Source organism: Callospermophilus lateralis, chromosome 2 (assembly GCF_048772815.1).
Source record: "Callospermophilus lateralis isolate mCalLat2 chromosome 2, mCalLat2.hap1, whole genome shotgun sequence".
NCBI lineage: Eukaryota > Metazoa > Chordata > Mammalia > Rodentia > Sciuridae > Callospermophilus > Callospermophilus lateralis.
Window position 1 is genome coordinate 2,512,999 of NC_135306.1, and position 68,618 is coordinate 2,581,616.

The window sequence follows — 68,618 nt, forward strand, 5'->3', positions numbered from 1 at the left end:
ACTTCCTCAACCTGGAGGAAGTGGAGGGGCTGGCGGAACAAATTCCAGCAGGTCTTATAATCACACGATCAAAAAGAGGTCCGTCACTTTGGGCAAAAATGCCCCAAGGAGCAACTATAATAGGAAAGAAGTCTTTGAGCAAAACCCAGAAATCAAGCAGAACCAGTGTGGGAGGTTTCCCGGCAGTGGGCAGCACGCGCCACGCTGCGAGGAGAGCACTGGGTTCCCAGCAGCTCCCTCGGCCTGGGTGCGAACGCTCGCTTCTGTGGCGTATTCTTGTAAAACCTCAGCCTTAGAAGGGAGTGGACGCCACATTGCTCAGCCAGGATGTGAGGGATGAAAGGACCCAGGAGGGCCAGGCGGCAGGGAGCGCAGCGGAAGGCCACAGCTTGGCGGAGCCCGGGAGCCCCAGGGAGGGCCCAGGGAGGCCGCAGAGCAAGACATCTGAACTGGGCAGGTTTTTGTTCAGCAGCGGGCGGGAGGGAGGGAGGGACTTCAGAGCAATGGGTGTGACAGGTGTGCTCAGGCGCCTGGTGGCCGTGTGCACTGTGCACGTTGGTGTGAGGCACGTGGGTGTTGTGTGCATGTGTGCATATGTGGGGGTGAGTGCGGTGCCTGTGCATGCTTGGGTGCTTTGCATTAGTGAACCACATCTAGGCATGTGTGGGCACGTGTGTGCAATGTGTGTGTCTATGTGTGCACACGGGGACTTTCCTGTGTGTGCAGGAACACAGGGACACAGTACATGGCATCCATACGAGTGTGTACTGCAGCATGTGTGCAGCGTGCCTTGTGTGCTGTGTGTGTATGAACCTGTGTGTGTGCCTGCCTGTGTGGGGGCATGGGTGTTGTAAGACAGCGGAGGACATCATGCAGTCAGAGCGTGCGGCCCCAGGCACTGCCCTGGGAGCACTCAACCGTCAGGTGAACTGCTGGGCCCTGGGCTGCTCGGCCTGGTCAGCCAGCTGCTTTCAGTTACAGGTGGGCCTTGCTGCCCACAGAGACCATGAGCAAGGTGCCCAGGAAGAAGTGGCCTCTGCACAGGGATCCTGGCTTGCAGGAGCCAGCAGAGGGGCAGGAGCCTCTGGGCCTGAGGACATGTGCCACCCTCTTGTGCCTGAGTCTGGGGCAGGGCCCATCCTTCCTGGGCCCATAGACCAGCCTTCCTCTGGTTGGCCATGGCACTGATGTTGGGGGTTGGAAACTCCCTCTTGGGACCATCCTGCACATCCTTAAGGTGTTTCCTGCAGCCCCGGCCTCAAGAAAGAACGCCTCCAGACCTGCCAGGTAGCCTGGGGGTGGCCTGGGGGTGGCCTTGCCCCCGGGAATCCCTGGTCTGGACATTTCTGTCTAGGCACGGGGCGAAGGACACAGAGATTGGCAGGGATTTAGGGCTGGGGGACAGACACACAGACTCTGGAGGTGCAGAGCTCCTGCTGGGAAGCCACCCTGAGGTCTTGGAAGGCTCCAGAGGCAGGGCCCAGCCTCGGGGCCCAGGTGGCAGGAGTAGGAAGCTCTCGGTGCTCACCACCTGGATGTGGGTACCATCCCCGCCACCTTCCCAGAGCCAGGCCTTGCTCATGCCAGGTCATCCCCCGGGGCCAGCCGCCCTCTGAGCCAGCTCTCCAGCTCCTGTCCTGTGTCCCGGTGACAACAGTCTTGAGTATCAGGATTGGCCTGATCAACACCCAAGAAACACGGAAAAAAGTAAAATTTATTTAAAAGGCGGGGGTGGGGTGGGGGTGGGGGAGTCCTCTGGAGAGAAGGGGACCCACAGAGCTGGTGCCCCGGGAGTGGGGGTCCTGCCCCTCTACACATTCAGGGTTCCTTTCTTCTCATGCCTATGTGACCAACAGTGGCCAATAGGCGGGAAGAGAGACACCAGAGAGTGACGGCCGCTGTTGGGAGGTGCGGCCCTTCCCACCGCAGGCTGCTGGAAGGGCTCTGCCCATGTCCTTGGTTGATCAGCTGCCTGTCCTTGGTCCCCCTCAACTCCGTCCTCACCTGGAGCTCTGTCCAGGCTCTGCTGGTCTCTGTGGGAGGCACCTGTCCCATCTCTTTCCTGGTTTTGGGGGTCCATTGTGAGCCTACAGATGGACCTTCTGGCTTCCCACCCTGACCTGGCTCTTTCCTGCTGTCTGCTGGTGTCACATGAAGTCCCTCCTGCTGCCCCTCTGTCTCAGAGGCAGAGCTGACTGTCCCATGGGAAGGGCCCTCCCCTTCTCTGTCTGCTGGTCAGAGACCGCGGGGCAGCCAGGGCTCCCGTTGGACAGCGCCCAACCTCCTAGGAAATGCCATGGGGTGAGAGGAAGAAGGCCAGCTTGCCCAGCCCCCGTGGGGAGGGGACGTGCCCACTGTGGGCCACTCAGGGGGAACACCATGAAGGGGAAGGTCAGTGAGTTCGTCCTGCCCACGTGAGTTCAAGGCAAAGAATGAAACCTGCTGTCCCACAGCGTGTGGAGGACGTGGGATGGGAGACTGCCCCTCGTCTCTCCCTAGAGTGACTCGGGCTTCACGTGTCCCTGAGGCTCTGCCCTCGAGATGGTCAGGGGTCTGCTTCCTCAGGGCTGCCCAGAGCCTGGCTCTCTTTGAGCACCCCAAGAAATCCCCCTGGTCCCTGGATGCTCTGCAGCCTGGATCACAGAGCTGAGCCCAGGTCCTGACCGCAGAGCCCCGAGACCAAGGTCAGGGAAGGGGGCCAGTCCTCAAGGCAAGTCCACCCCAGAAACATAGGTTCCGCGTCTTTACGATTCACTTTAGTGCTAACTTCCCCCAGAGCACAGGGGAGTTGGGCAAAGATGTGGGTACTTAATTCAATAATTAAAAACAAACATTGCTTTATTTAAGAAGATTCCGTCCTTCCTGGTTGCTGGAGCGGGACTCGGCTGGGCCGCTCCCGAGTGGGGCTGTGCGGCTGGCGCCAGCTGGGCACTTGCTTCAGGTGAAATATTTATTTCAGGGAGGTGGGGACTGGCTCCTACCAGAGGGAGGAGGGGACGGAGGCACACTAAGGACCCAGGCTGTGTTTTCTCCTTAGGTCTCCACTGACACCAGGCCCTCTGCGTCTGCCACCAGGACCCAGTCGGTCTGAAACCCCAAGGGGGTTCCTCCTGCTCCCTGGGGCCCCTCCTCCCTCCCTGGGGCCCCTCCTCCCTCCCTGGGGCCCCTCCTCCCTCCCTGGGGCCCCTCCTGCTCCCTGGGGCCCCTCCTCCCTCCCTGGGGCCCCTCCTGCTCCCTTGGGCCCCTCCTCCCTCCCTGGGGCCCCTCCTCCCTCCCTGGGGCCCCTCCTCCCTCCCTGGGGCCCCTCCTGCTCCCTGGGGCCCCTCCTCCCTCCCTGGGGCCCCTCCTCCCTCCCTGGGGCCCCTCCTCCCTCCCTGGGGCCCCTCCTTCCTCCCTGGGCTCCTCCTCTCTCCCTGGGGCCCCTCCTCTCTCCCTGGGGCCCCTCCTCCCTCCCTGGGGCCCCTCCTCCCTCCCTGGGGCCCCTCCTGCTCCCTGGGGCCCCTCCTGCTCCCTGGGGCCCCTCCTCCCTCCCTGGGGCCCCTCCTCCCTCCCTGGGGCCCCTCCTCTCTCCCTGGGGCCCCTCCTCCCTCCCTGGGACCCCTCCTCCCTCCCTGGAGCCCCTCCTCCCTCCCTGGGGCCCCTCCTTCCTCCCTGGGCTCCTCCTCTCTCCCTGGGGCCCCTCCTCCCTCCCTGGGGCCCCTCCTCCCTCCCTGGGGCCCCTCCTCCCTCCCTGGGGCCCCTCCTCCCTCCCTGGGGCCCCTCTTCTGTCCCTGGGGCCCCTTCTGCCTTCCTGGAGCCCCGGGCAGATGAAAGGCTGCAGCTCTGAGCCATCTTCCCAGAGCAAGCTCCACCTCAGGACGTGGTAACTCTGGTCACCGACCCCACCTGGCCACACAGCTCACCCCTGGCTGGAGGACCCAGGGGGTGATGGGAGTGCGGGTGGCGACCCTCACAGAAGTGTGTTCTCTCACCCAAAGGCAAGGCCATTTTTCTTGAGTTAGTCCTGGCTGGGATTCTGTCACATCTGCCTGCTTGGTCATCATCGCCGAAGCCCAGCTGGGCACCCTGCCAATGGTGTCTAATTAACCGTCACGGTGCCCTTGGTGACCCCGGGGTCTGAGCCAGGGAGGCAGGTCATGGGAAGGAAGAACCTGGTTGGGCCTGATGTCCCTGGACCTGGGCCCCCAGCCTGAGGGAGGGTGTGAATGATTCCTGTGGCCTCCGCAGGCAGGGCCTCCAGCAGGTGGCTTCCGGGCAGGGCAGGGACGGGCTCTGGAAGCTCCGAGGCCTGGGCCCCAGCTGGGATGCTTCCCCTCTGAGCAGCCCTGGAGGAGCAGCGGCCTCCTGGGTTACAGACGCTGCCTCTCAGAGTCAGGAGACCTCAGGGCAGACATGGAGATGGGCTTCCCAAGATGTGCAGGTGAAGAATGTCAGTCCCTCTGATTGCTGGCCGCAGGGCCCAGCAGGGTGCAGGAAGGCACGGGACAGAGCCAGGGATCCCAGGGATCTGGGTTTCAGGTCATTCTCCACGAAGGCCAAGGGCATGCCAGTGACGGGAGGACCTCAGCCTCTCTGTCCATAAAGTAGGTCCCTGGGTCCTGCGGCCAGGCATGGACGAGGGGCAGGGAGTGGCCAGTCTGACAGGAGTGAGGAGGCGGAAACCCTGCCAGAGGCTTTGCTGCTCAGGTGTCAGCGTGTGAAGGCATGGTCGCCTTGGCACAGGGATGCCCTTGCCAGACTGCCCGACCTGGAAAGGTGGAGTCCGGTGAGGTCTGCCGCGACGCGCGCCCTTCGTGTTCTGGGTCAGCAACGGTCTCGGGCGGTGCTGTGAGCAGGGGAGCCTGCCAGTCAGCGCTTCCCACGGCAGTGTGTGTGGTCCTGACTCGTGCACCCTCCCAGGCTGGGCGGGCTGCAAAGAGCCAGGCCAGGAGAAGGAGCCCCTCCCCATGCTGAGAGACATGCCCGGGCCATGCGTTGCAATGCCAGGAGGCCAAGGCACCTGGTCAGCGGGAGAGATGCTGAGCCAGCTCTGGACGGCCTGGACCAACCAGGGGAGGCTTCCAGGAAGAGGCAGGGGACCATGGACAGGACTGGGAGAGTCACCAGTGGAAGGAGGTGGCTCTGGAAGAAGGAAAGACTTGCGGCTCTGCAGGGGACTCGAGGAGTGGGGGCCCTGGTCCTCCTCTCAGTAGGACAGGCCATAAGTCCTGGCTCCAGCATGTGAGAGGCGCTCCCCTCTTGCCCTCATGTTGGGGCCTGTCGGGCAAAGTGTCCGGCTCTGCAGACCCCAAGCTGCCTGTGCTCCAGGTGTGAGCCTGGCGAAGACTGGAGGTGGGAGGTCCATGCATGAGTCCCATGGTGTGCCCACGTGTACACCTGTACGTGCACAAGTGTGTGTGTTTGAACACACTTACACACACACGTGTTTGTACATACGTGTGTGTGTGCATACCTGTGTGCTTGCGGGTACATGCCTGAGTCTGCCTGTGTGTGGAGGGAGCCGGGGTCTGGGAGCAGCTGTGGAGCATGGCCATCTATATGTTCCCATGGCTGGCAGCCTCCTGGACCTGGGGGGAAGGAGAGGCTGACGAGGAGAAACCGTGTGATACCTGGCCAATGGGTGGGTGGGGGGCCCTCTCCAGCAGCTGAGGAGCAGACAGAGTGGCATGCTGGAGCCCACTGAGGACCACCCATGGCCTCGGTGTCCTCAAGATAACCTGTGATTGGGTCTCCAGTGTATCTGGTCTTTGGATTGGTTGGCGAGGTGGAGTCATGGAATCACCTGGGGTGCTTGTGTTTGGAGGCCAGGGGGCCTCGCTTCAGGGTGTGCACGCTCACGTCTATTGGTCTTCTCTAGAACACCTAACAGAGAGGCATGGAAGGACCGTCTCTGGTGGCCAGCAGCGAGAGGCTCAGCTCCTGCCCCTGGCTGGCGGCTCGCCCGAGTGGATACCCCGTGTGCTGTGATGGGCTGATGGCCCAGGAGAGGACAGCCAGTGGAGGCCCTGGAGCTGGTAGCCTGTGGGAGGGGCTGCAGAGAGCACTGTGCCAACTAGGCAGGGCAGAGTGCGGGGCCGCGGCTGCTCCCCTGGCCCAGCCCAGCCTTGACTGCGGCTCTTGATCCACCATGCCCACAGCCCACTGCTGCATGGGGCTCCGGGCACTGTCCAGTGGCGGTGCTTGGGGGCGGGGAGCCAAGAAACCCCAGACCCAGCCTCGAGTCTGCTCTTGGTCTATGTTGGCAGCTTCTGCATGCTGGGCCCTGGGCTGGGTGTGGGGTCCAGCGAGAGCAGGACGTGGGATCTCCCAGACGCCAGCTCACAGGGATCCTCTGCGCTGGCCTGTGTGTGGGCGGAGGGGCAGCTGATAAAGGGAAAGCCACTGCCAGTCATCGCCGTCTTGCAGAGGTCAATTAGTGCGAGCTGGAGACAGTGACCTTGAGGCGGTCATCGGGACAGAGTCTCTGAGAACATGCTTTGAGCAGCTGAATGTCAAAAACATGATGAGATAAAGGGGAAGCGGAGGGGTTCTGGGCTGGCTGTGCAGGTAAGGGTGAAGGGCTGGGCTGGGGCAGGAGCTGGGGACGGGGAGTGGGTGGACCTAGAGCTGGGAGGCAGGGCGAGGGGGGCGCGAGCCATCCACTGTGCAGACGCATGGGGGAGGCCGGAGGGCCAGAGTCAGCAGGCCTGCTGGGCCCACAGGGGATTCAGGCTTGGCCTGGGCATCAGGCGGGAGCTTTGGATTGGGAGCGGGTGTCCTCGGGAGGTGAGAGGACAGGGAGTCGGGCACAGAGAGGAAGCTGTGGGCTGAGGGGTGATTCTATGGTGGGGCAGTGGAAGGGGACCAGGAGGACCCCATGGCCCAGATACCTGGGGACAGGAAGAGGAGGGGACCCAGACAGAAGCCAGGAACTGAGAAGAAGGAGGGGATGGACCCATGGGGTGCTCACAGCAGGCCAGGGACAGAGGGGCCAGCTTGGCCTTCACAGACACGGGGTCCCTGCTCTGCCAGGAGCGTCCCAGCCTGGGGCAGGTGGGATGGAGCCAGGGAAGTGGGGGCCAGGGCGGGGGACAGTGGACAGTGCTGGGCCCTCAGCCACCCCCAGGCCTGCCCAGGCTCATGCTGTCTTTCTCCAGCATCTCTGCTCAGGGCCCCAGGAGCCAGCAGGGCTTGGGGACAGGGTGACTGGTCTCCTTCAACCACGGAGACATGGGGCCTGCTGACAAGCACCCTCTGCCCCTCCTTGGGGCAGTTTGGGCACAAAGTTCTACAAGGTTCCTGGAGGGTCCCCAGCATGCAGAGCCCAGTCACCTATGGCTGGCTCCTGTCCCTGCCCTCTGGGAACTCCTGGCCTCGCCTGGCCTCATGCCCCTACTTAATTACGCTTCCTTGTCTCAAGGACGTAAAGCCAGCCCCACCCAGGGAGGGTCCACCCCCACCTGTGACCACTGCCACCAAGCTCCAAAGAGGACTAAGAAACGGTTCCCCCATGGGGCCTGCAAAAGCGGGAGCCCAGAGGGACATGATCAGACGGCACCACACACCTGCTGCATGGAGAGGCTCTGGCAAAGGGCTGAGGGCCTGGGAGTCTGAGAGGAGGGAGGGGCTCAGAGCAGCTGCTGCAGGGAGGGAGGGAGCTGCAGAGGGGGGAGGACAGGGGACATGCAGGGGACACAGCAGGAAGGGGAGGCCAGAGGAACGGAGGTGGGGGCAGGGCGCCAGCTGGCTCAGGTGCACAGCAGAGACCGACCCTGGTGGCTGTGGCGGGGGACGCAGGCCCTGAGGTCAGGAGATGGGTGGCCAGGCCTAACCTAAGCTACCGAAGACTCGGCCCCCAGGGGGTCTGACTCTGGGCAGGAGCAGAGAGACCAGGAGGAAGTGGGAGCAGAGTCGAGGGGGACACACGGGCATGATCTGCCCCTGTGGGCACTTCTGGGCTTTCTCTGGGGTCTTCCCAGGCCCCATGGCATGGAGCGAGTCAGTGAGGAGATGGCCAGAGGAGAGGTGACAGGAGATGGCTGGAGGGTGAGCCCGTGAGGGATGGCCAGAGGAGAGGTGACAGGCCACCGTGAGTCATCAGAGCTGGACGGGCTGACTCCCAGGCCCGGGGCCAGGGGCTTCCTTTGCTCTGGATCAACCCTCTCGTTGGGCTGGAAGCCCAGGTGGTGGGCAAGCCCTGGGGGGTGACAGGCCCAGGGGCTGAGAGGGGCTTCTCCCCAGGTTTCCCCTGGCCTGAGTTCCTCCACGGCGCTGAGTCCCACACACAGAGTGGCCGTTCTGTCTGCTGTGGAAGCTCCGGCAGCAGAGACCAAGACGGGGACAGCCTGTGTGGATAGGAGCTGCCCACAGCTGGCTCCGGGCTGAAGCCCAGGGCCGTGTGCCAGCTGAGCCCTGGGCCTGCTGGGCTGCCCAGGTCGGGGGCCCGGCGTCGGCTGGCGTCGGCTGGCGTGGGGTGTACACGGCTTCGTCTGCACATCTGTGGCACCCTGGCCTCTCCCACTTGGAGCTCTGCTTTCTCCATGTGAAATGTAATAAAACGATGACCAAGGTTCCCTGTGGCTGGGTGCAGTGTGTGACCTGCTCCCAGAGGCCCCATCGTCTTGGGTGCAGGAGGAGCAAGGGAAGCAGTGGGCAGGTGCGCAGCCTGATCTCCCCCAGGGCAGGTGGAGCCACAGGTGCCAGGCACCTGCAGGGTGGCTTCCTGGGAGACCCCCACCCTGCTCCTCCCGACATCCTGGAAATGCCTTGCGCCACCCAAGGTCCTCTAATGACCCCCTTCTGCCCATAGTAGCTAGATGGATTTGTTGCTCTGGGCCAGCAGTGCCGAGCAGCGTGGGAATTGGTCCCCATAGAGCCGTAGGCCACAGCTCGCGAGGAACAGGGACAGGCAGGGTTGAGGGGAGTAAGGAGCAGTCACAGTGGGGACCGTGGTGGCTCAGCGGGAACCAAATCCTCACCCCAGGCCTGGCATCCGTGCCTGCGGGAAGAAAGGTGTTGGTGGCCCAGGGACATGGCTGTCCTCCAAGACCCCGTGCCCTTCCCGACGCAGGCTGGGCTGTGCTCCCCGAGCTCTGCACGGCAGGGGATGCTCAGTCTCGATGGAGCTTTCCTGCTCAGGACACTTCCTTTCCTCCATGACCCCTGTGTGACCAGAGGACACCAGGCACAGCTCCTGCATGAGGAGTGGTTGAGATGGGCGTAAACCGCTTTGTCATTTAGCCACCATGCATTTGGGCATGCCCGTGGCCTGGAGCGTCGAACCCACCACCATAACAGGAAAAGGCGCGTGGCCCAGGGTGGGCTCCCGGCTTCTGTCTTTGGAGACTGGGACCCGCCCAGCAGGGGAGGCCTCCTCCTCCACTGCCGACAGGGGCAAATCCTCCATGGCCGTCTAGCCCTGTGGCCGAGGCTGCTGTCTCCTGCGGGCACCTTGCTGTCCTCCCCAGGAGCTGCTGTGGCCTGGGTTTGCCCCTCACCTGCCCCGTGTCCGCCAACACCATCCTACCTCACGGATGGTGACAGCACAGTGGCACCTCCCAGGAGGGACCCCCTTCGTGACAAGTGTGAGGAGATGGGCCACTCCTCAAAGTCCTGGTCACCCAGGAGCAGTGATGGTCTTGAGACCGCTGGGTGGGTACTGGGCACCAGCCTCACATGAGGGTGAGACCCCGTGCCAGGGTGCCATACTTCCTATCTTGAGTGTCCTCAGAGGCCGTGCGTTGAAGGTTTGCAGCCACCTGCTCTGTCACCGACCTGGAGGTGGGGGACCCTTAGGAAGTGGGCCTGGTGGGAAGGGGATGTCGGGCACACAGACCCCGTCCAGCCCTCCTGCGCTCGCTCTCTCTCTCTCTTTCTCGCTCTCTCTCTCCTTTTCTTTTTAAAAAACCTTTCTTATTTCTATTTATTTATTTTGGGCAGTGCTGGGGATGGAGCCCAGGGCCTCACTGAGCCACGAGAAAGGGTCTCGCTAAGTTGTTGAGGCTGGCCTGGACCTGGTAAATTCTCCTGCCTCCGCCTCCCGAGTAGCTGGGATGACAGGTGGGTGCCACTGCGTCCAGCTTCTTCCTCTGCTTCTCCACCAGGAGGTGAGCAGCCTCCTCCTCCTCCAACACCTCTCCATGGCGTGCTGGGTTGTCACAGTCCCAGAACAAGGGGTCCAGGCAACATGGACTGAAACCTCCCAAACCGTGAGCCAGAGGAAACCGCGCCTCTTTTGGGGTTGATTACGGCAGGCATTCCGCCACAGAGAAGGACGGTTGGCCAGCTCACACAGGACTCAGCGGGTGGTCCTCGCCCCTACTCAGGCCGCTCCCTGTGAAGTAGGGAGAGGAATGGAATGGCTCTGGGTCACCTTGTTGCTGCCACCCTGACCCTGGGCATTGCTGCTTGGAGGTCCCCCACCTGCAGGAGGGATGCTGGCCCAGGGCACGGTGTTCAGTGCAGACTCCTCATGCCCCAGGGGAGCGGTGCAAAGAGCTCATGGGGCTGACCAGCTGAGGAATTGATTATCCAGGAGCCAGGAACAGCTCCTGGGGACCCAGGGGATCTGAGGACCCGTAGCTCTGCACGTCCAGGGCCAAGAGCTACCTGCAGTGTGCTCAGGGCCTGGCCCCACGGGACTGATGCAGGGTGTGGATGGGGGCAGGTTGCCCAAGGGCCATGGCCTCTGCCCTCTGCACATGACAACCTCCTCTCCTGTTCACACTTAGGAGGATGTGACCATGGGTCACAGAGGGCAGAAGGCTGTCATCCAGAATCATGTGCTTGCAGCAGGCAAGTGGCACTTGGCACAGGTGCTCCCAGAATTTGGACTCAGCTCTGAGGCACCTCTGCAGGGAGTTCATAGTGTGGCTATCTGGACCTGTCGGTGGGGACAGTGGCTGTGACAGGCCATGGCTGGTATCTTCTGCTGTGACTCCCACACTTTCAGTGAGTTGGAGACTCCTGTCTGGACGTCCCTCTTCCCCAAGGGAAGCCCAGAACCTCTTTCCCAGACTCCCCTGCAGCTCAGGTACCTGGCTCTGCCTCTCTTGGAAGGCCTGTGGGGTCACATGGGAAGCCTACAACAAGCGTCCCTGAAGGTCTCTATTTGTCATCAGACACACAAGTGGACACCAGGTCCCGGGGAGCAGAGTGCATGTGTGGCTAGGGTCCTTTTCTGTCCATCATCCTTACTGAGGTCATCTTCCCCACACATCGCCTGTGGATGATTAGCAGCGGGGAGCCCTCCGTGCACCTGTGTTCCTTGCACAGTGAGGAAGCAGGGGGCTCCCTGACGGGAGGCCAGGCCGGCTTGCGAGGCTGCCAGCCCACTAAGTGCTGCCTTTAATCACAGTGTCGTGGGCCTCTGGGGTCCTCCTGGACAGACCTCATCAAGACCTTACCGGCCTGCTGGACACACTGATTGATCAAAGATTGATCAAATAGCTCTTCCTCTCGCCAAGGCCAGATGGTTGTTCCTGGGATCACACGGCCCGGTCTGCCAGCACTGGCCCAGCAGCAGAAGGCAAGACCTCGGGAGCCTCCCTGGACTTCGGGGAGGGCTGGTTTTCTGGAGCTTTCTACCTGGACCAGGCAGAAGGTGAAGCGAGCCTCACCTCCCCCAGGGTGAAGCTAGTCACGGTGGCTTAGTATCAGGGAAGAGAGTGCGTACATGAACACGTGCATGTGTCTGTGTTTGTTCATGCATGTAGCAAACAGGTAGGCCCACTGTGCAGGTGTGCATGGTCTATGTGATCACACGTGTTAGTGTGTTCGGGTGCACGTACATGTTGTGAAACCACACGTGAGCATGCACATGCCGGGTGCCTGTGTGAACGTGCTCCACACTGAGTGTGCAAGTCTGCCTGCCGTGATCACATTGTCTGCCTGCGTGTGTGTGCACACACACTCAGGTGCAGTCCTGTGAGCACCTGTGAACAGAATGTCACAAGTCCCTGGACATCGCTTCCACACACCCGGGACCCATGCTGCTCTCTCTGGCAGCCCAGGAACATGCCACCAAAGGAAGTGTGGGAGAGCAGGACTTCTGCCCAGGGCTGGAGGTGGCCTGGGATACTGGGTGGTGTCTTGAGCCGACAGTGCTAATGGGAAGACGGGTCAATTCTCTGGGCCAGAGGCCCCTCTGGCAAGTGTGACTCTCCTTCCCTGTAGAACACCCAGGGCACCTTCACGGCCAGCTTCTCCCAGCACAGGGGGAGCACCCCTGTAACCATGAAGCCCCCTTACTCCCGTGACTGCTGACAAGAGGTGGGAAAATCTGGACCCCACCCTACTGAGCGCAGCTTCACAGCTGGAAGGTCCATGTGCTGGCCCCCACTCCCCTGACCAAAGGATTCAGCTTCCTGGAGCTGAGGCTGCAGGTCCCCGTGGTCCTGAGGCTGCAGGGCAGCCCTCTTGGAGTCCCATGAGACCCCAAGTCCACCTCCTTATGCTAGGCTGGGACAGGCTCCCTTCTGGACCCATTGTTTACTGAGCTCTGCCGGTGGTGCTGTCCCTGAGAGCCCAATTTTAGCAAGAACTTACTTTGTCCACTTAGAGAGGCCTCCACCTCAGTGTCTGACCACCTACCAGAGCTGTGTCCCTCAGGCTTCTCTGCCCTCAAGCAGTGTGTGGTCACCCTGGCCATCCTGCAAGAGGCCTAGAGTGGGGTTTGGCTTTCCCTTAATGGTTTTCCATGGGCAGACGCTCCTTGGCTGTAAGCCCAATGGGTTTTTGCATTGGAAGTTGAGCCCTGTTCTCTTTGGGGGTCTCTTTGCCCCACTGCAACTGTCTCTGGTCAGAATCTGCTGTTACCAGTTTAACTCCTGCACAGACCTGGTTCTCTCTGATAGTTAAGTGGGCTCCTTGAGAGTAATGCAAGGACCACGGGAGCCCCCAACCTTGGAGTGCCCCTGAAGCCCACTCTCCTGTGCCCGATGTCATCAAGGCCACAGAGATGCCCAGTTCACCCTGAGACACAGTGACCCAGCTGCAGAGAGAGGTCAGTCAGGAAATGCCCCCCCATTCCCCTATCCTGAGGGGCCATGTGAAAACAGGGACTGGCATCCTGAGGGCAGCACCATGAACATTTCCTGTCCCCCATAGCCTGGACAATGGCCCTCAATGTGCCTTGGGCCTTCTGGGCATTTCTGAGCTGCTGCTCCTTATGCGGGCTGAGCTTCCAGGCTCTGTGCAGTAGCTGTGGATGCCCACTGCAGGCGGACACTGAGGTGGCTGCTGAGCAAGCCTGGGGGGCAGCAGGGAGGGTGGGGAGGGCTTTCCTGAGGCCCAGCAGCAATGAGCGCCCTGAGCTCAACACTCATCAGTGTTGACAAGGACGCTGGACAGGCGGCCTGGGGGCAGAGGAGGGGATGCACAGGTGGACACTGTTGGCCACCTGGGGTTGCAAATAGGAGCAGGCTTCTTTGTAGAGGGTGCCCAGGGCCGAGGGACTGCTGCTTTGGGCACACAGCCTTGGGGAAGGGCAGGTCCTCTCGGGCCTCAGTCTCTGCCTTGGGCTGCTGTTGAACGGTCCTCCAGGACTGTGATGGTGACAGGAGGAGCGAGTGGCCACAGGACAAGTCAGGCCCGTCCCGAGGCGTGCTCTGCCCTAGGATGTGTGTGCATTGGCCCCACCAGGGCTCCCAAGTGCCTCCAGGTGCCTCCAGGTGCCCGTCCAGCCTTTGCTGCCTCCAGGCCTCCAGGAGGGGAATCAAACCCTGGGCTTGGCTGGGAGGCATCTGCAGTGCTAATGGCTGGCCGTGAGTCCGGCTGGGGATCATTCCCAAAAGCCAGATCAGAAACACAGAGAAGCTCGTTTGATACGTTTCCAGGACGCCAGCTCCAAATGGCACAAGTTGCTGACAGGCGGCCAGGCCACGGTCTCCGCGTGCACTCGCAGCAGTCCTGGGCTTCACTCTGGGGTCCCCTCTCCCTCTTTTCTTCTTCATCTGACCCCCAGGGGCGATTCTTGCCTCCTAGGATGGACCAGCCACAGCTGAGAAACACATGAGCCCCTGCCTTGCCCTGGCCAGTGGTCCTCCACAGCGAAGTCCACCTTGACTGGTGTCCCGAGAGCTCTGGGAGTGGGCCCCACACAGCCCGCTGGCTCTTTCTGAGGTGTGGAGATGGGGTCTCAGAGCCTGGTGTGCCAGCCCTGCTATCGGGACCCTTCTGGGCCCAGCAGGGTCTGTCCAACTCGGGCCACAGTCACTGATGGCCTTCATGTGGGCAGCAGGGCCACACAGTCCAACACTACCTGGCGTGCACCCAGGAGGAGCCAGGAGCACACGGTGCCCACGGGAGATACCTGTGTCAGTACCCTGAGGTCTGGCCTTGGAAGCTGTCCCGGACAAGCCCGGCACCTTGAGCTCTTGCCTTTCTGACATAGGGAGAGGCACTGGTGCCACCAGGGTGTGTCGACCCCTTTCTTATCTGCTGCCCCACAAACCACAAAGCCTCCCTCCCCTGGAAGCCGGCTCCTCCCTCCACCGCCCTCCCCTGCCCCTCCTTGTTAATATTCCTTCCCTTTTGCTAAGTCTTTTCAAACACAGAAAACAAGATAAAGTGGCTGCCAGCCGAGACTCGTGGAGCCCAGGAGAGGGGTGGATGTGGGGCTCAGCCAGAGTCCGCTCAGACCACAGGAAGGGCCAAGGCCAAGGGCGCACTGGGGGATTGGGTCTACTTCCTGCATGAGTGAGGGTTAGAAGATGCTCCAGGGTAGGGTGCACAGGGCCTCCAGGCTCAGCTGCACACAGAGCCACTTCTCCTGCTTTCCTGAGAGGTCTCTGTGGCCACTACTACCTCCTCCTCCTCCACCTCCTCTTCCTCCTCCTGCTCCTCCTCCTTCTGTTCCTCCTCCTCTTTTTGCTCCTCCTCCTGCTCTTCCTCCTCCTGCTCTTCCTCCTCCTGCTCTTCCTCCTCCTGCTCCTCCTCCTCCTGCTCCTCCTCCTGCTCCTCTTGCTCCTCCTCCTCCTCCTGCTCCTCATTCTGCTCCTCCTGCTCCTCCTCCTCCTCCTGCTCCTCATTCTGCTCCTCCTGCTCCTCCTCCTCCTCCTGCTCCTCATTCTGCTCCTCCTGCTCCTCCTCCTCCTCCTGCTCCTCATTCTGTTTCTCCTGCTCCTCCTCCTCCTCCTCCTGCTCTTCCTCCTCCTGCCGCTCCTGCTCCTCCTCCTGCTCTTCTTCCTCCTGCTCCTCCTCCTGCTCTTCCTCCTCCTGCTCCTCCTCCTCCTCCTGTTCCTCCTCCTCCTGTTCCTCCTCCTCCTGCTCCTCCTCCTCCTGCCCCTCCTGCTCCCCTCTTGCTCCTCCTCCTGCTCCTCCTCCTGCTCCTCCTCCTGCTCTTCCTCCTCCTGCTCCTCCTCCTCCTGCCCCTCCTGCTCCTCTCTTGCTCCTCCTCCTGCTCCTCCTCCTGCTCCTCCTCCTGCTCTTCCTCCTCCTGCTCCTCCTCCTCCTCCTCCTGCTCCTGCTCCTACTTCTCTTCTTCCTGCTCCTCCTCCTCCTCCTGCTCCTCCTCTTCCTCCTGCTCCTCCTGCTCCTCCTCCTCCTCCTGCTCCTCCTTCTCTTCTTCCTGCTCCTCCTCCTCCTCCTGCTCCTCCTCCTCCTCCTGCTCCTCCTCCTCCTCCTGCTCCTCCTCCTCCTCCTGCTCCTCCTCCTCCTGCTCTTCCTCCTCCTGCTCCTCCTCCTCCTGCTCCTCCTCCTGCTCCTCCTTCTGCTCCTCCTGCTCCTCCTCCTCCTCCTGCCGCTCCTGCTACTCCTCCTCCTCCTGCTCCTCCTTCTCTTCTTCCTCCTCCTCCTCCTCCTCCTGCTCCTCCTCCTCCTGCTCCTCCTCCTCCTGCTCCTCCTCCTCTTCCTCCTCCTCTTTCCCTCCTCTCTTGCTCTCTCCCCATCTCCTCTTGCAGGTGACCAGCACAGTCTCTCCTGGCTTCTCACTACCCAGCCGCTCAGCTCCTGCTTCTGTCCTTACCAGCTGATAGCTAGTGTCTCTCGGCTCTGTCAACGGAGAGTCTGGAGCCAGGCCAACCCAGGCTCCCAGGGCCTCCTCTGGGGCCTTCGGCCATCCTTGGCCATTTGTCTGTGGAAGGTGGGCAGAGCTGAACTTGGTCACTGGAGAGGAGTCCTAAAGATCTGAACATCCCGAGTCTGTTCCTGAATAAGCACAGGCCACATGTCACTTCTCCTTGGCCCTTGTGGACACCCTGGGTCCTCCTGCACCAAGAGGACTCAGGCTGGTCCCTCACACTGCCTGCCCTGAACCTGGTGGTCCCAGCCTGCCCAATTCCCCATGTAACATGTGCCTGCGACCCGACATGACCCACCCAGTATCTCCACGAGAACAGACCCTGTCCCAGCACCTCCCCGGGGCTGTGGACTCTCACTGCTGGGGACCCTCTCACCCAAGGCAGCTGATTTAACTGCCATTTATTTGCCCAGGAAGATGAAGTGCCCCAGGGACTTGCTGCTCCCTCTCCTGCTGGTGGAGAATGTGAATAGGGGCGCTGCGTCCTGCATGTCCTGCATCCGCAGACCCAGCGAGGCGCCTTTGCCACCAGCTTGCCTGGGTCCTGGGCAAGCGCTACCCCTTCTTAGTCCTCAGTTTCCCCGGATGTAAGTTGAGGAGGCTGGGAAAATGAACCCACCAGATCTCATGACCCTGATCCTGATTCTGGCAGTTGGGTCAGGGGCTGCTCCATGCCAGCTCTGCAGGATTCGAGGTGTGAGCCCAGTCAGGGAACACAGCCTTCCCCAAATCCATGTCCATCCAGAGCCTGGGAACGCGGCCTTGCTTGGAAACAGGGTCTTGGCAGATGTGTTTAGGGAAGGGTTTTGAGATGAAGTCAACTGGGTTAAGGTCCTGGATCTACTGGTGTCTTCTGTGTCATGAGGACACAGAGACAGGGAGAGGCTGGAGTGACTCAGACACAAGCCACGGAGCACCCGGAGAGGCCCGAAGTTGAAGAGCCTCTGCAGACACCTGGACTCCAGACCTCTGGCTCCAGAGCTGTGAGAGATGAACTTTAATCAACCATTTTGTGGCTGGTCTGGTGGCTGCTGGGGACTAACCTGGGTGCTGCAGAGATGGCCAGACGGCGAGACCCACCTGCTTCCCCAGGGCTTCGGGGGACTGTAGGTAGAGCCACAAACAGCGTTGTCGCTGGCCAGGAGAAGCAAGGGTGGGACAGAAGTGACACCCTCCAGCCGGGATGAGCAGCCCGGAGCCTTGGGCCGAGGACAGGCTCTCGGGAGGTGGCCAATTTGCCTCGGCTGCTCCAGAGCTTGCCGGGCCGAGCCTCTCGTTATTCCCCGAACAGAGAGGCCCCTTTGTTCTGTTCCAGGTGCTGTGATGTGGTGGCCGAGGGAGGTGAGCGGAGCCTGCGTGGGGGACACGGCTGAGCAGACCTGGGCCTTGAAGCAAATGCTTTCAAGCTGCACACCAGGGCCTGCTGAGGGCAGGTTCTGAGAAGGCCCCGGGGCTTCTCGGAGCATCTGCTCTGCCAGCGCGGGAGAGGGTGGTGGGGGGCCAGCTCAGCTCTGTGTCCCCAGGGGCTCCCGCCTTGGACATGGTCATCAGCCTCACTTTTCAGGAGAGGAAACTGAGACCCCAGGTAGGAGGACTTGCCCTTTAATGACCACTTTGCACTGTCCCTCTCTGAGTAGCAGGTGACAGAGGAGTGGCATGTGGATGGCACACCGCTGGTCAACCCTGGATGGCTATGAGCCAGCCTGGAAGGAGCCCATGTGGTGGGAGGTGGCGGGAGAGGGCCTCTGAGCTGCCCCAGCTGGAACTTCCCCAGACCCCCAGACAGCAGAGGGCAGAAGGGACGGCGGCACCCAGAGACAGCTGCTCCTGTTCCTTTAATGGCTGGAGACTAGAGGTGACTGTCTCCTGGGAAAAGTGAGGCTGAGAACCTGAAGGTCAAGTCCGACCCCAGCTTGCCAACGGGTGACGTCAGACAGGGTCCCTCTCTCTGAGCTCAGCTTCCTCCTCTCTGAGGAAGAACTCTGATACCCACTGCAGGGCTGCTGTGGGCTTCTGGGCAGTGGCCCTGGAGGATGCCCCAGGTGGGCACCACTGGACGTCTTCTCTGCCGTGTGCCCAGGCACTGTTCCAGGGCCACCCTGAGCCAGCTCGGCAGCTGTCACGTCCACCTTCGGAGCTGATGTGCAGACAAGGAGATGGAGGAGAAAGGGTTAGAGCAGGTAGTGTCTCCCGCAGCTGCTGAGGGGACTCCAGGCCAGCTCCAGATCTGTCCCCTCTGTCCCCATGGTTTAGTTTAGTTGAGGGCTGGCACAGGCTGGTGTGTCCCTGTGATCGTGCACGTTAACAACACTCTGGTATCACCGATGCCAAAGGAGCTGCTCCTCATGTTGTCCTCACAAGCACCCAGGAGGCACCCTGTGGCTTAGGTCTGGAACTGAGGCTCAGAGATGGGGTGGGGGGTGCTGCTGACATGGACTGGCCAAGCTCTGCCTCAGCCAGACAGGCGCTGCCCCAGAGGGGCTCCGCAGGGGCTCCCTTGCTTCTCCTGCTCCCGGGGGGCACAGGGACCTAAATGGCAATGGTCCAGCACCCGCCGCCCAGAGCAGAGATGCCTGGAGCCTGGCATGGCAGTTGCTGCCAGTCCATGGCTGGAAGCCCGAGAGAGCAGGGTCCATACCAAGGTCATACCAAGGTCATACCAAGGCTGGAGCAGAAAGTGCACCGGAGCAAAGAGACTGTGTTCTAAGAGCAAGGGCCTCTTTCTAAAACCAAAATAGTGTTCCCCCTTCACTCCAGACCCGGTGGCCAAATTATAGTAACTTCCTAGATCACGGGGAAGGAAAAAAGCCCCATTGCCAAGAAGTAAAACCACGCACAGCCTGGCGCGGTGAGTCACGGTGCCTGAAATAGCGCATCCGCCTGGCACGGGCAGGCCCGGCCTGAGCACCAGCTGCCACCAGGCGGGGGGTCTGGGCAGGTGGCTGACCAGTCACAACTGCCCCAGAGCCCATTCACGTCAGAGCACAGCCAAGGGCAGGAGCTGGGTAGGACGCCAGGGCCCAGACCCACACACGGGCAGGAAGCCATGGTGGAACGGAGCGTGGCTCCCCCCGACGACTGCCACCCACAGGCTGCTGCGGAAAGGGGGGAGAGCATGGTCAGACCAGACCATGGCCCTCATCGGGAGCACCGTGCCCCGAGTGCAGGCTTGCCCTCTGATGGACAGGGCCTCCCTGGAAGCTGTGCCCATGGGCCTGACCCCTCTAGTGAGTGACAGCTCCCAGGTCCCCAGACTGTCCCATCGAGGTCCTGTGGAGGCTGAGAAAGGCATTGTGTACCCCAAAGAGAAAGGTCTGTGGGCACAGGAGTGTGGTCTGCAGTGTGCAGATGGGCCATAACCCCTTGGCTCGGAAGCTGGGTGGCCAGGGGAGGTCACTGAAGGCTTGCTGGCTGTCCTTGGAGGGAGGAGGTATTCAAGTACATTGTGCACAAATTGTAGGACAGGAGAGTGACCAGGGTCCTCAAGGATCCTCTGTCTAAGTACTGAGGAGGAAGTTGGACTTGACCCGAGAGCCCAGCTGAATGCCAGCATTCTGACTGGAAGCCCAGGTCACCCTCTGGACGCTCCTGCTGCCTTCTGAAGAGCCGGCTGGGTGACAGGGCTGGCGTTGTGTGGGGCTGCCCCTGCACTGCAGCTGAGCCAACCATGAGAAATGCCCGTGGGTCTCCACAAAGCCCCAGCATCGTCTCCAGGGACCGTGTGCCTACCACAGGTCTCACTGTCGGCCCTGTGTCCGCCCTCTCACCCCCCGCCCCCCATTTCTCTAGGAAAAACGGAAATCCAGCGAGGAGAGGTGTCCAGGGTCATGTGCCTGCAAGCAGCTGAGCGGGGCTTTCCAGCTGGGATCTGGCCGACACAGTGGCTGGAGTCCCCCAAAGCCACCACCCACCTGTTCACTTCTGATGTCCCAGGATACAGGTTGATGGACGGGTGGGTGGGTGAGTGACAGGCATACAGCAAACAGGAGAGGCTGCAGGGAGGTGACCACTGGACCGTGGAGAGCTTGAGCGAAGATGGAGGCTGGGTGCTGGAGAGGAAGCCACCAGGCCACTGTGAGGCTGAGGGGAGGGCTGTGCTCAGCCTGTGCTCTAGGGAGCAATGGGATGGCTGGGTGGCCTTGGAGGGGACAGTGAGGAAGATACCAATGAGGAAAGGCCACTGCACACTGCCCTGGTGGTCATGAAGACCTGGCCCAAGGTGTGACCGAGGTGCCAGGGAAAGAGATGGAGAGCACATGGAGGGACTGGTGACACCCGGGGTGGGGGGCGGGCACGAAGGAGCCAGAGCAGACACAGGGACAGATTGGTGCAGAACATCAGTGGGCACTCAGGAGGCAAGCCAGTCACTGTCCACTTAGGTTCTTAAAGCTCCCTGCCCCACCCCTCACCGACCAGCACACTTTGAGCTTAAGTTCCCAGCTTCCCGGGTGTTGTGTGGGGCTGGTGGCTGTCCCTGGCCTGGGCTGCCCCACCTCTCCATCAGGGTGTCTCTGCACGCCACACGCGGGTGCTTTTGTGCAATCGGCCATCTATGAAATTCACGGCTGGCTCGCCCCAGCACCGGGGAGCAGCAGAGCAGGGTCTGGCCCGGCACCAGCCCCGCAGGGTGCCCATCCTGGGCGGAGGCACAGACGGCAGCAGACACTCCTGCGGAGTCACAGGTTCTCTGCTGGGAGGGACAGGAATGGAATTAGGTTGTCCTTGAGAGTCTTCTCACCAGAGCCCCAGGGGTGGCTGGCCCTGAGCTGGCTCACTGCGGCAACCACAGGGTCTCCTTGACAAGTTCAGACGCTGCAGGTGGGGGCCACGTAGCCGCCTCTCAGCCGACCAGCCCTCTGGTTCCCTTGAGCCCTGGGACACGGGAGCCCCCTACCTGGCCCTCAGCAGGTACTTCCCCAGGCTTCAAAACTCAAGAGGAGTGCAGGAGACGCAGCAGAGTCTCCAGGAAGCTGCTCTTCCGCCAGGGCTCCTTGGGTGCCTCGGGGCAGGGCAGGGTTCACCCCAGGCCTCTGTGGGGGCAGAATTCCTGCCTCTTTCAGCAAGGGGGGGGGGGCAGGGTCGGGGGAGGGCTGTGGTAGCAGACCTTCAGACCCGCTCTGCCTCCCTTGGTTGGCTAACAGAGCTTTGGAGGAGACGACCTTGACCGCCTTTGAAACCAAGAAATAGAGAGGAAGACTCAGCAAGACCCAGAAAAAGAGCCGCGCGCGCAGAGGACCCTGAGGGCTCCAGGGCATGGGGGTGGCCAAGGCAGGGACCTCATGGCACCGCCTGACCACACCAGCGCCCACTAGGATAAAGGTCAGACTCCGGGATGGGAGGCCTGTGCCGGCGGCAGCTGTCCCCGCCTGGAGCCCTGCGTTGCCAGGTGGGGGGCGGCTGGCTGGGAGGCGCTGCTCAGCAGCCCAAGACCAGCATTATATTTAGGCGTAGTAGGTGGCTGCCTACGCGGTGCGATTTCACAGGCTCTGGGGGGCCCCTTCCAAGCCCCAAAATACCTCCTCCACCTGCTTCCTGTGCTGCGATCTGATAAGGGAACAGCTTTCCAGTCCCGGTTAGGAAGCAGTGGCTGCCCTGCTGTTGGCGCCAACGCCCATCTGAGTCAGCGTCCAGCCTGGAGCAGGAGCAGCACGGGCTCTGGGTGGAAAGGCCACTTAAGGCCACATCCAGGAGGGCCATGCAGAGCCCCCTCGGCCTCGGGTCCCTTGCGGAACCATCAGGAGCCTGCGGTGCTGATTGGCAGGGCCTGCTGAGCCGGCTCTGGCCAGTGCTAGGAGGCTGAGGGCGCCCCCCGCCCCCACCCAGGACCCACGCATCCCACCCACAGGCCTGCACCGTCCAGGAGAGGGGAGGAGCTGGGCAGCTCAGGCTGTGACATGCTGAAGAGACCAGGACAGTGTGAAGAGAGAAGAGCATTTGATCTGAGGCGTTGTGGGTAGGGGTCTGCCAGGCAGTGAGGGGAGGAGGCTTCGGTGTGGTGGGAGCAGCACAGGGCATGGCGCAAGCCGGGAAGGGGTGGGCCTGGTGAAGGACCCCAGGGGACTAGGGGACAAGTGGAAAGCCAGAGAGCTGAGGCACAGTGGGCGGCAGCCCGCCTTCTCCTCCCAGTGGGTTTGTACAGTAGCCAGTGGCCCCTGGGCTCCTGTTAGGGCTGCAGCTGGCAGCCATGACCCACTGCCCGAGCTGCAGGTGACCCCCAGGTGGACAGAGAGCTCTTCAGAATGAGAGGGGCCTGGAGGGAGGACTGGGGCTCACAAAGGGCGGACACCTGGTGGAAGGCACCCGCCCCTCCCCCTCTCAGACCCCAGTGCCACAGGACTTGGTGCAGGCAGGGCCACCAGGACACTTTGTCTGCCCTCGGTGTTCTTATTGCACAACCGTGAAACAAGTCCATTTTTTTTTCAAGTAAAAGTAGGTACAGAGTCTCTTGGAACCTGCAAGTCCCTTCTCTTGGCCACTTGCTGAGGCTGGGCACTGGGGACCACATCATCACCACATGTCCTCCGTGGCTGGCTTACACAGAGGGACGGCAGCACGCATGTGCCGTGCCTGGTCCACGGGGCTGAGGGGCCTTCTCGGGTCAGCCTCAGTAGAAAAGTGTCATTCTCGGTGGCTGCGCAGGACGCCAGGTGAAGCCTGCGTTTGTCCTGCTATGGGCATGGGGTTCTCTTAAGTGCTACTCAGAAACCTCTCTGTTTGTGATTGTCGGTTGCTAACGTGGATGGATCCTGTGTATTGACTGTCGTGGGCTTTTACCCCAGCGTCTCAGCATAGGTGTGTGTTTGGCGGTGAGGCATTTCACGAGGAGATTAAATGAAAATGAGCTCATCAGAGTAGGCCATCAGTGTTACTGTCGTCCTATAATTAGAGGACACTTTGACAAACGGGCACAGAGGGGAGATGCCCTGAGGACACAGGAGAAGGCGGCCATCTGAAGCCAGGGACAGCCCCGGGAGGAAGGACGCTGCTGAATCCCTGACCTTGGACTCGCTGCCCCAGGACAGGGAGTGGACCTGCAGTTCAAGCTGCTGCCTGGGCCTTCATGGAAGCTGGGAACCGATGGCTCATTTATTCCATCTGGTGGCTTTTGAGGTACTCCTAGGTGCCTTCCCCTGGACACAGCTGGGGCTGCTGGAGCCACCCTGCTCTCCTGTCACCCTGCTGTGCTCTCCCCCTTCCGCCTGCTCGCCCGGCTTCTCGCTGGGTAGGAGCAGGTGCCCGCTGGAAGGAGGTGGAAAGGGCTTCGTTACACCATCTAAGGGCCTGGCCCTCACTTCCTCCCTGGCTCGGCAGGCCCAAGGCTCAGTTGGCAGGTGGCACCTGTGGCTCAAGGACCACACCCGTGGAGGGTCCAGGCCCTTAGCTACCTTTCCTGAACTTCCCAGACAGCAGAGTGGCCGGGGACAGCAGCCGGGCCACTTGCTCCCTCGTTTCAGCTGTGCGTGAGGTGCCCACGGCACGCGTGGTAGCCGGGCCTGGGCACGCTCACCCGCCCGTGAAGACCTGGCGTGCCTCTCCCCGAGGCCTGAGACACGTTCCTGAGGGCGTCTGACATCTGCGGGCTGAGGCTTGCTTGGTCAGGATGGCTCTGACCCAGGGCAGGACACACTCCCTGCAGGCCGCACACGGTGTCTAGGCCCGCCCATGAGCTCTCAGCCCCTCAGCCCCTCAGCCGCTGTGCTGTAAGGAATCCTCTTGGCCCTGAGGACAAGGCTCGGGTCCTTAATTGCTCAAGGAGATGAGACACTTTTCCTCCACCCCAGCTCCCTGCCTGCACCAGGTCTGCTGCTCCCGGCCTCCCCTTCTCCCCATGGTGGGGAGACAGAAAGGCCTTCTGAGGTGGTGGCTGCTCTTCCGCCTCCGTATTAAGGATTCTCAAAGGTCAAACAAGACAGAGGGAGCTAACTGCTCAGTCCCCTCAGCGTCAGTGGGACTGCCCAGTTCAACAATCCATACGGGACGCTTGGGATACTGGGAGGCCACTGTGGATGCCCTCAAACTGCCTCGCCTCCCACGATTGCTCCCTGCCCACCACCTCCCCAAGTCCGTTTCCTTGCCAACTCCCCCAGCTCAGGTCTGCCACAGGGCCTTTGCATGGTTCTTCTGGTAGACATTTTGCTCCCTGGTGCCCTCACGGTTTGCTCTCCTGTGTCATCTAGGTCTGTGCTCGGCCACCCCTCACAGAAGGCCCTCCTGACCTCCCCACTTCACTTTCAGCCCCCACCCTTGTTTCCTGCCCTCCCCCTGCTGAACCCCTTCCAGAACCTGTTCCCCACCATCTAGACCACAAGCCCTGCACACAGACTTCCTTCCTGCTGAGTCTCCAGTGGAGACTGCCTCCCCTGGCATGCAGTAGGCATCAATCAGTGCTCCTGAGAACTGGTTGGGAGGGCGTGAAGTCACGCCCCCTTGCCTGTCACCCCGTCTCCGGGCTGCCGGTCATCTGGCCAGAGCTGACCACGGCGCTGACAGCAGAACCACGCAGCAGTCCCCTCAGAGGCCGAGGAGGCCCGCCGTGGTGTCTCGCCTGGACCCAGCTGGGGCCTCCCAGTGGGCTTCGGCTGGGGTCTTGTTCCAGAAGTCTCTGTGGCCCGAAGCCCAGGCCCTCAGCCTTGAGGAGGGTGAGGTCCTGTCAGTCATGAGAGGCCTCCGGGAGCCTCTGTCCGGGAGCAGCAGGGTGCACACACCTGGGGGCCCTGCTCCTCCTCGGCTTTGCTCTCAGGCCCCCGGCTCCCCTGGTGGGAGTTTCCGTTCCCCTCTGTGCATTGTGGGGGGTGGGCACCCCTGCCATGTGAGCCTGAGCCCCTCTCCCCGCAGCTGGCTGGGGTGGCGGCACCTACAGTGGGTGTTCAGGTGAGGATCTGAGTGGACGGTGGCAGCCCAGGAAGGACACATGGGGCAATCTCACAGGCAGAGCTTAGGTCTGTGCCCCTCGGCCTAGCGGAGTGAGTCACAGGGTGCAGCCCCGGGCCTTCTCTGCTGAGGACAGAGAGAAGGGGAGCTTGAAAGTCACCAAGCAGCGAGTTGGCAGCCCCACACCTGCCTGCTCCTGCCTCCCTCCGAGTTGACTCCAGAGGCCCTGATGCCTGAGCAGAAGGCCTCGAAGGGCCTTGGTGTCTCTCCAGGGACTGGGAGTGTCCTTGCATCCTGTGCCTGCCCTGCTGTGCCTCTGCGGATTCTCGGAGCCTCAGGCTTAGCAGGGCTCCCGACAAGCCCAGCAGCCCTGGGTGACCAGGGTCCTCCATGACAAGCCCAGCAGCCCTGGGTGACCAGGGTCCTCCGTGACACGCTCAGCAGCCCTGGGTGACCAGGGTCCTCCGTGACAAGCCCAGCAGCCCTGGGTGACCAGGGTCCTCTGTGACAAGCCCAGCAGCCCTGGGTGACCAGGGTCCTCGGTGACAAGCTTAGCAGCCCTGGGTGACCAGGGTCCTCGGTGACACGCCCAGCAGCCCTGGGTGACCAGGGTCCTCGGTGACAAGCTCAGCAGCCCTGGGTGACCAGGGTCCTCCGTGACAAGCCCAGCAGCCCTGGGTGACCAGGGTCCTCCGTGACAAGCCCAGCAGCCCTGGGTGACCAGGGTCCTCCGTGACAAGCCCAGCAGCCCTGGGTGACCAGGGTCCTCCGTGACAAGCCCAGCAGCCCTGGGTGACCAGGGTCCTCTGTGACAAGCCCAGCAGCCCTGGGTGACCAGGGTCCTCGGTGACAAGCTTAGCAGCCCTGGGTGACCAGGGTCCTCGGTGACACGCCCAGCAGCCCTGGGTGACCAGGGTCCTCGGTGACAAGCTCAGCAGCCCTGGGTGACCAGGGTTCTCCGTGACACGCTCAGCAGCCCTGGGTGACCAGGGTCCTCGGTGACACGCCCAGCAGCCCTGGGTGACCAGGGTCCTCCGTGACACGCTCAGCAGCCCTGGGTGACCAGGGTCCTCCGTGACAAGCCCAGCAGCCCTGGGTGACCAGGGTCCTCGGTGACAAGCTCAGCAGCCCTGGGTGACCAGGGTCCTCGGTGACAAGCTCAGCAGCCCTGGGTGACCAGGGTCCTCCGTGACACGCCCAGCAGCCCTGGGTGACCAGGGTCCTCCGTGACACGCCCAGCAGCCCTGGGTGACCAGGGTCCTCCGTGACACGCCCAGCAGCCCTGGGTGACCAGGGTCCTCCGTGACAAGCCCAGCAGCCCTGGGTGACCAGGGTCCTCGGTGACAAGCTCAGCAGCCCTGGGTGACCAGGGTCCTCGGTGACAAGCTCAGCAGCCCTGGGTGACCAGGGTCCTCCGTGACACGCCCAGCAGCCCTGGGTGACCAGGGTCCTCCGTGACACGCCCAGCAGCCCTGGGTGACCAGGGTCCTCCGTGACACGCCCAGCAGCTCTGGGTGACCAGGGTCCTCGGTGACATGCTCAGCAGCCTTCAGATGCCCTTGAGGTGAATGGGGGCAGCTCTGGAGCAGTGGGAAATGGTGGCTCAAGTCTGGGAGGCAGAGTGGCCCCTGCCCTCTGCCCGGGTCCCTGGTCATGCAGAACACAGCAGCACCTTGGGCCTGGGCGTGGGCACAGCTGCTGGGGGTCAGGCAGACCCTTCTCTGTGAACAGGCGGACCCCAAAAGAGGCCAGGAGCTGGAGGAGCTGGGAAGAGGGAAGAAGAGGCTGGGCAGCGGGAGGGGTGGACGGTGAGGCCCGGAGGACCTGAGGTGGGGTCCCACCCCGAGCTGCGCAGCCTTCTGAGTCCTGGAGAAGTCTCTAGGGCCCCTATTTGGGGCCATGGGGGTGACTGGAGAGCCTGGGCAATAACCCCACCCCACAGACCCTGGGAGTGGGGTACTGAGGCCCAGAACAGCAGCCAGTGGACAGCAGCCAGTGGGCCAGATAGGCGGGAACTCGGGGTGCCAGCTCCCCGTCACTGCACAGGGAGTGCAGGGCTATGGCGGGCAGGGGTGGGGGTGGGCAGCGGAGGGGCCCAAGCCCCACAGCAGCACCAGGACGGCCTCTGTGTCAGAGGCAGGGGGTGAGGTGGTCTTAGGGGAGGAGGGCTGCTGCCCAGAGAGAGGACGGGCAGGTGTGGGTGAGCGTGGGCTCATGGGTGTGGGTGAGTGTTCAAGGAACCTTGGGGGTGTGTGCAGGTGTGCAGACACCGGTGGGGCTTGTGTAAAGGCCTACAGCAGGGGTGGGCTGTCCAGGGAAGTGAGTGGACAGAGGGGCGCAGGCCTGGGCTGGGGCCTGGCCTGCTGCGTGGAGTGGGTGGGCTCCACATGCCCTAGGAGGGCCCAGGGGCTGAAAGAAGAGGTCAGCAGGCTGCTAGGACCACCAGGGCCCCGGCGTGTCCCTTTAATTAAGTGTCAGATTCTACAGGAAAACGGGCCACTGGCAAGAGGGTGTGGAGGCGCAGGGGTGGGACGTCTGTGTTTGCGGGTGGAGAGCAGCGTGTGCCCAGGGGCCTGTGGACTGCGGTCCACAGGAGACTCTGAGTGCATGGGCCCCGCAGGCCAGGAGGCCCGAGGGGTCTGTCAGATGAGAAACCATCCACCTTCCCTCCCCGCTCCTTCCTCCACGGCCAGCTGAGCTCCGGCGGCAGGCCTGGTCACGGGCAGGTCATCGGGACGCTGGGACCCCGGAGCCCCCGAGCTGGGCCACCTGGAGGAGGCGCAGGGGAGGCCTGGCCAGCCCAGCCGCAGTGTGCGACCGCCCCCGGACGTGGCGTGAAGCTGCAGGCGGGTGAGGCTGCGGCTAACTGCTCCTGAGGGACCAGGATTCTGAATCCAAAAGGGGACGCGGGCCCATTATGCCTGAGCTTATGCAGGAATAATGAGGGAGAAGACTGTAACGGGCCAGTCAGCGTCTGATAAAGGGAAATTTATTCAGTGCGTTTCAGAGAAGCCTGGCGCTCGCTGGTCTTAAAACAAGCGTGCCTCGTGCCAGCCTGCACTCCTGACAGAGGCCACCGCTGCGGGGACCGCCAGCCCCGGCCACAGCCTCCCTGGGTCTCTAACGAGCAGCCTGGGCCAGGCTGACAGGAGCCTGGCTGGTGGGGGCGAGGACAGGGACAGGGGGCAGTCAGGCCACGTCCTCACCCGGGCTTTCCCAGGAGGGCCCGAGGGGGCTTGGCTGGCCGTATCCTGGAACAGGTGTCTCCTGAGGGTGGGAGTGCGCAGCAGCGGGACCTCTTTCTGCTGAGGAGGGGGTGACCCTGAGGGCCGTCATGGGAAGTCGGGGCTCCCCTCTGCCAGATCGAGGGGCTCCGCCCTGGTTCCCTCCTGCAGTCTGAACCCCCTGGCTGTGTGCGGATAGCAGCACCTGGAGCCGGAGGCTGGACACCCCTCTCCCCTTGGGGTGCCCCTTCTGAGCACCTTCTGGGGAGAGTGAGAAGGGCCCTGGGAAAGGCCTGGCCATGCCACCTGGACAAGCAGCCTGTAGGAGTTTAGGGCCCGTTCTGAGGTGGGGAGAGAGGAATCATGTGGACAGAGGGCATCACAGAGCCCCAAAGGCAGGAGCAGGACACACCTCTGCAGGTGGGGACCTGAGGGTCCAGCACAGACAAAGGGGGGCTTGGAGCTAGACGGACCTATGTGATCAGCAGGCGCTGTCCTCCCCAGGTGTGGGACCCCATCCTGCCCAGGACGCACTGTTAGGGAGAGGGCACAGGGCCCCGCCTCTGCCTGCCCTGCATGACCTCCGTGCAGGTCAGCCACTGCTCCTTCCTGAGCTCCAGGCCCTGACAAGGAGCGAGTCACCTCCTGCTGCTCCATCCTACCTCCCCGTGGACCCCCAGAGAAGGGGCTGCCACCTGGAGCCACCTGTCCAGGACCTGGGCCTGCTCCTTCATGGGCATCTCCTCCCACCCGGCTTCTCCACGCTGCCGCAGGGACGGTCCTTCCCAGGGTGCTTCTTGCCCTCCCTCCCCTGTGTGCTGGCCTGGGGCGTGGGCCCAGGGCAGTGTTGGGGCCCCCTTCCTTGTCCAGCTCCCTCACTCCAGCAGGACCTCGCTCCTCTGGCCTGAGGTCCTCTCCTGGACAGTGGCTCCTACTGGGTGAGCCTCACAGAGCCACCTGGCAGAGGCCCCAGGGCAGATCTGCTGGATGCGGGGGAACTTGAACCCGAGCACACCACATTCCCCGGAGACTGCTGGCCTCAGCCAGGGGGCTCCGGCTGCCCGGGAGCCTCCTCCAGCCTGCCCCCTCCTGGCAGCCTGTGTGGGTCTGGTGCCGTTGGCCCTTCCTCTCCTGGTCAAACGGACAGGTCCTTGGCAGGTGTGGCCTGGGACCCCGCAGCCCCCGCCCTCAGTGCCTTCTGAGTGGCTCCTCCAGCCCCTCACAGAGGCACATCATCCTAATGTGACTCCGAGTCCATGAGAGGACATTTGTGTCAAGGAAGCCATCGTGTGGCTTCAGGTGGAGGGGCCCCTCCTGCCGCCCATAAGCAGAGGGTCCACGTGTGCCTCTGGGCTGAGGGAGCCGCAGTGTGAGCTGGGGTGTGTGTGTGTGTGTGTGTGTGTGTGCGTGTGAATCTGCGCATCTGCGCATGCTGTAATCTATTTCTAAAACATGACCCCAGCGATCTCATGGGGAACATCAATGAATATTTACTACCCTACTTTTTTTTCCCCTAAAAAAAAAAAGTAATTTTGCTGTCTGGTTATTAAATCTATTTTTATTGCTACAAAAATCGCTTCCCATCCATGGAGAGGAGGGCAGCCCGGTGCTCCACACCTGGCAATTTGCTGCCGCTGGTCTTCCTTTTCCTGGGGTGGGGGCCCTGACCCCTGTCCCTCCCAGGTCAGCTGCAGTAGGTGGGGTGGCTTGGGCTGAGCAGGCCCCCGGGGGGAGCCCAGCGCACAGAGGCAAAGTGAGGGCTCCCTGCACACCTGGCAGGTCTTGCAGGGGGGGGTTTCAGAGGCTCAGTGTGGGGCTGGGACCCTCCGTGGCCTGCTCCTCTGCAGGAGGCCTGGCCTCATGGGCACTGGGGGCTTCTCTGATGTACCTGCTGACCTAGATGCACCCTGACTGTCGCGGCCATGCAATGCCCACAGCCTGTCCTAAGGGACAGTGCACTGGGTACACTGCAGGACCTCAGCCCAGAGGAGCCTGTGGTGTTGTCCACTGCATGCCCCAGGGGAGGGTGAGCAGGACAGGAAGGACCAGGCAGTGCAGCCACCCCTCTGCTCACAGCTGGGGACTCCTCATCTTTTTTCTGCCAGCCATTGGCCCCCAGAGTTGCCAGCATCTGCCCCAAAGACCCAGGGATGCGGCGTCTCCAGTCGAGGGGCTGGGTCCCCCCTCTGTGTCCATCTGGCCCCTGTGTCAGCCCCATAAGGCCTAGGACCCAGAGCTCCTCCTGCTGCCCCCAAAAGCCCAGCCCAGCCCAGGACACTGGAGACACAGACTGTCACCCCACCCCGTCAGGCACGGCTTCAGGGCCTGGCACAAAGGCATGGGATCCTAGTCCCAAGGGCTGAGTGGCCTTGGGACCCAGGCCTCCCACGGGGCAGGTGTGTCTTCCCCCACATCAGGGAGGGGGGCCTCATACCCAGGCCAGGTGAGTGCCACGCAGGGGCCCTTTCTGTTTGCAATGGGGATTGAATTCTAAGAATAGACTGCGCAGGAGGAACCATCGCTGTTTCTATTGCAGATGAGGAAGCTGAAGCCCAGCAAGGCCCTGGAAGGCCCAGGAAGGCCCAGGAAGATCCAGGGAGGCCCAGGAAGGTCCAGGGAGGCCAGGAAGGTCCAGGGAGGCCCAGGAAGATCCAGGAAGGTCTAGGAAGGCCCAGGAAGGTCCAGGAAGATCCAGGGAGGCCCAGGAAGGCCCAGGAAGATCCAGGAAGGTCTAGGAAGATCCAGGAAGGCCCAGGAAGACCCAGGAAGGCCCAGGAAGGCTCAGGAAGGCTCAGAAAGGCCCAGGAAGGCTCAAGAAGGCCCAAGAAGGCCTAGGAAGGCTAAGAAAGGTCCAGGAAAGCCTAGGAAGGCCCAGATGTTGAGAGCCACAGCCGAAGGGGCTCCAGCAAACTTTCAGACTGCCAGCTGATGATTGGCTCATAGCCGCCCAGCAACATCTAGCTGATTGGTTCCTCTGCGGTGATGCTCATTGGGCTGTTTCCCTGCCCTTTCAGACCATGGAGCTGCTCATTGGGGGACTTTTTTGGCTCCGCCCATGCGACCCAGCCAATCGGCCTCAAGAGCAGGAGGATTGTGGGAGGAAGAGGCTGGTGGTGGTGGCAGTTGGGCTCTGAGGGTTTTTCCTGAGGAGCTGTTTTGTTTGGTGTGTGTGGTTCTAAAAATAAAGTTAGTTTCTTTTGACAAGTGGCTCCTGAATTGTGCCCAGCCAGTCTGCAGCACCAGGAAGGCCCAGAAAGGTGCAGGAAGGTCCAGGAAGGCGCAGGAAGGCCCAGGAAGGCCCAGGAAGGTCTAGGAAGGCTCAGAAAGGCTCAGACAGGCTGGGACAGGCCCAAGAGTCAAAGGCAGATGACTGGGAACATCTGACAGACTCCCCGTCTTCTGCTGTCTTCCTGGGGGCCAGACCATCCCTCTTGTTACCGAGGGCCTGAACAGTGGAGGCTCTGTCCACAGGCTGCATGGGCCTTGCTGTCCCTAGATGTGGGAAGGACAAAGTAACACTGCCCATGGCCCTGTGTAATGACAGTGCACCAGGAGACAGTCCTTGTGGCTGTGGTGACAGAGGGGACCCAAGCGGCTGCTGCCTTATGCAGCCACCAGTTGTCCCCAGGTTGCAGGCACCACGGGTGAAGGCCGGCTCCAGAGCCTCACGCCCTCGGCTGTGGTTTGGATCTTAAGGCCAGCGCGGTAGAGACTGGTCCCCTGGGTGCCACTGGGAGGCAGTGGACCTTTGCCGGGAGGCCTGGGGTCCCTGGGCATGCTCTTGAAGAGGAGCGTGGGACCCCGTCTCCTCTCCCACTCTGCCTCTCCGTGTCCCATCCCAGCCTCAGGCAGAGGCTTGGCCACCATGTGCCTCCAGGGAGCCCTTCAGAGCCCACAGCTCTGCACACCTTCCCTCTCTACAGCCAAGCGCTCATACCTGCTGTGGTGACAGAAAGCCCATCTCACGCCACCAGAGCCCAAGCCTCAGCCGCCCCACGGCACCTGTGGGTGACAGCCGAGTGACAGGCAAAGCCAAGTCACCGGGGCCCGATGCGTTTGACCTCAAGTTACGTCTTCTGTTCTGTGTGTCCTTCCTTATCTAAAGCACTGTGGTGACGTGGGCATTTGGGAAAACGTGTTGGTCATCTCTCTGCCGGGCCTCAGCTGCTGGCCCCACCCACGGCCAGCTCTGCCCCACTGAGGACAGTGCTACCCACTATGATCCTCACTCAGGTTGGTCCTGGAAGGGCTGCAGTGTGACAGGTCACCTCCTGCCGTTACATTGTATCGTGTCACACGTCATCTCAGGTCCTGTCACAATCTCTGCAGCTACTATCAATCAACACTCCTCACAGCACGTCTGTCCACGTTGGAGCATCACTGGTGCAAGTCAATGGCACGCGCTTCTCTCTGCAGCAGCTCCTGGACAACACTGACTGGTGATAGCTGGACCCTCCTGTCACCATTGTCCCCAGAGCTGGGGAGGACATGGTGCTGGGAAGCTTGTCAGAGCAGGTTCTTTCCAGTGTTACCTTCCTCTCTTCACACTGGACATGTGCTTGGCTGACCCATGGCCCTGTGTCCCCCTACTTTAACCCTTGAGCTGCATAAGAGTCAGGGTGCCCACCTGACCTGGGGACCAGGACCAGGGCCTGCCAGCAAGAAAAAACCTCCTCCTTGGTCCCTAAGAAGCAGGAGTGGTCATCTGAATCTTAGGTCCCTGGTCTTCTTGGGGGAAGGCCTGAAAGTGTAAACCAAGAACTGGAAGATCCTGGGCGGGGTGGGGGCAGTTAAAACCCCTTGGCTCAGGTGAGAGCCCTGGGCTCCCCGTGGCCAGCAGGTGGTGCTGCTCCGGACCCCCTAGGTGGGTCTCCAGCCCTCCCCTGGGCAGCCTGGCCTCTGAATCAGACATTTCCTCCTGCAGGGACTTCTCCGCCCGGGCCGCTCAACCCACATCCGCCTCGTGCAGCCGACTGGATGACGGGTGCCCCAAGTTCAAGGCCAGTCGCCTCAGGGACCCAAGACGGAGATGGAGGGGGAGGGGGAGGGGGCCACCGGGAAGCTGGGTCTCCTCCGTGAGCTTTCCAAGGGTGACTCTAAAATACAATCAGAGAAAGAAATCGAAACGGGAAACTTCCTTGCAGATTCTGCCTTTGCCAGGGAGGGAGCGTGGTGGACCTAGCGGGCGCCCCGGCCTTGGTGGCAGCTGCAGGGTAATTAATGTCTGGCGGTGGCTAGGATTACTGAGGACTATATTTAGATTTTCAATTTAAACATTGTTCGCCTGCAATGTTTTTGAATTTGTTTTCTGGGCACTGGTGGATTTACAAGGGCTCAGAGTCCTGCGGCCCGACTGCCGTCTGCGGGAGGGAAGGGGTGATTTCCGCTGTCCCTGGCCATGGCTGAACGGGGCTTCACCCTGAGAGTCCGGGGCTCCTGCGGGGGGCGGGAGGCTGGTCCTGCATTCTGCTCCTCCCGACCTGTATGTCAGGGAGCTCTGGAGTCTGGAAGGACCTTCCTCCCCTAAGTTCCCCTCCTGTCCTGTCTGTGGGTTGAGAGGTGCCCGACGCCTCCATGTTTTTATCTAGGTTGTAAAATGTCCCTGGAGACCAGGCTCAAAATGTCCCACCCCTACCACCCTGCAGCCTCTCCTTCCCACAAGCCCAGACGGCCGGGGTGCCCGGGCAAACTTGGATTTCTCAGTGATGACAACATTCCTCGTCACACGTGGAGGGCCTGCATGAGCACCTGGTCTTCCCAGCCCGAGCCCGCCCGAGGTCTGTCCCCCCTCTGCGACCACTGTCCCCGTGGAAGAGGTGGCTGCAGAGCCCCTCGGGCAGTGTCCTTTGTGGACTCCTTGAGCATGAGAGAGTCCAGGACCGGGCCAGCCTCGGGGGGACATTGCCGCCCACACTGAGCAGCCATGGCACGGCCACTGGTCGCTGGCTTTGGAACTGCTGCCCTGAGGCAAGCCTTGTGCCGCACTGCCACTGCCTGTGACCCAGCGTCTGGTGGGCGCTGCCCGCTGTGGAGTCGGCGTCGCCTAGCCGCAGGGGAAGACAGGCGGCTCATCTGCTGCGCCCCCAGGTGTGTGGGCTGCATTCTGCCACCGCCCAAATGAGCCAGGGGACAGATCCTCCTGAGCCTTGGGAGGGGGGGCAGCCCTGCAGACCCCGACCTGGCTGCAGGAGAATCCAGGCAGAGGGGCCGCAGACCCCTGGGACAGCCACCACGGGAGGCTCGCCCATGGGACCCCCGCCCACAGCATCCCCACCTATGGGACCCCCACTCACCCACCTGCAGACGGCGCGAGGTGGCTTTCCACTCCTGAGATCGTGGCAGTTGCCACGCAGCAATACAAAGCCCTGCACGTGCTCTGGGGGCTCTTAGAGCTGGACGAGGCCTCGGAAGCCACGTGGACCCACCCCAGTGCCACAGACTCCCCGTCTGTCAGGAGGCTTCTGTCCCCGGAACAGAAGGGACAGTGCCCAAGGTCTGTTACCATCTGTAACTTGGGGACACCGTGAGCAGCGGAGGATTTGACCAGAGGACCTGGACCTGGCATAGGAACACTCAGTGGAAGATGGCAGCTGGACTCACAGAGTCCCTGAGAGCGGTTGGTCTGTGAATCACCTCCAGGCCCAAGGAGCTTGCTCTCCTGTGAGATGACCAGCCTGAAACCTGTCCCCACACGGCACGTAGGATCCTGGGATGGATGTCAAGAGAACACAGTGACAGGCCTGGCTTTGTCACAGACTCACATTGTGGACAGGCTGGGGGATGGGAGGCCCCCTCCCTCTCGGGCCTCGGTTTCCCCATTGGTGAAGCGGCTTTGCAGCTTCGTGGCTCTGAACCCAGCAGGGCCGCCCACTCCAGAGCTGATCTCACAGGTGGTCATCTTTCCTCGGGATTCCACGTTCTTGAATACAAACGCAATAAGGCCTTCAGAGTAACTGATGAAATACTTCTTGACCTCACATTAATCTGCCTCATCCAAGGCAGAAGGATGAATCAGGGAGATTAAAGACGGCCCGGAGCGCAGCCATCGGTGGGGGCCCTCGGGGATGGGAGGGGGGCAGCCCGCGGGCATCTCTGTGCCCTGAGCACCTTGCGCTGGAGCGCGTGAGTTCACAAGAACACCCACCAGCGGGCTGCCCTCTGCTTGCACACGCTGTCCCCGTCACGGTCCTGCTCACACAGGAGGGCCACCCTCCCGGCACCCACCTGGCCGCCTGACCCGTCCCGCTGCAGATCCCTCCCTAGGAGGAAGCTCTAACTTGGGACGTGGAGGTGGCCATCTTGGGGGGGACGAGCAGGAGGAGGAAGGAAACCAGGTGGGGACCGGAAGCCACCCTAGGGACCCCGCACTGCTCTGCTCCCAGCCTCTCAACCGCTCAGCCCCAGGGGCCTGTGCCACAGGAGCCAGGGACGAAGGGGACAGACCCCCTGGGGAAGGAGGGCAGCCCGGCTCGCTCTCAAGAGGCTGCTGGGCACCGGGCGGGTACTGGGTGGAGTGGAGCCTCTTCCTCAGTGTCAGGCCGACCTGCCCGGGGGCTCCGGGCCTCCGGCCAGCGAGTCCTCCCTACCTAAGCAAGGGCTCCTGCTTTCCACAGCTGTCCTCGCCCAGGGTCGTCTGTGCACGCGACACTTCACCAGGTTCTCAGGCCCAGAGCGCACGGTGGCAGTGGCGGCATGAACACAGGTGTCCACTGGCAGAAGAGCACCCCTACCTATGTCCACAGGGCCAGCAGCCTGGTGTCCCCCTCGGGGTCACCTGACCAGTCGTGGGCTCGGGGCCCCAGCACAGGAACTTAGGAGCTCTTTCCTACCAGCCCCAGCTGTGCACGCGGGAGGAGTGCCCAGCTGTGGCCCTCCAGAGACCTGAGAGGGGGCCAAGGACTGCAACGGTGGACGCTGGACCTCCAAGCACATGGCAGAGACCCTGCCGGCCCTGGTCCTTCCCATGCTCACCCCTCGGGGCTCAGAGAAACGCCTTCCTGGCTGCTGCCCAGGGCCCTCGGGCTCTGGCTGACCCTCCGGAAGGTGCAGTCAGAACTCAGCACCCTCCTTCTGTGGGGTTCCAGACTGGGGGGGCACAGCGCCAGCCCCTTCCCTCCTGAGACCCAGCCCTGATTGACCACGTGGGACAACCCCAGCTGGTCCTGGGGTGCCCTGGGATGGGAGGACCCAGGCCCAGGGACACACAGCCCCCCCATGAAGGCAGCGTGGCGCTCACCTGGGTAAGAACCATCTCGGCGGGTACAGGTGAGGCCTGGACTGGCCCCCAGAAGTCCCGCTTAAGCCGGGCCTTACATGCTGGGCAGATGACCATTGCAGGAGAGCGGTGGGGGTGGGGACTGACCTGGTACAGAGGTGGGGAGCGGTGGGCCAGCAGGGCAGGACAGGCTCAGAGGAGCCAGCCACGGCTGTCCTCCTTGGCTGTGTGCAGGCGGGCCTGGCGGGGTGCCCCGGGCAGCACTGGGTGCACACTCCACGGAGGCACCCAGCTTTCGCTTGGCCGGGCCCTGCTGCTGCCTCCCCTTCCCAGATCAGACTCCTGCACGGGGGCTGCCCTGCTGCCCAGCTCCCGTCTGCAGCTCAGCTCGGTGCCTAGAGCCCGGACCCTGGGACGCCCAGCTCCTCCTGCGCCTGGAACTCGCGGGCTCCAGCGGCCACCCCTGGGCCCCGGCGCCCTGAGGAGAGCACAGCCGATTCAAGCCGACGCTGACAGCTGGCAACCATGTGCCCCCGGGGTCCCGCAGGGTGTGACCGGGTGGCACTGGCTCTCACGCGGTCTAAGGGCTTGGGAAAGCAGAAGGGAGCAGCTGTCCCTGTGTCTGCTGAGGTCCTGCCACTGGGACCCGGAGGCAGGAGGACCTCGCTGGGACCGCAGGCGGCTCTGAGGACAGCTCCCCCGTCCTACCTGGGACCCGGCCCCGTCTGCCCAGGGTGAGCCCTCAGGGGCGCAGGCCCATGTTCCCACGTGTCACCCCGAGGTCCCTGGTCCCAACTCCCTTTTCTTGTGGCCTATGATCCTTCAGGGGGACACCACCCAGCACATGCGTGTGAGCTAGAAATCCACGTGTCACATGGATGTCACACGGAACAATCTCAGAAGATTCTTCCAACAGAGTGAAGCCACAGAGTGCGGCTGTCCGTCCACGTGGTGTCCAGCATGGGAATAGACCACCCCTGCTGGATGGCTGCGTCCCCTACAGGGATCAGGAAAGGCACTGGCCGCCTGGCCCGCCCTCCGATCACCACAGCATCTGTGGGACGGGGCCTCCCACGGATTTTGAATGGAGAAAAAACAAGATATCAGGAAATGAATGCTATCGTTAAAAACCAGAGCCACTCTTTGTTTTCGTTAGGGCCAAGGGTTCGGTAACTAGATTTGCTTCTCGGTGGGCACCTGCCGGTCCTGCCTCCAAGCTGTCACAGGGCCGGGGGACTGCGCACGGTGGCCCAGACTCCGCGTGTCCCCTCACCTGCCTCTCTAACAGAATCAAGGGATCTCCTTTTCCACTGTGGTGACAAAAGTTGAACGGCGTGAGGACCCAACATACCCTCAGTGACCGTAGCTTGCACTGCTATTATTTTTTTGTTTGTTTTACTGGATTTTTCCCCCCAGCTTTTTGGGAAAAAAAAATGGTTTTTAGAGCAGTTTTAGGTTCCCAGCAAAACTGGGCAAAGGTGCGTAGGTTTCCCAGGCGCCCGGCCCCTCATGCACAGGCTCCCCAGGTCAGCTGCCCAAGCAGAGCTGTCCCTCTCCACCAGGATAAGCCCTCGGGGACACTCCATCCACCCCAGAGCCGCAGTGCCCTGAGGGTCTGCACGGGTGTGAGCTGAGCTGCGTCCACCTCGCAGGACCAGGTGACGTTTCCTGTGCATTTTGCAGGGTGTGACGTCATATGTACTCACGGCCATGGGGTCCAGCAGGGCTCGCTCTCACTAGTTTTACAGTGGGTTTTGGCAAAGGCCTGACGGGACAAGTCTTCTGTGAGCACACCCTACAGAATAGTTTCTCTGCCATTAAAATCCTCTGAAACTGTATTAGAACATCAATAACAGAATGCAGTTAGGAAGTCCGGGGTCAGGATGGAGGGCCAAGACATAGGGGCTCTTCAAAGACCACAGCTGCTAGATTGAGGGCCAGGGCCAGGCCCAGGAGTGAGCTCTGGCTGGAAGGTGGAATAGGAGCTCAGGATCTTGTATGTACCCAGAGCGGTCAGGATTGGGGTCAGAAAGGCTTCTGTCCTCTGTAGAATCTTCTTCTCTGCTTTGCCAGACATATCTAACCCATCTTTTTTTCATTGTCTCTTTTTTCCTTGGCTGCCAGGGAGCTCAGAACTGCATTTAATATGTAGATGCACAAGTTATTTCACACCTTAGTTCCAGTGCCGTGATCACGGAGGAACCAGGGTTTCTAACTGCATGGCCACCCTTAGTCGGCCGTGTGGGCACCCTACCTGTTATAGAAAGGAGTAGCTACCGTAAGCCACACCTGTGCTCCACCGAGGTCTAGAGGAAGGGGGAGGAGAGGTGGCACATCCCCTGGTCTGTGAGACCCTCCGCCTCGTGCAGCCATGACGGGCACTAGGGAGTGGACACAAAGCCTGGGCTGGGCTGACTGGCCCCAGTGGTGCTCAGGATCTGTGCTCACTGTTGCCCACTCCCCGTCCTCCCAGATGGGGACGTGCCTGTTAGTCAGCGGTCACCTCACCTCCCCTGTCCGCAGCCTGAGAGGACACCGGGGAGCAGAGGCTTCTCCTAACGCCCAGGCAGGATGGCCTCCGTCTGCTCAGTGCCCTCCCTTCCTGGGACACGGCTGGCTTCCCCTCCCCCTGGAGCCCTCTGTGGGGACTGCGGGTCAGCTGCTGCCCTCGCCTGGCCAGGGTGAGCCCATGGCCCTGGCCAGCTGACCACCTTCTCCTGCTCAGCCCGAGGCTCGAGTGGACGGTCACAAAGGTCGACACCCCTCTCCCGGCAGATCCAGGTGGAGCTCCCTCCAGGCCGAGGGGTGGCTCCCAGGCGGCTCCGGTGCTTTCTGGGTGGGGCTGTTCCGTGTCCTCCCGGAGGCTGTGAACTGCCCGTGTCCTGCCGGCAAACCCCTCGTCACGTTGGTCATCTCGGTTGTGTGGCTTGAGCTAGCCAGACCAGCTTGTGTGGCTTGCTGCCCATCACCCGTGTGGACATTTCTGCTGGCCTAGGCAGGAAGGAGTGGTGGTCGCCTGGTGAGTCTTGTCCTCGGAGCAGCAGGAGGTGAGAGGACCCCAGCCAGAGCCAGCTGGCCATCTTCACCCCCTCTGTCCCCACTGCAGACTCTGCTGGACTTCCCTGGAGGCCAGGCCAGCACTGGGGCTGTATCTAGTCTTCTAAGAAGACCAATCTCAGAACTTCTTCTTGCAGTTCGAGACTAGTCTGTTGGAAGTTCTTACTGAAGTCTAACCTGTGCCCACATCCAAATAATCAACCTTCTTATTCCTGTTAACAAAACCTGACAGAGGATTGAAGAAGTGCCTTCTAGACTCCAGTTCTTTTGAGATGTGTCCATCTACCTGCCCCCAGTCCCCCTGACCATGGGGGAAATCCAGGGCTGAGGGTGGGGGGAGTTAACCTTCTTGGGCCTGCAGCTCTGCAAGCCTGACTGGCCACACTGATTCCTGAGTCACACCGCTCGCCCCGGCTAAAGGGGAAGAAAGCTGTGTTTGCCCTTGAAGAGCGAGATGTGGCCACGCTGGGCTGAGAAGATCCACTCCGCAGGATGATGAATGCCTCTCTGTCTGCGTGCCCTGGCAGCCACAGGCACAGAGACACAGGCAGGAGCCCTGCAAGGACACTAATTCACATGACAAGTGCACGGAGCTGGCTTTCCCTGGGCCTTGCAGAGGCCAGAGATTGGAGACCTGCGCCCGCCATCAGTCTTGGGTGAAGAGGGCCAGGGCTCACACTGCTCTCCTGACTGCCTGCAGCTGGGCTGAGGAGCGTCTGGCTTTTCTCATTTTCCTCCTAACGGTTCCACATTTTAGCAGACCCAAGACTGTGGGAGCTGGAGGAGGTTCCAAGAGACGGCTGCTCTCCCACTCCTGCCCCGGTCATGACTTTAGTGGCCTGGGAGTCATGGACGCCCTGAGCCCTGCCTACTCCTGTCCTGATGTGGAGCCACCTGCGCTTCCTCTCACCAAGTTGGGATCACCTCGCCTGCGTAGGGGCCAGAGTGCCAGGGGCCCAGGACCCCAGGGGTCTCGAGGTCAAAGGGCAGGTGTTGGCAGGATGCTGGCTGCAGGGTCACCTCTTCTGGACTTGCTCACTGTGTGCAGCCACCAAGCTCAGAGGGATGCACAGGGGGACCGACCCAGAGCCATCGGATGCCATGTCGCCCTGGCTTTAGGCAGGTGCATGCCCAGGGAGGTCATCCTGCAGGTGCATGAAGAGGGCAGGGCCGGAGGGGGGGGGCTTGCCTTTGAGCACCGCGCAATGATCTAGGGACTTAAACTGCCCTTAGTCCTCCCTCCAGTCCCACATGCTGGTCCAGAAACTGCAAGGTGTGCAGGTGAGCCAGGCTGGGTCCAGTGGGCTTCCTGGGAGGGAGGCCAAGATGACCTTGGGAGGGTCCAGGAGGGGAAGGAAGGACCCCAGAGCCTGGGCCTGGCGCACCAAGCACCCTGCTGCAGTCAGAGCTGGCACAGCAAGAAAGCGGTGCTGTCTGTGGCAGGGAGATCGGTGAAGCGCTGTCCCTCTTGACCTCGGCTGAGAACCATGGGGTTGTGGAGGGAGGGGACGTGGTAGGTCACAGGCCCTTCCATCGCCACCTGCCCCAGCCTCTGTGTCAGCACGGCTGGCCCAGCCCCTGGGGTCCGAGGTGCTCCAGAACACAGGCCAGCGCAGGCCAGCGCAGGGCCGGGGACACCACTGTCTCTGTGGTCTCCTGTTGTCCACCTAAGATGGTGAACAGGGAACAGGAGTGGCCCTGGCTGGGACTCCCTGCAGGTCCCCCTGCGTGACACATTGTGCCAGGGAAGGGGCTACGTGGACTTTCATAGCCACCGAAGAAAGAAGATGACTGCTTCCACGTTCATCGGTGTCACTACTTCTGACCCGTGTCCACCCAGGAGGGGCCGCTCTAGGTCTCGTGTGCGGATGGTAAAGCAGAGGCCAGCAACGTGGACGGCCTGAGCAGGCCCGGCCTTTGCCTCACCCACCTCCCAGGGCTAGACCCTGAGCTGAGGCCAGCAGATGAGGACGGCGACTCCACGGAGGGCAGACAGGAGTTGACGGGGCAGAGAGAGAGGGGAACTGCCACCCTCCTCACAGACGGGGAGAGGGAAGGGGTGGCCTTGCCCGTGACTCCGAGAGGCTCAGGGTGGGACGGGGCTGCTGGCTGGCCGCTGCAGAGGCCGTGGCCCCTGGCCACCTCCTCTGGGAGTGCCCGCACTCTGCCCCTCAGCTCACTGTGCCTGCGTCTCTGCCGTCCCCAGACTGCGCGTCCCCTCAGCTGGGCCCAGGGACACAGCCCGATTTGTGTTCTGTTTGTTTTTATTTCATGTTTGTCATTAATTTAAAAATTGCTTCCAGGAAACATGTAAGCAAGACTCAGCGTCCACAATATTTTTTTGACGTTTACCATCTTCGTGGGACGTCAAGGATGAACCGAAACAGTGACTCAGTATCCAAATGTCACAGTTGGCTGGGGAGACACTTTCCACAGGAATAAACACGAGATCCAGAATGCAGGGGAGCAGCAGGAGCCGTGCTGGGGAGCCTCGGAGAAGCAGCCAGGTGGTGTTTCCAGGGGGCGTTGGTGTAGAGCTCAGCTGGGACGTGTCCCCCACTGGGCCATTAATACACGGAATCGGCATCTCCCACACCCGGGTCTGGGGGTCTCTCCGGGGCTGCATAGGGTGGTGGTGATCTCAGTATTGGGCCCCAGAGGTACTGGGAAGGGGTGTGGCCCTGACAGGAGGTGGGCGTGGTGTCATGGGCTGGCTTTGACCAATGAGAGACGGGCAGGGAGATGACGGGCACTTCTGGGCGGAGGCCTTAGGAGACAGCGCAGGGCTTCCGGTGATGACTGCCTCTGCACCAGGATGGCCCGGGCTCCCTCACCCTGGGCCCCTGAGCCGCTCTAGTGAGCAGAGCTCCCCTAGCAACCCCAGGGGACTCAGAGCACGTGTTGGCCCTGGGGGCTGCTTGTCGTGCAGCCTACTTCTGCCTGGCCTGACTGATACGATGATTCTGGTCACAGGTTTTGAGGGGAGCTGGGTCACACCAAGCCCAAGAGTGAGGGACTTCTTAGGGTCTGCAGAGCTAGCAGGGGGTCTCGCAGGGCCCCCTCACGTTTGGGGTGGTGCATGAAAAGGCTGCAGCTCCGAGGACCCTGGCTGCCTTCTAGCCCTGCTGTGCTCACATGACCCCCCCTGGGCCCTGACCCTGTCAGGACTGGGTGGCATCACTTGCCAGGCACACGGAGCCCCAGCCGTCCAGCAGGTGGGGACTCCTGGGGACAGGCCATCCCAGTGCCGTCCGGTTTCAGGAAGGTGCTGCCCTTGAACCCGATGAGAGCCCAGCGTTGGGCAGCAGGAGCAGCCGTTGCTTATTCGCAGCAGGTGGGGATCCAGGGCCGACTGTGGGTGGGACAAAGAGGCCAGGGGTGCCGTGGAAGTGCTGTCCGGGCTCACAGCTGTGCTCAGGGGCAGGCAGACGGAGTGGTCACTGGGAAGCTGGAGCCAGCCCTGACCATGAGACTCCTGCCCAGCCACTTCTGGCACGCAGGGGTGTGCATTTGCAGAGGCCTGTGGGAGCGACCCTGCTGACCCACAGCTCTCCCGCCGTCCCCCAGGGGGGCTCTGGGTTTTGGGCTGAGGAGCCTGCCCACCTGGTCAATAGGAGTTGGAGAGCTGGCCTCCAGTCCCCACTGCCGGCTCTTGTGGTGGCTTCTAGAAATCGAGGTGGGGGTCAAACTGACCAGAGGGCAGGTGCACAGAGAGTAGACCAAGCAGGGCTATGGCACATCCAGGGATCCAGCCTGGGCTCCTGGCTCCATGGACCTGGCTGGACCCCAGCTTTACAGTGGCCCTGAGTATGGATGTCACCGTGTGTCACTTTGGTGATACACGAGGGACTGGCTCAGCATGCAGTAGAGGGTCACACCTGTGCTCTCCAGTGCCAGGGTTTGGCTCTTCAGGCCCTGGGGTGCCTCCGGCCACAGCCACCTTGGACTTAATTGTCCCCACTGGGCCCCGTGTCTTAGGACAGGTGGGGGTTGGAAGCCTCCTGCTGGCCGCCAGTCCCGTGAGTCCATCAGCTCCACCGGGCCCTCCCCCAGGAGAGGACGTGGTCACTTCTATGCAGAGGCCCTGAGGAGGAGCAAGCCTGGCACCCCCAGCACAGAGGCCAGGGAGGCCACAGGGAGGGCAAGGGAGACTGCGGGTGAGCAGGCCGGCCAGGACCCAGCAGGCCCAGGGAAGGGACCACCGTGCCAGCCTGTCCCATGATGCTCCCCAGCCTCCCCGGCACCGCCTGTCCCCTTCTGTGTCTGGGTCACGTATTTATTCACAGGGAAAGTGTCTCCCCAGCCCGTCTCGTTATCTGATAGGTACATGACATTGGAAAGTCCCCTACATTATAGGTTTCTTAAAATGTCACAGCTGTCTTTACTTCATCTATTTATTGGCGAGCTCATTAACAATGCACAAGCTAGTTATCATAAGTGGTAGATTTATGGTCGACTCTAAGATTTACCGATTTCCCAGAAACTTGGGAGAGACCAGCCTGGGAGTGGCCGGCCTGGGCGGTCTGTGGAGCCTGGGGTTGAATCGCGGCTCCTGTCCTCCCTGTGGGCTCCTTTCTGCCTGTTTGTCTTCTTCTGTCCTTCTTCAGGGTGGGGCTCAGATCTGGGCCAGCGCCTTTGGGCTTGCGGGTGACGATGACACCTGCCAGCGAGGACAGTGGGGACGGGGGGGCTGGGGCCAGGCCTCATTGTACGTCCTCTGTGGCGGCTGCGGCGAGGACTTGAGCCCTGCACTGCTGTGCTCACATGACCCACCCCTGGCCCTGACCACCTGCATGGACTGGTGTTGGGGAGGAGCTTACCCTTCGAGCCCCAGGCTCCCTACAGCCACTGAGGCTGGGGAGGGACAGCTGCCGGCCAGCACTGTCTTCCGGGCTGGGTCCTGGGGAGGGTTCAGCTTCTCCCCGCCCTCCCCGTGCCTGGCCTCCTGCCACCCCAGGCACCCAGCATTGTGACTGGAGCTTATTGTTCCTTTGAAGAGAGGGAGACCTGAGGCCCAGGTCACTGCGGGACTCTAAGGTCCCAGGTCTCTGGAAAGCAGCAGCCACAGGACCAGAGCTCACCACATGATCCCCGACAGTCAGGGGCCTCTCCTGCTCGGCCCTGCTGGCTGCACCAGCTGGGGAGAGCGACCCGCGTGGCCTGGCCTGGGTCTCCTCACTGACAATGTCCAGGGGAAGCCGGCCTCCAAGGTCACTGCCAGGCTGTAAGAGGCACTGCGGCTCCGTTCCTCTTTCTGCGGAGGGCTCCCGCAGCCGCTTCTCTCGCTCCTTTCCCACCTGTCCCTGCCGTCCTTGAGCACCTGGTGGCACAGCAGGGCCCAGTGCACGGCCGGCCCCGCGTCTCCTCCTGCCACAGCCTGTCTCCAGCTTCCCTCCCATCGGAGCTGGGCTGAGCCGAGCCAGGAACCGAGGACAAGCTGAGGGTGGGCTGGGGACCCTGGCGTGTGGCATGGCATGCAGATCTCTGCAGCCGTGACCACGGGGCTCGTACTGCCCCCCAAGGGCTCCTCACGACCCTCAGCTCAAGCACCGCTGGCCGGAGTGGGTTAGCGCACACTGGCAGCTCATTAGCCTCCGCCAACTCGCACTGACCTCTCCCGTGGTTGGCCCTAGTTCTCAGCCTCCAGGGCTGTGGCCACAGCGAAGCCCTCCGCCCAGGGCTTGACCCTTCCTGCCAGGGCTCCGGAAACGCACACGGTGATCCACGGTGACCTCACCCCAAACCCCAGAACCACCTCAGCCTGCAGTCAGGCCCTCACCTTGGAAGGTCCGGCTGGGCGCCATGGTCCCCGCTGCTGGAGAGATGAAGCAGGGATTGCTCCAGGCCTGAGTGTCCAACACCTACCTGGACAACGCAGTGAGCCCCGTCTCAAGGCAAGAAGATGCCCAGGTCAGAGTCTGAGGCCGGCTCTGTGGGTGAGAAGGGAGACGCTGTGTCGGGGAGGTGAAGGGCACAGCAGATGTGGGGGCGGGGAGGACACATCAGCTCCACCTGTGGGCACTGTCCAGGGGTCCCCCAATGCCAGTCAAGGACACGGACTTGGTCCTGGCTCCAAGGGAGCCTTGAAGACTTCGGAGCAGGAAATGGCCTGGTCCAGGTTGGGCAGTAGCTGGCTACTAAGCCACATGGACAGGACTTTCTGAAAGGTGGGTCTGAGAGACAGAGACCTGAGGTCCCTGAGCTCCAGGGGAGGTGAGCATGGACAGTGGCCATGAGCATGGGGTGCCTGGGAGGAGCCGGTGGGCAGGGTGTCAGGGGAAGGGGTGTACTGTTGTCCACACTGGTCCATACTGGTGAGGGGTGTACTGTCGTCCACACTGGTCCACACTGGTGAGGGGTGTACTGTCGTCCACACTGGTCCACACTGGTGACAGGTGTACTGTCGTCCACACTGGTGAGGGGTGTACTGTCGTCCACACTGGTCCACCCTGGTGAGAGGTGTGCTGCCGTCCACACTGGTGAGGGGTGTACTGTCGTCCACACTGGTGAGGGGTGTACTGTCGTCCACACTGGTCCACACTGGTGACGGGTGTACTGTCATCCACACTGGTCCACCCTGGTGAGGGGTGTACTGTCGTCCACACTGGTCCACACTGGTGACGGGTGTACTGTCGTCCACACTGGTCCACCCTGGTGAGAGGTGTGCTGCCGTCCACACTGGTCCACCCTGGTGGTCCCTTCTCACCCTAGACACTGCATTCCAAGGGGAAGGATGGGCCAGTGAGTGCCAGCACCAGGGCAGGCAGTCACCCACCTCCCAGGCGGGCAGTGAGTGCCGCTTGGCGCCCCAGGGACAGGGACCCAGGGAGCTAAGACGGGACCACAGAGGCTCCAGTGGAGGGAGCCGGGGCCTCTTGAGGACGAGGGGTTACCAGGAGGCTGTGGAGGCCACCAGAGGCCTGAGGGCAACTCACCTGGGAGTGGGCGTGCAGATGGTGAGCGATTGGACTCAGCAGGGCAGGAAGGCCGCAGCGTGACCACCTGGGAGACCGTGCGGGCAGGCTGGGCCGCGCCTGGCTGTGGGCAGGGGGCCTCCTCCGCCCGCTGCCTCCGCAGCTGCTCCAGCTCCACTTGTAGGCTCTGTCCCACGCGCTGTGCAGCCAGGTCTATGTGGCACGCCCCCCCCCCCCCCGAGGGCTGCAGTCCTTGGGCCCCCAGGACCCTGTGTGCTGCCGACAGGTGTCAGAGGTGACGGTCCCCGCCAGCACACCAAGCCATGGGTGGCACCTAATCAAGGCCGTCCTAGGTTTGAAACCCCCTGTGTCAAGGTGATAAGATGGAGATGCCCTGACCCCCAGCGCTAGCCCAGGTGTCCATGGGGGTGTGGGAAAGGGCCAGCAGAGCCGGGCACTGGTTTCCTGGGAAGGAGCAGCTCAGGCGCCTCCCCCAGCCCCCCATGGCACCAGGTTCTCACCTCTTAATAGACGGGCTATTTTTATGCAGGCTGCCACACCTCTGCAGTTCTCCACCCCTCCTGCTGCGAACAGGAGAGGCTACACACGCTCCTCAGCACCACGGGCCGGGGCGGCAGGCACGTGTGGGAAGAAGGGAGTGCAGGGCGGGCGCGTGGGCCAGCGAGGCGCTCAGGGGTTGGGCTCAGGCTGCCGTGTGGCCCTGACGACTGAGGCTGATGTTCTAGGGTTTGAGGGGCCCCGGGGGATGGCTCCCTAGCTCTGGGGGACAGAGGTGAGGAGTCACCCCTGGCTCTGAGACAGGTGCACCGGGGAATGGCCTCAAGACTTCCTCTCTGCTTCCAGGTCCAGGCCAGACAAGCCCGTGACCCCAGCCCAGCCCCGAGAGCCGGCCCAAGGGTCTGCGCACAGCCACGGGTTGCCCACCCAGCCCTCGGTGTCCTCACTCTGCTGGTCTTGCTGGACATGTTGCCCAGTGCTTCAGGGGTACCGTGTGGCCTGAGCCGCCATGTGAGCAGCCTGTCCCTGGAGACATGGGGACAGTCACAGTCACTCTCTGCAGATATGGTGAAGGGCTTCTGAGTCCCAGGTGGGAGGAGGGTGGCGTGGAGACAGCAGGGGAGGGACACAGAGCCCCCACCCCAAGTCGCTCCTGCCCTGGAGTCCCCATGGGTGCCGACAGTGGGAGCCCTCAGAGATGGAGAGGGTCCGTAACGGAAGGCGGAACTCAGGCCAAAGACAAGTAGAGCCGTGGCTCAACACCTCCCGGGCATCCGCCGGCCTTCAGAGCAGCTTCAGGGTTCACACGGCACTCGGTGCTGTGCCTACAGCAGGCTGTTCATAAATGCTGTTGCAAGACCCCATGAGTTTGCTCTGGGGTCTGCCTCTCCCTTAAGGAGCCAGAGCCATCAGCTTCAGAATGGGCTCCAGGTGGCAGAGCCCCATTGGGACCCACTGGGCTTGCTCAGCCCCACCTTTGGGGCAGGTGGGTATGGCAAAGTGACCAGCAGGCCAGTCAGGGCCAGAAGGGACCTCTTGCTGGACCCAGGAGGTGCTGTGGACCAAGTCGCCAGGCCTGCTGGGAGCTCCCCTTCCAATCCCAATAGACGGGAGCTCTCCCAGCTCTGGAGCCTGGGCTGGGGCCTGGGTAGGCCAAGGCCCACTCTGCCCCTGGGCGGCCTTCCCTCCTGGGAATCTGGCTCCTCACCTCTGGATTGGAAAAATCGAAAGTGGATCTTGAAATTCCAGTGGATATTGAAAGTCTCCTGTGGGATGGAGGGTGGCGTGGAGACAGCAGGGGAGGGGCACACAGCCCACACCCCAAGTCGCTCCTGCCCTGGATGGCTTATGAAGAAAGCCCCACCTCCTCCTCTCCCTGTGCCCCCAGCCTGGCACTCAGCAAGGGCCCTGGGTGGGGTGTCCTCTGGGCTGTGTGTTACGCCATGGTGGGCACTTCACAGCCACAGAGGCTGCTTTAGGCCAAGCCACAGAGGGTGGCCAGAGTGGCCATAACCCAGCCAGCAGCTCTGCCAGCCCAGCCCAGGGAGGGCCAGGGAGAGAGGGGAGTCACCTGGGGCTCGGAACACCTCCACCTGGGAGGACTGTGTGCATCTCACTGGCAGAACTGGCCCCCTGTAACCCCCCACCCGGGCTGAAATGCTCCCTCTCCTCTCGTGTGGATCCTGAGAGAGCGGAGCAGAGCCTCCAGGAGCCTGCCTCGGCCACGGAGGCAGATGGGGCTGTGGCTGGAACAGCTGAGGAATGATCCGAACGCTGGCTGACTCCAGGGGCGCCGGTCCTTGGCACGTGCACCAGAGGGCTTTGTATGCTTCGATTAAGTCTCCATTCGGCGCAGCACTTAAAGGCACTCTGAGCGCAGGGGCAGGCCGTTGCGCTAGGTGGCTGGTGGGTGGTGGCTTCCTGGGGAGACTGCAGTGCGACCCAGGGGTGATGGATGGCTCTGGGAGAGCCCTGCTGACCCCTGGCCGGGGAAGGAATGAGGCTGTAATGATGGATGACTCTGGGAGGCTGTTTAATTTCCCATGACCACCTGCCCCTCCGCGCCCGTCATTTTCTGTGCTCCGTCCATCCATCAAGTGAACATGCGGCCAGAAGCGCATTGCTTTGTTGTTGGGGGACCTTGTGCTGGGAGTGGGGCGGGTGCCCTCTCAGAAGCAGAGATGGGAGTTTAGCAAAACAGGAAGAAACCCGCAGCAGACAGCGGCATCTGCGCTGGGGTGGCCCGTGCAGCCGGGAGGAGCAGGCTCCTTTGCTGATGTCCGGGGGCAGCTGTGCTCCGTCCAGGCGGGCTCACTGCACAGACTGTCCCCTGCTCAGGCCCAGCTCCACCAGGACGGGTCTAGAGCCACCCAGCACACTCTTGGCTCCTCGCTGGGCTGTTCCTCTGCATAACCAGAAAGGGACAAGGTGTCAGTACCCACCCCCACCCCACCCCCCGCAGGAAGCCTGCATCTGTGTGTGCTCAGGTGGGGGCTGAGCCGGAGGATGTCCCACACGTCAGTGACACAGCTGTAGGGACCAGTGCCTCCTTCCCTCTGCCCACCCCCCTTGGTCCCAGGCCCCTTCTCTGAGGGCCTTCGATGCCTGTCCTGGTGAGGGCTGGTCATCCCAGGCAGGGCCCGTCCTGGGCCTTCCCAGGCCATGCCACTAAACTTAGTGTCCCCAGATGATTCATTCAGCAGCTGGCTTCAGCCTCGCTGTCCTCTGAGGTGCCGATCGCCAGCCTTTAAAAATAGCTGTATTGTTTTCTCCTAATTATAAAGTCATACACACTCGCTGTCGCACAGCTCAGGGACGTCAAGGAGTGTGACAGAACCCTCGTCTGCATGAGTCTCCCTGGCCCCTTCCTGTGCAGAGCAGACACCTGTGTCCTGCGGGCACTGTCCTGACCAGCTGCTCCCCACGCAGAGCTCTGCGGATGCCCACCAAGTGCCCTGCCAGGTGGTCGCCTTCCTGGCCGCACCAAGTTACCGCAGAGATCTGCTTTTCACAGGGGCCGGGCATGGCCTTGGTGGAGCAGGGAACCCTGAGCTTCCGTTTCTGGTCTGGAAACATGGGCCATCGGCCGCCCCTGCCGCAGGGAGTTGTGCGTGGGCTTCGGGAAACAAAGCTCTCTGGTGGAGGGTTCACCTCAGACCTCTGCCCAGCCACTCTCCAGGCCACTTGTGCCCTGTGATCCCACTGCGCAAACGTGCTGGGGCGGCTGCAGCCCGCTCTGTGCGGCAGGGCTGCTGGGGCGTGTGCCACCTCCCTCACATCAACAGCCGGCGCTGAGCCTCTAGCTCGTGCCTGCTCCCCAATCCCAGTCACATTGCTTCCTAGAAGGATTCCTGGGTCCTTGCTCATAGATCGCAAATATGTTCAGGAAGCGGATCCAAGAATGGCCACGTGGCCTTGGAAACCTTAGCTCAGTGCCGCAGTTTGCAGACACTCGGCCCAGGGTGGACGGGGCTGGCCGGGGGCACTGGACAGGGGAGCCCAGCCTCTCGTGGACCACACAGCCTTGTGAGCTGCAGGGCTCGTAACCCAGAGACCCTGGCAACCACAGCTGCTGTCACCCTAGTTGTTCCTGGAAACTGGAGTCTCAGTGGCCCAGTCCCAGGTGGTGGACGAGGCCCAGGGAGCGAAGCCCTTGGCAGAGGGTGTGGGACTTCCTGAAGCCCAGGGCCTCAGCTGCTGGTCTGGCCCTGGCCCATCTGTCCCTTTGTCCAGGACAAAGGAGTGGCTCTCCTGGCTGAGCAGAAAGATGGGCTGGCCTGACTCTGGAAATAGCGACTGACCGTCACAAGGTCCAGGCTGCCCCCGGGGGAGAACTTGCTGTGCTCTTTGTACCACAAGCTGATTAAGATCGAAGGGAAACTCTTGGCTGTAACCCTGAGAACAGCATCTGCTTTGGAATTGGCCAGGGTTGCCCATTCCGTTGGGCTGCTCCTTGTAGTCGGTGGTCAGTTAACCTCTCAGGATCAGCTCCTGGGCCCCCTGGGTGTGGGAAATGCCAGTAGTGCCTGAGCCTCAGGATGGAACAGAGTCTGAAGCCACCGAGCGCCCCTGCTCCTGCCCTGGCCTTCAGGGCGAGCTCTCTGGGGGATGGGTCCTGCCAGGCCTGCAGGACCACGGTGCCTCGGGTGTGGGGACTTAGACCTGCTTGTCTCTCTGTCCCTGTGGGCCTGGTTCAGGGTCTCATGGAACTAAGGTGACCAGTGATGGCCATCAGCATTCAGCCTCCCATCAAACCAGCCTCGGTGTCTCGAGCGTCTCCCGGAGTGTTTGTCTCTGCTGGATGCATCGAGCTGTGTGGACAGCTGCCTGCTTTTCCAGGGGCTCTGCCCTGCCAGGCGCAGCACCAAAGCTTCATGTGGACCCGGGGAGTTACTGCCCATGAGACTGGGGCGTGGCCAGGAGCCACGTGGAGACTCTTGCATCCTTGTGCAGAGCTACCAAGACCCACCTGGACCCTCTGGTCAATGTGCCACGGATGGTAGCCAGGACTGGACAGCTGAGTAGCCACAAGCCCTTGGGCACAGAGAGGGTAGCCGACTGTGGGGTTGACCAACATAGCAGCTGGAAACAGGAATCAAGACAGACCCCTTGGTGTGTGGTGTTCCTGGAAGGGCCACGTGGGTGGCATTTGCAGGAGTTCAGGCAATAAAGAAGTTCCTGTTTGAACCTACAAGTGCCTCGTGGCGGCTCGGTTATTTTGTGCTCAGCCAGACTGCAACACCCTACCCGCTCCAATGTAGGAACAGCTCACCAGCAGGGACCCCCCCCACCCCCCACCCCCCCACCCCCGCCTCCTGGGTCCCGCCAACCCCAAGACAATCAGCACCACATAATCCCAGAGGCCTTGGGCGCGTGGAAGCCAGGGAGCCATCCAGCCTCTGCCAGCTGTCTCTCCCCTCGCTCCTTCCCACTGCCGCCGGGACTCAGATGGCCCAGAGAGGGGCTTTGCAAGGACATGAAGTGTCCTTCCAAGGAATGAGGGCACCGATGGGAGGACGGTTGCTGAGGCTTGGCGAGGCCCCAGGCCCACAACCCGGTACTGCCTGCAGCCTCCGCTGCCCCAGCTCTCTGTGAACCAGGGACCAGGAACAGGAGGGCAGGGACACGAACAGCAGGGGCGGGGCCTTCCTGAGCACCGGAGGGACAGGCGCACGGTGGCATCCTCAGCTCCCTGCCATTTTGCTCTCCTTTCAAAGATGTCAAGGCTGTTTTGCTGAGAAAATCCCGAAAGTACCAACCCTGCTTTCACAGGGTACCTGTGGCACTAAGTGCGGTCACCAGCAGCTGAGGGCAGCACCAGAGGCCATGCTGGCTCTTAACACCATCTTCTCCTTTAATTCCCACAGCCACATGGTGAGGTGTTATAGAGGAAGTGGGGGTAAGAGGTGGCAGGTGGCTCTCAGATATGGCGGGGCAGCCAGGGAGTGGGGAACCCGGTGGAGGATCCAGGTTCCCACATGGGAGCCCAAGCTAGTGGTGCTTGGCAGGGCTGCAGGTCAGGGTTGCACAGGGTGTGTAAAGACCAGACAGACACACCCAGCTTGCCTGCTGCTGGGCTCCTCTCCAAGGTCCTCAGGCCCTCCTCTGGGCGGTCCATGGTGTGGCATGCAGGATGCTGGGAGCACTGCAGGGAGTGGTGTGCCAGAGCGTGGGGCTGGCAGGGGCGACCTCTGAGGGTTTGTGCTGCACCCTGTCCAGTGGCATGCAGCAGAGAGGATGTGAGGTGAGTGAACGTGTCCAGAGAACACCCAGGCCACGTCTGGCCTGGGGCGCCCTTGATGGCCAGGCACAGTGGCAGCTGTGTGCTCCTGCCCGGGCAGCATTGTCCAGCTGTGACTCTGGCTCCTAGTCAGAGCCCCTGGCATCCCCAAGTGTTCCCTGAGCCCAGGCCTGTCCCCAGGGTGGAGGAAGGGTGTGAGGCAGGCAGGTGGCACGGGGTCTGCTTCAAGGGGCTTCCAGCCCACCTGGGGCCACTGGACATGCAGGGGAGTAGCAGCACAGGGCGACGTGAGACGTGCTTGATAGACCCAATCTGATTTTTTATTAAAATTGGGAGCCATCTTGCCACAAAGCCATGAAAAGATAATTTTGGCTTTCCTATAAATTACTGCAAATTCTGAACCTGCTTGGAATGCCTGCCCGTGCCTTGAACTCACCCATGCCTGGCTCTCTGACCAGATAGCAGCCCTCTCTGAAACTTAGTGACACCTCATAAATATTGGCCTTCCCTGGCCAGACAACGACCCTCTCTGAGGCTCTAATGGTCCTCATAAATTCTGATGTTGGGGCCAGCAAAAAATGTAAACTACCATTAGTGTGATGCTTGTCAGAGTTCTGTTATCTGTAACCCCCCTTTGTGTAACTTTCTGGGCTATAAAGCTGGGCTGTAGGAAAGGTGGGGTGCTGTCTTGTTCCCGCCATTTTGGGAGGGAGAGGCAGCCCGGCCGGTCGAAATAATAAGCTTGCTTTAATTTGATTTTAATTGGAGTCGGTGGTCTTTTCTTGCGTCCTGGTCTAACAGTGCTTAGCACTGGGGACATGTTGGGGACAGCTTGTGCACGTCCTGAGAACAGTGACATCCTGCTCAGCCCTGTGGGTCATATGACATCCGGAGACAGAAGCTGTTCCGAGGAGACCTGCTGACGGCTCACTTACGCTTTGATGTCCTCCACATGGTGAAGGGGCAACTTGCTGCCCTTCAGTGGCCCAGTACCCTGGTCACCAAGGAGACCAGCTTGCTGGGGGTAAAGGGCCAGGGGAAGGAGAGTCTGGGGTCTCCGGGGCACTGGACAGCAGAGCCGGGAGCAGCCTTGGGGCTCACAGGAACGTCACCAGCTGCTCCTCCTGAGCCCATCCTGCAAACACACGGGCCGGGCCTCTGCTTTCTGAGCGCTCACTCTGCACTGATGTTAGCCACTGCCCCATAATGAGCTTTTATTGAATTTATTTTAACAGTCTGTAATTTTGCAGTTACAGAGAAGTTGCATGAATCATGCAGGCTCCTCTCCCCAGACTCCTGTTTCCCTCAACTGTGGGAGCCTACGGAGGAGTCACCCTGGTGTCCCCTGTGTGCGACAGGTGGCTTTGCGGGCCTGACCGTGTCTTTGGTGCTCAGCAGCTGATCACGCTGTGACGTGAGCAGGTTTCTTGGTGTTCCTCCTTAGAGCTCCTGAGACTCCTGAGTCTGTGCGTTGATGTTCTTCACCGAATCGGGGAGATTCCTGCCCACTGTTAGTCCTTCAGGTCTTTTTTGGCCCACTTCGTGCGTCGATGGCTCTCTTGGTAGTCCCTCTGGTCACAGGCTCATGGTGTCCCCAGCACTTTCTCTCTTCTTTGCGGCCCCACCATCCAATCGCCGTCTCTCTCTTGCCCTGTCGGCGGCCCCTGAGCCCCTTCAGGAGCAGTTTCTGATGTCGTGTTCCTCTGTCCTGACGTCCGGTGGGTCTGTCTGTATTTCCACTCTGTATGAAGGTTCTCGGGTGTTCGCTGTGAGTGGCTGTGTCCAAATACTGTCGGCTCTAAAGTCTCCGTCTCTTAACTGCAAACCTGGGTCTCCTGGGGGCCAGTTTCTGTGGACTTCTTTCTTTCCTGGTCCTAGGTGCATTTCCTACCCCTTCGGGTGTGTGGTCGTTTTCGTTGTGCGCTGGATGTGGCGAAGCTGTTGGGCTGACTGTTTGGATTCTGTTGTCCCTAGTTTTGTTTTGACAAAAGGTCACTTGCTCTCATGTCAGTCTCCTTCAGGTTTGTTGTAAAGTTAGGTTAAGTAGGTCTACAGTGACCCTGACTCCAGGGCTACTTACAACAGAGGTGTGCCCTTTCTGGTGTCAGTGGACGGCCTGGGACGTTTGGGGGCTCTCTCTCCATTCTTGCAGGTCCCGTGGAGAATCTCCCCACGTGTGCCGATCGATATTCAGCCGAAAGCTCCACCAGATCTGGTGCCGGTTTCTGAAGCTCGGCTTCCCCCACTCCATGTTCTGCCCTAACTCCAGCAGCTGCGCCAGCCCCGTGCCTCTCCTGGTCAGCAAGACCCCTATTCTGAGCTTGAGCTTGGACATCATCTGGGGAAAGAGAACCCCATGATCAGACCTGCAGTGAGATGACACAGTGGTCCAGAGGGGTCCCAGGCGGAAGCCAGTGGCCCTGGGACCACACTGTCCTTCTGCTCCCTCAGGGGTGCAGTGCTACTTGTCCAGAGTGAAAACCTCTGCTCAAATCGTCCCCAGTGTCCCAGTTGGTACAGCGGCTGGGCAGTGTGGCGCCAGTTCCCCGTGGTAGCCAGAGGTGGAAGTCCTGTCCATAATCTTTTTTGGTTTTAGTTTGCACCATGGACGAGCTGTGGAGGAGACGGGCAGGAAGGATCCTGAAGAAGGCACACGGTGGTGGGAGCCTTGGAGATGTTCCCTGAGAGGGGGCCGGGCTGGAGTTGAAGGGTGGGGCTCTCTGATGAAGGGACACGTGTGCTGCACACACGCACACACGTGTACACGGATGAACAGCGACACAGCAGGAGAGGGCAGCAGCTGTGGAGGTGGCGTGAGCTCTGGGGCAGGAGGAAGGCCCACGTGCGTGGCCCCTGCCCGTCCAGTGCCAGTGGCTGGTGAGAACCAGGATCTGAAAGCCTGCTCCCTGGGGCGGGGAGGGGCAGAGCCCCCGCCAGAACCTCTGCTCCACCGCAGCCTGGTCCACTTACCAGTGTGACATGGACCTATGGTAATTTTCTATGTGTGACATGAAAAAGGTGGAAAAACGGGGAGAGGGACCCAGGGTGCAGTGGGCCCCGGGCGGTGGTGAGACGGGGAGCACCCGAGGGTGACAAGGGGCCCCGAGAGCCGTGGAGCAGAGTGGGAGCCCAGGCCTGTGTGGGCCACGGGGAACCATGGTCCCCACAAGAGGCCCCCGCCATCCATTTAGACGAGGAAGCTGAGGTCCCCTCCCGTCCTTCCCCAGGGAGCTCTCGGTGGCCCACTCCAGGTGTGCCCAGGCGTAACAGACCAGGTGGACGGCTCAGTGGATACGAGGTTCTTTGGACAAAAGGATCCGAGGCCCTGGGATGTGAAGGATTTGTGGGCACTGTCCCCAGGCCTCACGGCACTGCATCATCTGTGACCAAGAGCCCCACGTCTACCACGCACACTGCCTCCCGCAGAGTGGCCCCTGCGCTTGGCGGGAGGGTGGCTGCTCCAGCACCAGAGCTGTGCTGCCCACAGGGCCTGGTGCCAGGGGCAGGAGGGCCTGGCCGAGTGCTCACCAGGCCTTGCAGGAGTCCCCAGACCTGTCCAGGCCAGGGCCCCTGGGTGCTGGCAGCTGCCTGGCTCTGCTCCACCTCTGCTGGCTGATGGCCGGTGCTTGATGTGGGACGAGGGCTGGAGGAAGCCACACAGTAGGAGAGCCTGGGCGCTTCGCCAGTGCTTCCGGGGTGTGCGTGGCACCCGGGGCTCTGCAGCCACGTCTTCGGAGCCTCCTCCTCTGACACAGCCTGACAACAGGCCAGAGGGCATCTCCCTGAGGCCATGCAAGTGGCCACGTTGAGGGGAGTCTGCAGAATGGAGCTGCCCTTGGCCAAGGCCTCCACGGCTCGACGGCTGCAGGCTGAGCAGCCAGGGCAGCAGGCCTTTCCCACCTCGGGCCACTGGGCTCCGAGAGGGGAGGCGCAGTGCAAGGCTGCAGGTGGCCATTGCTGACACTGCCAGGACATCAGGGCCTGAGCTCAGTCCCCCAGGTGTCGGCCTGGGCTCAGGAGCTCCGAGAGGCTGGAGCATGAGCGCAGGTTGCTTGCAGGTTGAGGAGGAGCCACCAGGCCCCAGAGTACCTCAGGCCATGTCAGGCCCCCGCAGGTGCCCAGGCCAGGAAGCCCTGAGCCCCGAGGGGTCGTCTCTGAGTTCAGAGTGACCAGCCCAGGGCAGGGGCTTTACCCTTGCTGTGGTGTCAGAGCGCCTGACGCTAGAGCTGGGGAAACGCTACCCACGATCCGCCAGGGACTGGCAGACAGCCCGTCCCGAGGCCTCAGCTAGAGCCAGAACCCTGAGTCCATGGTCTGGGTGTGGACAGGCACGAGGGAGGCCAGAGCCTCCTGACCCACAGGATGACACGGGAATCACTGCCCCAGGAGGCCCCAGGAGCCCTTCAGAAGGGTCTGGCCCTGAGCCTAGGCTCGGCCACCCCAGGAACCCAGGGCATGTCCATGGCCCGAGTCCACCCACGAGCTTCGCAATCCAGGACCAGGCAGTGAATGGAGGCCCCCTCGAGTGTGGCTTCATCAAGTGGACCTGCCCTGGCGGGCATCAGCCTCCAGAGGCAAGCCAGCCTGGAGGGCCCGCACCTTGCACCTGCTGACAGCCCCACCTGCCCTCCAAGGGTCCAGCAGCGAGGGGACAGGCCTCAGGTTTGTGTCTTGACAGGTGTCTTCTCTCAGCCTGGTGGGGTGGCAGGGGACAGTGGGCTGCTTCCTGGGTCCTGATCTGACATGCTCCTGGATCTTTGGGTCCTGGGGCCTATAGTGGTATTCCCACTACCCATGACTATGGTCACTATCTGGTCACTCTCTACATGCCCTTGGTCATCTGGTCACTCTGCCCACTGCCTGTGGTCACTAGGTCACTCTCACTGTCATACACCAGGGCCTGGTGCAGGGACCCTGCCACCATAGATGAAGCTGGTGCTTCCACTGCTCGGAGAATCACAAATCCCTTTGATGTAGGATGACCTGTGTCTGGAGCTTGACCTTTGACCTCTGTACCTATGAAGGTGACCCATTGAAAATCAGGTCTCTGAACTGTAGATGTACTAGCTGGGCTGAGGCCACACTGCAGCAAGGGCCCTTGATCCAACACCCACGGTGTCCTCAGAAGATGGGCAGAAGATGCCGAGGGAGAACACAGACCCAGGAGGGGTGTGTTCAAGCCAGGAACCCAGGGCTGCAGGGGCCTGGTCAGACCCGCCCACCTGCCAGGCCCCACCTCCACACCACCCTCAGGGTCAGGGAAATGCCTGCCTGCCCAGAGCTTGGACCTCGGGCCTCCAGAACCCTGGGAGATCGACCGTGGGTTATTTTAGCGCCACTCAGCCATAGTACCTCCTGATGGTGGCCCCAGGACCTCCTCCTGACCCCTGGCTGCCCATTAGGACTTGGGGATGGGGCGCCATGACACTCCACTTTGATTCCCAGTGCACTCTCCTCCATGGCTCCTGCCAGCTTCCCTGACCAGCTGTCCACCCAGCCGGCTCCCTTGGGAGCTGAGGACCCCTCCGAGCTACTAAGAGGCTAAATGTGTGGGACCAGAGGAGGGTCCCCCACCTGACCTGGAGAAGGAGGTGGGAAGGACACTGCCTGCTGGGGCCGAGCGCCTACCTGGCCACCAGGAAGCACAGGGCCTTACTGTCCTGTCCTGACTCCACCCTGTGCCCTGATTCCCTGGGCTGAAGCCCTGCAGCCCGCCCCCTCGGTGGCCCTCACGCCTGCTCACAGTGGCCTGCTGCCCTCACCTCCTCTGCTCCCGCTGCCTGACAACCGCCTGGCAGAGGTGCTAACTGGCTGATAACGAGGAGCGGTTAATGAGAGCTCGGGAATGGGCCGTCCCGGGCTGTTAACCTCTCAAACAGGTTGGAAAGTCAGAAGACCTTCCGAAGCCAACCGGAGGCAGGGAGCCAGGAGGGAGGCGGGCAGCGCAGCAGGGCTGGAGGGACGAGGGTGCACTCCGGCGGGTGTAGCTGCCGCTGCCCTCACCTTGGAAAGCAGCACTGGGGCCCAGAAGAGCACTGTGCTGCCTGCTCAGAGCAGGTGGCCTGCGGCTGGTGAGGCGGGAGCACTTGACCTTGAGAAGTGGGGAGGAAGGAGACCACCAGAGCCCCCAGGTTCCTGCTGGCCACTTCCTTTAATTGAGAACAGACCCTGGATCCCTAGAGAAACCGCTGGAGCATGCCAGGGTGTGGCGGAGGGCATGCAGCGTCCTCTGACCCTGCACCCCCACCCAGAGGGCTCCTGGAGCCGGCTGGGGGCACCCTCCTGGTTCAATCTCTGCAGCAAGACTCAGCCCAGGCCACATACCCCCAGGTTACTTCCATCAAAAAGACCCACCTGTTCTCAGGTCGTCCCGATGAGCCCAGCGCCTACTGTGGGTCCAGCTGGAGAGAGGAGCTCACCGCCGAAGACCTTGAAGGACCTGGGGAGGAGGGGGAGGCTCCCTGGAAGAGGCGGAGGGGGTCACGGGGCAGGACTGGGGAAGCAGAGGAGAGCGAGAGGCGGGGGGGCCTGTGGGGAGAGGAAGGGGATCTCCGCCAGGCACAGGGACCCAGCGGCTCACGAGATGCTTCTGAGGCGGGCACCAGCGAGGCCCCTACAGAGCCTCAGATGGCGGGGGTCCGGCAGGGTGGGGATGGGACACCCTGGTGCAGTCTGAGGAGCTGTTGGAAGAGAGCTGGTGATGGTGACCTTGTCCTGCTACAGGAGAGCTCCTGGGGCCTCTGTGCAGACCAAGCAGAGCTGCCCACTGCCTCCAGCCGGCCTGGACCCAGCTCCTGACAGGTGTGGGTGGCCTCCTTCAGGGGAGGAGCCCGGAAGACACTGGGGGCACCTGTCTGCTATCCACAGATGGCTCCCATGAGGGCTGTGCCCCTTCACGGTGGCAGGTCCAGAAACCCAGAGTCCTGTTTGCAGACTGGCTTGGCCTGTGGCCCTGAGAGGTGGGACCACAGATGGAGGGGTGCCCGCTCCCCACAGAGAACTGCAGGGCAGCATGGGACAGTAAGCAGGGTGCCCTGGCTGCGGGTCGGGGCTCCCTGGGGGCTGGTGACTTTGGATAACCTGGGGACTCTGAGGCATAGGGGCCATCCCCGCTTGTCTGAGACAGGCACGGGCCGTGGTTTCAGAACAAGAAATCAGGACAATGAACCTCCCGCGTGGGGTGGAGGTTGCCTGAGGGGCCCAGGAACCGAGGGCTCGTGACCGCGAAGGGTCAGGATCCCACAGCCAGGCGGCGTTGGCAGAGACTGCTGTCCTCATGTCCTGTGGCTGGGGGCCCTCACTGGCCATCACGAAGCATGGCCTCAAGTTCTTTGGCTTTCTCCCCTCAAGGGGTGTCTGCAAGGTCCCCCACAGCAGGGCCCTACAATGGCTTGACTGGCCAATAGGAGACAAGGGGGGTTGGTGCCAAGGAGTAAGGACGGACCTCCTGCCTCCCCGTGCCACCCTCGGAGCCAGCCGCTCCAGGGACAGGCGCAGGAGGAGAGCGGCCGGACCCAGGGCCTCCGTGTTCCAGGGACTTCCTACCTTCCAAGGGCCACTGGGCTGGTCCCCACCCACACTGCAGGTTCCTGAGCGGAACAGATGCTTGCAATTAACCTAAGTGTTTTGGGGGTGAATTGTAGGAAACCAGGGGTGCTGGGAGAGCCAGAGCTCCACGGTCACCTACCTGCAGTGGGGCAGGTCTGGGGCGGCTCTGGTCGGGTGGAGGAGGACCACACGGAAATGCCCCTGACCCTGCTTGGGCTGGGGCTTCCAGATCAGGAGGGCCCTGGGCTGGGAGACCCCGTGAGGCTACCTGGCCCACCGCCCGGGCAGGAATCCCCTCCACACCTGAGCGGCAGGAGTCTGAGAGGGGCTTGGCACCATCTGCACATCCCCGTGACCTGCTCCCCCTGGCCCGGCTCTACAGGGAGCTTCTCGGCTGTCAGGTGATCTAATCCCCAGCTTCCACCCTCCGTCCCGGGCAGCAGGCCTGTCGCTCACCCACAGGTGGCCCACAAGGCCAAGCCCTGCAAGAGCGGGGCTGGGATTTGAACCTGTGTCCACCTCAGCCCCAAGCTGTGCCACCTGTGTTCTCCCTTCTTCTCTGCAGGACAGCACGAGATAGGTGAGGCTGCTGCTGTCCTGTGGCCCTCGCTCCAGGACCGCCACGCGGCCTTGTCCCAGCAGCTCTGGCCACTTCTGCTCCCCCACCCCTCCTCCAGGGTCCTCCCTCCTGCTGCACGTCTCTTGGTGTCACAGACACACACCTCCAAGTCACTCTGGCAAAGTTGCTACCTAGTGCCCTAGGCAACACCTCCCGAGTCACAGGGAGTAACACAGCCGTAACGCACGCACTGTCGTGAATACACACACACACACACACACACACACACACACACACGTGCGTTCACACACATGGATGGATGCACCTATACTGTCCCAAGGCTCACGTCCAAGCACATGCACACAGTGAAATGGACACACAGCACAGGGCCACGACACACCCACGTGCACACACACGCAGAGCACCTCCACTCCCCATGGGAAGAGGCTGCGGTGGTTTTCCCATCTCTGCAGACCTCCCCGGGGAGGCCCCTCTTAGGGTTTTGGTATGAAGGGTCCCCCAAAGCTCATGTGTTGCCAACAGGCCCTCCAGGGTAGCCATGCCCAGAGGCAGAGGACTCCACATGAGAGCTGCACCCGCTGTGGGCTGATGGTGTGATGGTCAGCGACTGGAACGCAGGTCTGGGGCGGGTGGTACCTGTGGGCAGGTGGGCGAGGTGCAGCAGGCTGGTCACAGGGCTGAGGGGTACCTGTGGGCAGGTGGGCGAGGTGGAGCAGGCAGGTCACAGGGCCAGGGTACCTCTGGGCAGGTGGGCGAGGTGGAGCAGGCAGGTCACAGGGCCAGGGTACCTGTGGGCAGGTGGGCGAGGTGGAGCAGGCAGGTCACAGGGCCAGGGTACCTGTGGGCAGGTGGGCGAGGTGGAGCAGGCAGGTCACAGGCCCAGGGTACCTGTGGGCAGGTGGGCGAGGTGGAGCAGGCAGGTCACAGGTCTGGGGCAGGTGGTACCTGTGGGCAGGTGGGCGTGGCAGAGCAGGCAGGTCTGGGGCGGGTGGTACCTGTGGGCAGGTGGGCGAGGTGGAGCAGGCAGGTCACAGGGCTGAGGGGTACCTGTGGGCAGGTGGGCGAGGTGCAGCAGGCTGGTCACAGGGCTGAGGGGTACCTGTGGGCAGGTGGGCGTGGCAGAGCACGCAGGTTACAGGGCCAGGGTACCTGTGGGCAGGTGGGCATGGAGGAGCAGGCTGGTCTGGGACGGGTGGTACCTGTGGGCAGGTGGGTGAGGTGGAGCAGGCTGGTCACAGGGCTGAGGGGTACCTCTGGGCAGGTGGGCGAGGTGCAGCAGGCTGGTCACGGGCTGGGCATTTGGAGTCCTATTTTGTCCGGCACCTTGCTTTCTGTATCCCAGACGCTGTGAGCACAGCAGCTCTCCCCACCACACCCTCCGCCATGAGGCTGGCCGCCCTCAGGCCCAGAGCCATGGAGTCGGCCCTGTGGTCTGAACCTCTGGTCTGTGAGCCGAGCGCTTCCTCCCTGAGTTGTTCCTGTCAGGTCTTCAGGTCACAGTGACAAAGGCCGGACTGAGACGCCCTCCACCCAGCACCCCTGGGCCCCCGAGCCCACACACCAGGTCATGGCCGTGACCCGCTGTCCAGGCTGGTTGGGCAGGCCCTCCTCACTCCTCATCCCAAAGCTCCATCGCTCCCGCACACCCACCCAGGAAGCTCGCAGGGCTCCCCTGCTGGCCCTCCTGGTGGCTGGGTGGGCCTCTTGCCCTGTGTGCCCTGGTCCCTAGAGGACTGTGTCCTCTCACTTCTGCAGGATGGCCCCCACGCCCCCACACCTGGGACACTATCTCTCGCTCCATATGCCCCTGCCTGTCCCTGTCCTTGGTGCTGGCCGCCCTCCAGGGAGCCCCTGAGGACCTGTGCGCAGGCTGTCCCTCCTGCAGCTGGGCTCTGGCACCACAGCCTGAAGTGACCGCAGCCGTCGCCCTCCTGGGCAGCACCGTCCATCAGCACTGAACAAGCCCCTGAGGCCTGCGTGTCTGGGGCCCTCCCCTCCCTGGTCTGGGTGCGCTCTGGCTGCTGTGAGATGGCCCTGGGCGGGCGCCTTCTGCGCCACAATCGTCTGGTGGTTCTGGAGCTGGGGTCCAGGACGGGGGTGGGAGGCTTCGTGGCTCCCAGAGGGTGCTGACGGCGGAGGGGAAGGGAGCTCTCTGGGGCCCTCTGTAAGGCGCCAGTTCCCCCAGGGCACTGCCTGGCCCCAGGCCCAGCCACCCCCAGCCTCCAGTCACACGGGGATCAGGTCTCCACACTGAACTGGGGGCTTCGGGGTCTTGCAGCCCAGCTTGCTCACCCCCGGACAGGTCCTCCAGGTCAGGGCCAGGCTCTGGCTTGGCGCCCTGTGAAGAGTGGCCGCCGAGCTGCAGGGGACTCTGAAGCCAAAGGTGCCTGGAGCAGGGGCCACCTGGGCGGAGGCTGTGCCCCGCTGGGTGGGGAGGCGACTGTCCCCTGGGGACGGTCCAGGTGTGGGACCAGCCGCTGGGCCGCATCCCCTCCCCTCCAGGCAGAGGGGCCTCCCCAGGAACATCCCAGTACCAACCAGGTGGGTTAGGACTCTTGAAATTTTGATAAAAATAGTAAAACCCCTGAAATACCTCATCTCTGATGGCTGCTCTCCGGGCAGCTGTGGACACGCTGGGCTGTGGAGCACCAGGGGGCCTCCTCTGGACCAGCTGTCAGGAGCTGATGGATTGGAATAGAGGACGGCAGAGAGGGGCTGCGGGGGGGGGGTCCTCCTGACGGGCATCCCAAGGACTCCCCGACTGCCCCCAGACAGGACCCCTAATAGAGTTCGTTCCAGCCCTGTTCAGACCCTCCCGAGTCTCTCGTCCCTGGGTGGATGGCGGCTCTTCAGGCTGCCTTTAATAGCCCAGAAATTAAATTAGCAGAAAGCGGAGGCTCCGTGATATTAAAAGTCATCTGTGGCTTCAGGGATCAGGGACATTCCATCCACAGAGGCAATCTTACAGGAAAAGAAGTCAGAAATGGGCTCTTGCTGCACAATGGAATCGCCTGTCACAGCCCTTGGGACCCAGTGCAGGGGACAGTCCTGGTGCACCACCTTGCCCGCCCAGTGAGTCCAGAGGGTTTGTGTGGTTTGCCTGCTGGTGGGCAAGGGGAGCCCTACGGCCCCTCCTCGCAGCCACGCCATGGGGCAGGCTCAAGGTGCTCCTCTGGGCACCACCAATATCCCCAGCAGAGAGCCGGGCAGGGGCGGGGTGGCCCTGGTTCTGCAGACTGTGACTTGGCCCATGTTACAAGCAGGGAGAGACACACTCTGGACCAAGTCAGTGTCCCCTGGAACTTATAACCGAGCCTCTCCCAGGCACGGATCCAGCATGGGAGCACAGCGCTGAGCCCAGGCCAGGCTGGGACCACGAGGCCAGGACCATGTGGAGCCAGGGCTTCCCCGGCCAGAGGCCAAGCTCAGCTTCCAATGGTGGCAGCCGGTGGTCCCTGGCCTCTCTGCATCGTACGCCGGACACGGTGATCTCCAACAGCTCTCCAATGCCACCACGGAGTCTTCCGGGTCTGTCACACTGACGCCACAGGCCGTGCTGGACAAGGCACATCCGTGTCATCCTCTTGGCCACCCAGGACTACTTGTTTTGTTGTTTTACATTTTTGCAGTGCTGGGGACGGAACCCAGGGCCTCACGTGTGCCAGGCAGGCCCCACCCCTGAGCCCCTCGGCAGCCCATTTCACCCAAGGGCATTTGGACCACACCTCAGGCCCCAGACCAGCTCCCCCTGGACGGAGAGTCCAGAGCACTTCAAGCTGTGCAGCCTGCTGGTGTCCCCAGGGAGACCGCCGTGCCTCCAGGGTGGCCTGGACATTGCCACCTGCGTGGTGGGCTCAGTCTGAACTTAAGAACAGAACGTGTGTCACATGTCACATGTCACCAAGGTGGCATCCCTACAGGTGGCTTCTGCCACCACGGAGGCCTTCTGGTTCTGGCCACCTCACGAGCATGGGCTTTCCTACTGACCCTAGGGGCTCCTAACCCGTTCATCTTTGAAACCAGGCCAGACCCTCCCTCCTGGGCTCTCTGATACCCAGTAAGTCACCTCCACACACCACGAGAGACGGAGGGACTGCTGTGATCGGGAGGCTGTGTCCCCGAAGGCCCAGAGTGACGGTGTGGCCCCAGCAAGGTGGCCCTGGGAGATGGTGGACCCCGAGGGGCTGGGGCTGCTGGGGGTCTTTAGGTTTGGGGGTACCCTCAAAGGGGACTGTGGGACCCCAGTCTCCTCTTCTTCCTCTTTTGCTTCCTGGCCATGGTGCCCGCAGGGTTGCTCTGCTGCCACACAGACGTGCTCCCCAGGCCCCGAAGCCACAGGTCAGTTAGTGGGGGGTCAACCTTCCCAGCTGGAGCCAAGACAGACCTTGTTCTTTGTAAGCGGCCGACTCGGGTGTTTGCTGTGGACAGAAGGCCACCCACAGGAGTTCCTCTGCGGAAGGGTCACCAAAGGCCAGGGCCTCCCTGCCGGTGCCCTAGGGAAGGCCTCTCCCTCCTCCCTCGCAGACACAGACGCTGCTGACCCCTGCCGGCCTCACCTCGGCTCCCACTCTGTGGGCACTGATGCCCAGACGGCCCCCTTCCACCTCCGCCGGACCCTCTCAGCACAATGGGGGTGGGCCCTGGAAGAGGGGCTTCTGGCTCCCATGGCAGGCGTGGTGACACTGTAGGGATGCGAGATTGCCACCCCGCTCCAGAGCCCCTGGTCCTGGTCAGTCAGGGGTTAGGAAGGAGGGGCCATGGCCGGGGCTCCTGGGAGGACTTCCCCAAGGTCCCCCGCGCCCCACCAGTGTGGTCCTCCAGTGGGACTGACAGGGGCTGTGACCCCCATCTCCTCGCGGGTGGGCACCCCTGTCCAGGGTAAGTCCCCGGTCACTCTCCGCTGGGCTGCTCTGACTGTGGGAGGTGAGGGAGGCCCACACCCCCGCGCCCCACAGTGAAGGCCTCCCCTGCAGCCCACGGTGTGTTCCCAGAAGCCCGGTCCCTTCAGCGCCAGCCAGGCTCACGGTGACCTCCTAACGGCGCAGCCCGCCTCTGCTCATCTGCACGATGGCCGTCGGGGACCCAGCGCACCCTGAGCCAGGGCCCCAGGGGCAAGGCAGAGCTGAGGGGGAGGCGGAGCCTCGGGTGCCCTTGGGTGCCCTTGGGGAGATGGCAGTGGGGACGCTGGTGAGCAGGAGTGTGGTAGCCCACGCTGTCCCCAGCGGCTCCTCCAGCCAGGGGACCAGGACCCAGCAAGGGAGGCTCGGAGCAGCTGCTCCTGCGCAGGCCTCGGAGGTTGGCCTGTGTGTGGCCGTCCAGCCCCTGACCAGTGGCTGCAGGGTGGAAGGGGAGGCTGGCTAGCAAGGTCCCTGCGGCCACTCGCTGTCCTGGAGGTTGGGGCAGGAGCAGTGCTTCTGGGAGCAGATTCAAACCAGAACTCGAGAGGCCCCCGAAGCCCCAAGGGCCACGCAGATTTTCCTGGACCCAGCTGGGGTCCAGCCCTTGGTCACCTCATCGGCCCGGGCCCCTCCCTCTCTTCCTTCCTCTGCCTTCCATCTCCTGGGGCCACCCACTAATCACACACTCAACTCCAGGCTACGATTCCACCCCCGGAGGAAAGACCAGCGTGACTCAGGGTGCTGGGGGCCTCTGTGGAGTGGACCCAGCCCAGGCGGAGGGAGCAGTGTGTGCAAAGGCCCCGAGGCAGAGCCGGCTGGGCAGGGTGGGAAAGGCTGAGGCCCCACAGGGTGGGATCGAGAGCACAGGGGTGGCTCTGGGCTTCTCTCTGCAAGGAGGGGCAGCTTGGTCCATCTTCCACGGAGCAGGGATCAAGCCTATCTTGTTCCCTGGGACTTACAGGGACAAATAAATCCTGCAGAAATGAGCAGGTCCTTCCTGTCTCCTGGCAGGGGTCCATTAGGGTGGGCATGGGAAATGAGCGACCCTCTTACCCTGTCAAGGCTCGACCCCGGCTGCACTGACCTGCTGGGCCGAGCCCCCAGAGACCCCCCGGGAAGAGGCCCAAGGCTAGCCCTGGAAGGGGGAAGACCCTGCAGGCGGACACCCAGCCGGTGTCCTTCCTCCCGACTGCTACCTTCCAGCCAGGCCTTTGACAACCTCCCCCACGATCAGGTGACCAGGGCAGCCAGGCCCACTGTGCACTGGCTCCTGGTGCCGCTCCCCAAGGACGATGTCCACGGGGCCTCTTGAGGCTGCGCCTGGCACTGGCGGGCTGTCACATTCCCCGGCCAAGCTTAGCGCCTAGGACAGGCAGAAGTGGCTTCTCCACGGAGGGAGGGCGTGGAAGGGGAGGGTTGGCGGGTCCCACCACCTCCAGGAGTCAAGGACGCAGCTGAGCAGTGGCTGGTCACTTGGAGCCAGAGCTGGGTCCTCAACAGGCCTCCTGTTACCTTCCCCAAGTCCCCGGCACAGGACGCGGGGGGCCACACTCAGGCCAGGGCCATGCTTAGGCTGGCGCCACGGCCTCCCCTTTGTGTACAAGTGGCCTTGCCCGTCCGGCACTCCAGTGGTCAGCCCCAGGAGCCGTCGCTGGCATGTTCTACCCCTGTGCTGTTCTACCCACGCCCTCCTCCACAGAGGGTCAGCGGTCATGTGGCTCAGCACACGCATGTGCTCTGATGTCCGTCACTGCCTTCGTGACTCGGTTCCCCGCAGCGAGACACAGGAGGGGGACGGGCGCGTGCAGGCAGCAGACGCTCCAGGTCTCATCTACTTTAGCTCCCAGCAGCTTGGCAAGTGCGGGCGCCTGGGCCAAGGCTCCCCAGCCCCGCCTCATCCCCTGCCCACTCCGCCCCGCCCTCCAGAACATTCCTGCAGCTCTGATGCCCGCACTGACCCTCCAGCCTTCCTCACATGCCAAGCGCCAGAGGGCGGCCAGGGAGGTCTCTGCCAGGAAGGCGGGTGGCACAGATGCTGCCCACACCCTCCTGTGGTGGCCAGGCTGCTGCCCAGTCACCCTGCCTCTCATGGTCCTGGGACTTGGTGCTTGGCTGTGGTAGGGCCCATCCCCTGGCCGCAGTCGGCTCCTTTGATGGGAGAGACAGGAGCTCAGCTGGGGTTAGAACAAGCCCCCAGAAGCCTGGGGTCCGAGACGGTCAGAGCCCACTGAGCCCAGCCCAGTTCCCAGCCCCAGGAGTCAGCGGCTGCAGGGTGCCCCTCTGGGCCTCCTCAGAAGACCCAAGTCCCCTGCTCTTGGAGGGTCCGTGTCTGCGGCACGGTCCTGGGCAGGAGAGGCCAGCCTTGGGGACTGAGCCCTTCCTCCCTGGCTCCAAATCCCCTGGTGAATGAGCAGAGCCCCAGAAGGTCCCCTTTACGGAAACCTCCGCCCGCCGTTGCCCTGGCACCTGCAGCCTGCGGCGGGGACAGCGGAGGACGCTGCCCCTCACCACCCCCCAGTCCTCCCCCACCCCCCCGTTGCTCAGAGCAGGGGCAGTGTGTCCTCTGAAGCCGGCCCAGGCCAGTCTTATCCCAGGGCCAGGAGAAAGGGTGCAGCCAGCAGCCAGGTCCTGGCCTGCGTCCCCTCTGCCTCTCCCCAGCCTGGCCTCAAGCTGTGTTCCAGACCTGCCGCAAACTCCGCGAATCACAATTCTAATTAAGTTTTCTTTTCTGTGAGAGACCCTGGGTGATTTTTTCTTCTTCTGTTTTTTTCATGTTTGCATTTTCCAATTACCACCTTGGAACTAAAAAACAGAATCGCTAATGGGATATTGCAGCGTGAGGGCGAGGCTCGACCCCCCCAGCGCCGCAGGCTCCCATCCTGCTCTGCCGCCAGCCCAGCAGCCTCAACCTGGGAGGCTGAGCCCAGGTCCTCTCTGTGCAGGGGGAGGGGTGTCCGTGGCCTCGGGCTGCATGTGGATGGCACAGAGGGCCAGCCGGATCCCTGCCCGCGAGCAGCGGCCACCCGGCGGTCACCATGAAGCAGCTCCTTAGAAA

General features: G+C 62.2%; 2 long non-coding RNA genes across 3 annotated transcripts; one reads left to right on the plus strand and one right to left on the minus strand.

Moving 5' to 3' along the window:
- Positions 1-16,466: 16,466 nt before the first annotated feature.
- On the minus strand, positions 16,467-21,234 carry LOC143392205 (uncharacterized). Of its 2 annotated transcripts, XR_013090320.2 has the most exons (5): positions 20,892-21,234; positions 20,491-20,687; positions 19,909-20,046; positions 17,078-18,134; positions 16,467-16,978 (listed from the first exon to the last, which is right to left on the minus strand). It is a non-coding gene; the product is annotated as an uncharacterized LOC143392205 (long non-coding RNA). The 2 variants fall into 2 exon arrangements; XR_013090321.2 differs by lacking the exon at positions 16,467-16,978 and having other exon boundaries at positions 17,814-18,134; positions 20,491-20,684; positions 20,892-21,220.
- A 4,664-nt stretch (positions 21,235-25,898) lies between these two features.
- LOC143641420 (uncharacterized) lies at positions 25,899-31,296 on the plus strand. Its single transcript, XR_013155327.1, has 2 exons — positions 25,899-26,432; positions 30,629-31,296. It is a non-coding gene; the product is annotated as an uncharacterized LOC143641420 (long non-coding RNA).
- Positions 31,297-68,618: the final 37,322 nt, after the last annotated feature.